The sequence below is a fragment of the Garra rufa genome, chromosome 11, assembly GCF_049309525.1.
Source record: "Garra rufa chromosome 11, GarRuf1.0, whole genome shotgun sequence".
Classification (NCBI taxonomy): Eukaryota; Metazoa; Chordata; class Actinopteri; order Cypriniformes; family Cyprinidae; genus Garra; species Garra rufa.
Window position 1 is genome coordinate 48,918,269 of NC_133371.1, and position 60,948 is coordinate 48,979,216.

The 60,948-nt window shown below is 35.7% G+C and overlaps 2 protein-coding genes across 2 annotated transcripts; one reads left to right on the forward strand and one right to left on the reverse strand.

The window, feature by feature from the left end:
- Positions 1–9,436: 9,436 nt before the first annotated feature.
- On the reverse strand, positions 9,437–20,355 carry LOC141345806 (la-related protein 6-like). The gene is made up of 3 exons (XM_073850727.1): positions 19,623–20,355; positions 16,379–16,577; positions 9,437–11,069 (listed from the first exon to the last, which is right to left on the reverse strand). The coding sequence occupies exons 1-3, from the start codon at positions 20,219–20,221 to the stop codon at positions 9,981–9,983; spliced, it is 1,887 nt and encodes a 628-aa protein (XP_073706828.1). The 5' UTR covers positions 20,222–20,355; the 3' UTR covers positions 9,437–9,980.
- Positions 20,356–32,502: 12,147 nt separating this feature from the next.
- On the forward strand, positions 32,503–59,569 carry LOC141345413 (leucine-rich repeat-containing protein 49-like). Its single transcript, XM_073850263.1, has 15 exons — positions 32,503–32,605; positions 34,696–34,798; positions 35,649–35,852; positions 37,979–38,045; positions 39,065–39,208; positions 41,260–41,321; positions 43,056–43,206; positions 46,267–46,350; positions 51,887–52,062; positions 52,174–52,260; positions 54,911–55,145; positions 57,016–57,201; positions 57,278–57,387; positions 58,665–58,812; positions 58,913–59,569. The coding sequence occupies exons 1-15, from the start codon at positions 32,503–32,505 to the stop codon at positions 59,132–59,134; spliced, it is 2,082 nt and encodes a 693-aa protein (XP_073706364.1). The 3' UTR covers positions 59,135–59,569.
- The last annotated feature ends 1,379 nt before the right edge of the window (positions 59,570–60,948 follow it).

Sequence of the window (60,948 nt, forward strand, 5' to 3'; positions counted from 1 at the left end):
ATACAAGGTGCTTAAAGTACTTGAATTTGACTTTGAAATTTAAGGCCTGGAAAGCCCTTAAAAATATCAGTATTCCTGAAGAGGTGCTTGAAAAGTGCTTGAATTGTTGAAAGATAATGTATCTGTGAATTCAAAAAACATCATACCTTTTTTGCTTATTTCAGTCGATGTCAGAAAATTATCGAGCTAAGCCCCTAGAGCTAGTAGTACTAACAGTGTTGTGTAAACATGGCTGAAGATGTAAAAAGAGGAACAGATTGACTGAATCAATTGAGTAAATCATTTAAGCTGGAACCGCTTCGCTTGATTTAAATTTGTGACTTTGATCATTCATTTCAAGCGATTCACTAGCAAAAAACAGATCAAATTAAAAGAGCCATTCATTTTTGAATTTCAACATCACTTGTAATGATTTTAAAAAGCACCTAGCTTTTCGAAACTCTGAATCAGTTAAACCACTGTGTCGCAAAATGATTCACTATTTCGAATGAATCATTTGTGAGTGAATCATTCGTTTCAGATCAGGACTTTGGATCGTTTGTTATGAATCATTTGATTCAAATCAGGATTTAGGAGTATTAGTCATGAATCATTTGATTTAGATTGGAACTTCACATATTGTGAATAATTTGATTGAAATTAGTACTTCTGAGTGTGTATCGCGATTCATTTGATTTTGATTGGAATGGGTTCATGAATCATTTTGCGAATCAAATAATTCAGATCAAATGATTCACAATGCGCAAAGTGGATCGCGAATCATCTGATTTAGATTCAGACTTCAAATAGCGTAGGCCTATCGTTAATCATTATATTTAGATCAGAAGTTGGTTTGCAGATATTTTGCGTTAGATTGGAACTTTAGAGCGTGGATCGTGAATCATTTGATTCAAATTGGGACTTCACATTGTGTATTGTGAATCAGAATCATTTAAATCAGAAATTTGTGTATCGCAAAGCATTTTATTCAAATCGGGACTTCGTAGCGTTTGTCGTGAATCATTTGATTTAGATTGGAATGTTGCGTATCATGAATCATTTGATTCAGGTCAGTGCTTTGGAGCGTGTGTTGTGAATCATTTGATTTCGATTGGAACAGGTTCATTAATAATTTTGGGAATCTAATAATTCAAATCAAATGATTCACAATACGCAAAGTGGATTGCGAATCATTTGATTTAGATTGGGACTTTCAAATAGCATAGGCCTATCACCAATCATTACATTTAGATTGGAAATTCAAAGTTCGAGGTTCGCAAATCTTTTGCTGTAGATTGGAACTTCAGAGCATGGATCGTGAATCATTGGATTCAGATTGGGACTTCAAATCACATATCGTGAATCATTTGATTTAGTGGATTGCAAATTATTTGATTTAAACTAGAACTTTGGAACAGGTTCACAAATCTTTTGTGTTAGATCAGAACATTAGAGCATGGATCGTGAATCATTTGACTCAGATTGGGACTTCAGTGCATGTGCTTCAGTTTATTTTTGTTATTTTTATTAGTATATTTTTATTTAGCTATTTCTCTTTTTTTGAGAAGTCCTTAAATCCTGTTAGTTCATTTTGCAGTATCTGTATGAACCCTTGGAAGTCCACACTGAATGCATGGTTTCTGTCTGTATAAAAATGGATGAATCACTATATTTGATAAAATGTGCAATGTGCATGCCGTATCCCACAATGCAAAGCACTCAACTTCGAAATCACTCGACCTTCCATTTACAGTGTGATGCATGAAGCAGAAGTGCTTCATCATTTGAACAGGCTGCCAAATGTTACATTTGTACACAAGTTTAGTTAAAACATGCAATAACTCAATTCTGAAACAACTGGGTGTCACTCGCTGAAATAAATGTAGCATGAGGTCATGCCACAGCAATATATCATTTAACCGTCTGACATTTAACTCTAATTAAAACAGAAGTGAGTATGCAGTATATACAGCAGCAGGAATAAATACAGTTTTGCCAAACATGACTCAGTCTGTTTTACAAACAGTGCTGGATAGTAATTTCTGGATTGCATAATCCGATTACATAAATTAAAGGAGAAGTTCACTTCCAGAACAAAAATTTAGGTAATTTACTCACCCCCTTGATATCCAAGATGTTAATGTTTTTTTTTCTCAGTTTTCTCTGTTTTTTAAAACTTATTCACGAAGCTGCCGAAACAAACTTTTACTAAGGAATAGAGAAAAGTCTTAAACTAAGAGTAAGGGCGGCTTTGACCTCATTGCTATGGATGATCTCAGCATGATCACTAACTCTAGGAGAGGGGTCTCTGTCAAATATTTATTCATAGAAATATTGTAGAGTAAAGGTATTCAAATAAAGGTATTCAAACAGTTAGCAGATATGCATATAAACAGCCGTTTAATTACAGAGTAGAATAATTATGGTTAATAGACATGCAAACGTAACAGAAAACCAAACTGGACACAATAACAGCTTCTTGCCCATCTTATGTAATGAAAACAAGGACATAATTAAAGGAAAATTTGAAGTTGGGATAACCTCTAAAACCAAAAAAGAGGAAAACATATGTGTGCAAATAAATGCAGTGCATTTCTAAAATGCTTACATTCGGAGGCAGATTGCTGGAAAGTCATTTTAGCCCTGCTGAAAAAAACAACAATAGAAACCATCACAGAATTTGTAACGTTTTCACTGGTTTTAATGTTAACCGTAATGCTCCCTGTTGATCTCTGCTGGTAATTGGTCACCTTTTATTGGTTGCTTGTTAAAACCACTAAATACTAATGGAACATGTCCCAAAACACATTACAAAAAAACATTGTGTGGAAGTGGAAAACATTAGAAATTCTGTGATGGTTTGTATTGTTTGTGATTTGGTCTTAGTGACTTAGGAGTCCTCTTCACTACTTCAGATTTTCTTCTAAATTTGCAAGTTGTAAGATACTTTTATCCTTAAGATGTTTTGTGAATACGGGCCCAGTTTGTAGAAATGTGTCATTCCGTCACTGTCTCACCAGTGGATCCTTTGGAGTGAATGGGTGCCGTCAGAATGAGAGTCCAAACAGCTGATAAAAACATCACAATAATCCACACCACTCCAGTCCATCTTGAGAAGACAAAAGCTGAAACAAATCCATCAAGACGTTTTGAACTAAAATACAAGTCTGAATCCCTAATGAAAAAGTGGTCTGGTCTGAATCAGGAGAGAAATCTGCACAGATCAAGCACTGTTTGCAAGCCAAAACAGCTATAAAAAAAATATGTGGCTGGATTTTGATGTGAGAGACAACAGGATATGGACGTTTATTATGGATTATGGACTATTTTAGTTAAAAACATCTGAATGATGGATTTGTTTCAGCTTTTGTCTTCTCAAGATGTTAACTGATGGACTGGAGTGATGTGGATTATTGTGATGTTTTTATCAGCTGTTTAGACTCTAATTCTGATGGCACCCATTCACTGCAGAGTATCCATTGTCCAGAACTATATTTGGCTGAAATACAAAAAGTGCAAAAAAATGAAATATTGAGAAAATCATCTTTTAAGTTGTCCAAATTAAAAAATTAAGTTCTGATATATTTACAGTAGGATATTTACAAAACATGGTACTTTCTTCATGGAACATGATCTTTACTTAATATTATAATGAATTTTGGCATGTGAGTTTGTTTGTTATCAGATTTGTAGAGATTAGTCATTCCATCACTGTCTCACCAACGGTTCCTCTGGAGTGAATGGGTGCCGTCAGAATGAGAGTCCAAACAGCTGATAAAAACATCACAATAATCCACACCACTCCAGTCCATCAGTTAACATCTTGAGAAGATGAAACAAAGAAGCTGAAGCTGAAAAGAAGCTGAAACAAATCCATCAAGAAATTTTGAACTAAAATGTTTGAGTCTATAATCTACAATGAAAAAGTGGTCTGGTCTGAATCAGGAGAGAAGTCTGAACAGATCAAGCACTGTTTTCAAGCCAAAACAGCTCTAAACAAATATGTGGCTGGATTTTGTTGTGAGAGACAACAGGAGATGGATTTTTTCACTGGAGGAAGCGTTATTATGGATTATGGACACGTATTTTAAGTTTGAAGTTAAAAATGTCTTAATGATGGATTTGTTTCAGCTTTTGTCTTCTCAAGATGTTAACTGATGGACTGGAGTGGTGTGGATTATTGTGATGTTTTTATCAGCTGTTTGGACTCTCATTCTGACGGCACCCATTCACTCCAGAGGATTCATTGGCGAGACAGTGATGGAATGACACATTTTTTACAAATCTGGACCCATATTCACAAACCATCTTAAGGCTAAATATAGCTCATAACTTGCCAATTTAGGAGAAAGTCTTAAAAATAATGGGCGTGTCAATCCTAAATTATTTCACAAAGCGATTTAGCGCTAAAACTAGCTCCTAAATCTGTGAAATGTTAGGAGTAGTGAAGAGGACTCCTACACTCCTAAGAAAAATAAAGGTGATTCATGATGCCATAGAACAGGGGTTTTCAAACCTGTCCTGGAGCCTCCCCTGCCCTGCACATTTTGTATGTCTCCCTTATTAGGCACACCCAATTCAGGTCTTGCAGTCTCTACTAATGAGCTGATGATTTGAATCAGGTGTATTAGATGAGAGAGACAAGCAAAATGTGCAGGGCAGGGGAGGCTCCAGGACAGGTTTGAAAACCCCTGCCATAGAAGAACCTTTTTTTTTTTTTTTTTTTTTAAATGGTTTCATAAAGAATCTTTAACATCTGAAGAACCTTTCAAGGTTCTCTGCAGCAAAAGAAGGTTCTTCAGATTTGAAAAAGGCAGTTCTTTAAAGAACCTTTGTCTGAATGGTTCTTTGTGGAACCAAAAATGGTTCTTCTTTGGCATCGCTGTGAAGAATTTTTATTTTTAAGAGTCTAAGTCACTAAGACCAAATCAACTATCCTGTGGCTTGTAATCTGCCTCAGATCATAAACTTTTTATAAACACGCTGCATTTACTTTTTGCTTTTGGAGATTATCCCAACTCCAAATTGTCCTTTAATTATATTGTTTTCACACTGCAAAAAATGCTTTCTTACTTAGATTTGTTGTCTTGTTTCCAGCCAAAATATCTTAAAAATCTTAAATCTAGATGAGTAAAAATTGTCTTGTTTTCAGAAAAAAACAAGTCAAAATTAAGTGTGTTTGTGCTTGAAACAAGCGAAATAATCTGGCAATGGTGTAAGCAAAATAATCTTGTTTTCTGTTTGTAATAAGATTGTTTAGCTTTTTCTAAGCAAAAACTTGCTTAACTTTGACCTGTTTTTCTAAAAACAAGAAAATAATTTTTACTTGTATAGAAAATCCTTCTTGATTTAAGAATTTTTAGATATATTGGCTGGAAACAAGACAAAAAAATCTAAGTACGAAAAAAAAAAAATTGCAATACATTAACAGCAACAGCTGTGCTTGCATCCAGTTTTGTTTTTGTTTGCATGCCCTACTATTAACCACAATTATTCTATTTTGTAATTAAAAGGCTGTTTATATGCATATCTTCATTGTTTATAAGCAGCACACATGTAAAAGGCTGACAATCAGCTGAACACATACTTGTTTAATTATGCCTGCATTTTAAAATCTTAATTTGAATGTGGCAACATTTTTATTTTCAAACCTTTGAAAATGGCAACAATATCACGCTCTACAATATTTCCCCTCCCCCCTCAGCCAATCACAGTGTGCATAGTTAATAAGCATGCTGACATCATCCATAGAAATGAGGTCAACCCCGCCCTTATTCTTAGTTTAAGACTTCTCTCTATTCCTTAATAAAAGCTTTGTGTTAAGAGAAAAACTTTTACTGCCATTTAGGATCACTCTTAGTGGTAAGATAACATTTTCAGTGAATCTGGGCCCTGGAATTTTGCAATCGTTCTACCAGGGAGGAACAGAGAGTGAAAAAGTCTGGAAAATTACAGTATGCTTAAGCGTCTACTCATAGCAGTGTATATTTTTCCAGTTAAGTTGGTTGTATTAGTCATGAGCCACATAATTCAGAAAATGCTTTGATATTATTACTTTATGAAGTTGGAGATTGAACACACGGCGTGTAATTGGCAAAAGGCAAAATCAAAAGATTTAAACACAGAAGCCATTACTGAGATGAGACACTTTCATTCGGTTCTGTGCTAAATGGACAATCTGGCCAAAAAAAGATGTTGCCAATGTAATTGGAAATGCAGATGCATGTCTCTCTACCAGAAAATGAACTATAATTGTTGTTTGACGAACTGCTCATTGAGCCCAGTGTGATTCAGGTGAGCCTGCAGATGAAAGCACACGCTCATTTACTGATATTAATGCAAATTATAGTAGAATACTGGAGCTACGGGCAAATTAAGCACAGTCAGGATCCAAACTGCATTGTGAATAGAGTCTCCACTCAGGTATAATTTAGCTCAGGCCTGAACTCGACTGACCCACAGAATCTCACTGATCTGGAACGAGCATTCGCTCAGTTGTCTGTGCTTTCCTGTGGAGATCAGATGGTTGCTAAGAAACATGACAACGTCACACTGTGTCAAATAAAATTATCTTTGAGGTAACAGTAGCAAACAATCACCTTTGCTGGAGATTAAAAACACCTCAGCTACAATCCGGTTCCTCAAAGGAAGTAACACTTATTGCTTTGACGGATTTGACGTTATTGAGCATTGTGCGTCCAAGAACAGCCATTTATTTCTGCTTCTGGGATGAAAACAATGCTGAATGCATCTGTGGAGGACAGTGTGAATGCACACGAGGAAAAGCATCTGATAGCGTTTGTTTGAGTCAAACTCTTGGCACTAATTAATCTGTCACTTGACAATATGGCTAATGCGAATACAATATTTAGCCCAGTGTTTGTTCCTGTTGTGTTAGACTGCTAAATCACACTTCTGCTGTTAATGCATTTACATAACCATCACTGCTGGGGTTTTTTCCTTTTAGTTGAAGGGTTAGTTCAACCAAAAATGTAAATTAGCCCATGATTTACTCACCCTACAGGCATCCTAGATGTATATGATTTTCTTTTTTAGACAAATCCAGTTGGAGTTACATTAAACATTATCCTGGCATCTCTACGCTTTAGAATTGCATGGGCACAGTGTTGGGCAAAGTTACTTTTAAAAATAATGCATTACAATATTGAGTTACTCCCTAAAAAAGTAACTAATTACGTTAATTTTGCGTTTCTTTTTAAATCTGGGCAGGGCTTGCTTGTTTGTTTTTAATATAAAAGTTATATTTTTGTCAAATGTAAAAGCTTTTTTACAGCAAAAGCCTCAGGCATAGAGAAAAGTAAATTGATGTCTGTACAGTAGACCACAGAAGAACAAATGTCAACTCTTCAGCAATAAAAAAAAAAGGAAAACAAATAGATTATCTTGAGTAATTTTTGCTTATTAGTATGGATGAATTGGATCATCAAAGGTCGGCAGCAAAGACATCGGTTAATAAAATGGGATTAAATACATAAAGGATATTTGTACTTAACATTTAATTGCAGGTTTGCTTTGAATTTGACTGTTTTTATTCATTTTGAAGAACACTGGATCTGTTTTTTAGTGAGTGAGATGAATTAATGCATGTTCACATTTATTCTAGAACTAAAGGAACATCTTACTCTTGATTTCTCTCAACATGGGGACAGGAGAGCTTTTAATCAATAAATGGGGCAAAGTAACTGGTTTTACTTATTTGAAAAAGTAACTCAGATATTTTCTTGTCAATTAAAAAGTAATGTGTTACTTTACTAGTTACTTGGAAAAATTAATATTACATTACTCATGTTTCTTGTAATGCGTTACCCCCAACACTGCATGGGCGAGTGTTTCTTCATCAGTCCAAAATAAGTCCAATAAAGTGCATCCATCCATAATAAAAAGTGGTTCACACAGCCTCCTGTAGCGAATCCATGCATTTTTCATAATATATCCATATTTAAAACAATAATCATGTTTGTACACAGAAGCCGTTCCGGGCGGATGACATCAGATGATGTAGTTGAGCGTGAAAACCAACGTTTGTTTACAGAAGCAAAGCAAGCAAGTTCTTACTTTAGGAAAGGAAAACCTTTTGGTTTATATAGAAATCCTACGACATTTTCATTTACAAATCATTTTTTTCTTTTGATCTCTCCACAGCGCAACACCCACGTATTACGATCTCCCTCGCTTCTATGTACAACCAGTTGGTGCAAGCTAGATTAAAGCGATTGCATTTTAAATATGGATATTTTTCTCACAAAATTGCATCGATTCACTACAGGAGGCCTTTATTCACCCCCTGGAGCAGTGTGAGGCACTCTTATTATGGATGGATGCACTTTATTGGACTTGTTTTGGATTGATGAAGAGAAACGCCCACCTATTGCCAAATCAAAGCTTGGAAGTGCCAGGATAATTTTTAATATAACTCAGACTGGATTCGTCTGAAAGGAGGAAGTCTCATACATTAAGGATGCCTGGAGTGTGAGTAAACTGGCTAATTTTTATTTTTGGGTGAACTAACCCTTTAATACTAATGCATATTGTTGGCTTGTCCAGTTCATCGCACAGAATCCGAATTTTTCACACGTTAAAAAATACGACCTTACATTGTTTTAATCACGTTTACACACTGCCTTTGAAACTTTTGTCCATCTTTTAAAAAAAAATAAATAAATAAAATCAGGTTTGACGAATATGGAAAAAAAAAAAAAAAAACTGCATACGACTATTTCAGACTCAAGGTCATTGTACACTTGCACAGTCAGAAATTTTCGTATGTTTTTTTCATATTAGTCATGCTCATCTTGTGTCAATTATGTTTACACACTGCCTCCGAAACTCTCACCTATCATAAAAAAAATCTGGTTTGATGAATACGGAAAAAAAAAAAAGTCAAATTTTCGTATGCGTTTTAATTTTTGCATTCGTTATCCTTTCCTATCAAAATGCTTGCTACAGATGCAAAAACAGGAGCCAAGGAAGCATTTTTCTTTAAAAATCCTCATTTCAAACTACTAATTGAACTTTGTTTTCTGCGTTTTCACAGCTGTTGCAAGCCATTTGATAGGAAAGGATGACGAATATGAATTTTTTGAAAATTTCATAGGTGTTTTCATATTCATCATCCTTTCCTATCAAAATGCTTGCAGTGGATGCAAAAACAGAAAAATCAAACCTGATACGATTTTGGTGGACAAAAGTTTCAGAGGCAGTGTGTAAATGTAATTGACACAACATGAGGTTGTATTTATTTTTTAACATGCAAACATTTCGGACTCTGTGTTCAATGACCTTAAAAGTGCATATTTTGAACAATAAACAATCTGAATGCAATGTGAAGCAGCAGAGACTCACCAATTTGCATCAAACCCGAACGGCAAATGCAAAACAAAACGGCCAAAAGCCAAAGAATATTGGATCTGAAGAAATGAGCAATACCCCAGATAACTGCGATTGTAGTGATTTATTTGTACAGTAAGGAAGCAGACTGTGCATTGCCTTAACTCGGATGAAGGCAGATACGAGGCATTTGTGCTCAGGACAGAAACCTCAAACACTTTCAACAGAGAGGAAGCAGAGAGGACTCAACCGAAGAACAGAGAAACAAAAAATCTGATCCCATCTGATGACTGAAAGGAGAAGCATTGTTTGAAGGCATAAAGCAAATAAAACTAAATAGAGATCCAGCGCCGGGGCTCCCGAGATCGGTCGTCGAAGAGGCTGAACCACGACCAGCACGGAATACATTTACAACATTGACACGGGAGACACCGGACACCGGGAGAACGGAAAATACGGCGGCGTTTAAAACCGAAACGCTTTCAGAACAGCTTCCCTCATGATGCCATCATTCAGCGAGAAATTAAGATGTATAAAACGTTAACAAAAATAGCATATAGAAAAAGGTTTTACAAAAAGACAGGCCAGTCCTACAGAGATGCTCACGACTGCATTGAGAGTGCGAGGGTCCGGGCGACAACGGGGGGCGGTCTTTAAAGACAGGTTTGCGTGCCCCGCTCGCCGGAGGGAGCCGAGTGAAAGCCTCTCGTTCCGTCCGGACCTCGTGGGAGCCGGACCACTCCCGGAGGAAGCCCGTCCGCGTTCTGGATCTTTCTCCCGAGCATCGGGCTTCCCACCGGGCTGCTCTCCTGACTAGCCACCTGCTTCCGCCGCTGGACCCACGGGCTGCCCGAAGGGGTCAAGCTGCTGTCCGAGGAATAGTCCGCCCAACGGCGTCCCGCTTCGGGGCTCAAGCGGCCCTCGCTGACCAGGGGAGACTTCCCCGAGTGGTGCGGCTTGCGCTGGGTGCAAGGGCTGGCTCGCGGGCTGCTCCACGGACTGGAGCGTGGCGACACCACCGGACTGAGGTGATTGGGCCCAGCGCTTGTTGGGCTAAGCTTGTTGCAAGAGCGTGACTTGCGGGCCAAACGCGGCGACGTGGGATTGCTCTCGGTTTCCGAAGAACTTGCGGCAGAGTCATCGCCGTGATATTGCAACTCTCTGACGCGGCTGTTGAGCGAACGACTCTTCCGAATGCCGCCTGGTCCCTCGTCCCGCGGCCGGTCCTTTGGTACCTTTTTCTTGGGCGGCTTGGTGCCGATTAGAACCACCTTCAATCCTAGAGACCCTCTGGCACCGCCGTCTCCACCGACCGCCTCGTGGGCTCTCATGGCCGCCTCCACTTCTTCGAACTCCACGATGGCACACTCCTCCGTTCCCAGTTGGGAGTAGCGGCCGCTCAGCTTCTTCAGGTCGGCCGGCAAGTCCTTCCCGGGTTTGAGGACCCGCACCGAGGCGATGGGTCCGTAGTTTCCAAAGGCCTTCAGCAGGAGCTCCATCAGCCGCTCTTGCTGGGTCGGACCCGCTGAGCCGTTACTTCCGTCGGCCCCGAGCGCCACGCCCAGCTCCGGCCAGCGCTTGAGCTCGCTGAGCAGAAGCATGCGACTTGGAAGTGACTCGCTGGCGAAAACTGGTACGGTCGTCCTGCGTCGCACCTTACGGCCCTCATCGTTCAGTTCCAGCAAGTTGGAGTGACGCAAGGCGTACGCTGTGGTTCTCCAATCTCGCGTCAAGTGCTTGACCTGAGGAAAAGACAGACAGGAAGCAATTCATCTTCAGGTATGACCAATAATCAAGTTAAGATTCACATCGACTGTTTTCACATTTCCATGTTTCCCAGAAGTGGTCATAGTTGGGTTAAAGTCTATAATGGTAATCGAAACAACAAATACGCAGTTTTGTTTTTGCCCCCTATTTTTTTATGAGCTGAACTCAAAGGTCCAAGACTTTATTGCAAATGGTGGTCGCATCAGATACTGATTGGTTTTCGGACCCCCCAATACAGTAAAACTCCACATTTTAGAGTGGCCATTTATTGTGGCCAATAAAAAAAAATACTTATTTTACACATTATCTGAAAACTGAATAAATAAGCTTTCCATTGATGTATGTGGTTTGATTGATTTGATATTTGGTCGAGATGCAACTATTTGAAAATCTAGAAAAAAAATGTTTTTCAGAAAATAAGATTTGTCATTTTGCTTCAATTAAATGTATCTCGATTTAAAAGTGTTTACTGTACTGGAAAGTAAGACAAAAGTACAGTTTAGCAAAAGAGAAATCATAGAATTTCTCTTGCTTTCTAAAAGAGGAAAAAATATATTGATATAAAAAAAAGTCAGTCAAAAAAGAAAAATCTGAAACCTGAATAATTGGTGTATGGTTTGTTAGAGTAGGACCATATTTGAAACTATTTGAAAATCTGGAATCTGAGGATGCCAAAAAAACGAATAAGAAAATCGCCTTTAAAGTCCAAATTAAGTTCTTAGCAATGCATATTACTTATCAAAAATTACGTTATATATTTTTATGGTTCCTCATGGAACGTGAATTTTATTTAATTGTCATTTTTGGCATAAAAGAAAAAAATTGACCGATACACTGTATTTTTGGCTATTTCCAGTGCTGCTAAAGACTGGTTTTGTGATCCAGGGTCACATTTTTCTGATCCCATTAGCAGAGTTGTTCCTTTAAGTTAAAATGCAATTTTGATTGATTTATTTTAGAGAACAAGATCTATTTTTGTCATTTTGTTTCAAATAAATGCATCTTGCCTTAAAATCATATAGATATTTGTACTGAAAAAGACAGAAGTGCACTGTAGCAAAAGAAAATCATAGAATTTCTGTGGCTTTCCAAATAAGGGAAAAAAAAAGAGAGATTTATATTAAGATTGATGCCATTGGTCAAAAAATACATATTTGTAGCAATAGCCCAAAACGCATTGTATAGGTCAAAATTATCGATTTTTCTTTTATTCCGAAAATCAGTAGGATATTAGGATCATGTTCCATGAAGATATTTAGTAAATTTCCTACTGTAAATATATTAAAACTTAAATTGATTAGTAATATGCATTGCAAAGAACTTAATTTGAACAACTTTAAAGGTGATTTTCTCAATATTTTGGATTTTTTTTTTGCACCCTCAGATTCCAGATTTTCAAATAGTTGCATCTCAGCCAAATATTGTCCTATCCTAACAAACCAAACATCAATGGCAAGCTTATTTATTCAGCTTTCAGAGATATAAATCTCAATTTATGACTGGTTTTGTGGTCCATGGTCACAAATATCAAATGCTTGAGTGTTGTAAATAATGATTTACGATGTTAATTAGGGTCCATTTATCAACACACAAGCCTTGATTGTCGCTCATTCAGTGTTAATATCTCAAAGAGAAAAGTAATTATATTCCCTTGTCATTGCACATCAAAGTACAGCTTTAATTGAGACTGATGAAGCACAGAAAAGGCAGTGAAAGAGCAACTCGAGCCAGATTTAGCCATCGCTCCAGCAGCGAGATACGATGGCAGAGCCGTAATTTAGAGCGGAGTGCTTCAAATGATTCGACAAATGCGTTTCCCCCTGTGCTTGTGATTTCTTATTGAAAAAAGGAAGTTGAAGTGGAACATTTTGAAATGCCAGTTCCTTTTAAGTCAGTAGCCCATCAAAACCATCATTTACTACCATTCATTATTAGTTAAAAGGCTCTCATTGACTTTCTTCATAGGCATAAAACATCCTTAAATAAAGAGTCGTGAATCAAAGCCAAAGCAACCATTTCAAGGATGATCCACAAACACTGATTTAAAGCAAAAAGGAGAAAATGCATTAACAGGTTTATAAAATAAAAAAAAACCACCTAGGTCTTCTGTGAAGTATTGTGAATGACAATCAGAAACAACACCCACAATATTAAACTGGTTTTTAGTCATTATTTAAGCAGCATGCAAACATTGATCACAGTCCGGTGCGATTACGTCATTCGCAATGCCTCATGGGAGTGGGCGCTCATTGCTTAATTCTCGCCAAGATTCTCATTTCCACGGTAACAGAGGCTTCTCTGATTGGCTGATCTCTCATCAGGATTATGGGTAGTTCAGTTCCTCTGCAGGAATCTGGCTATTAAACAGTTTCACAAAAATGTTGAAGTCATACTAAAAAGTACAAAACTTTTGATCTCATTTAGGATGTTCTCATTTTAGAATGCACATAGCCAGATGTTTTATTTAAATATGTGACCCTGGAGCACAAAACCAGTTGCAAGGGTATATTTGTAGCAATAGACGAAAATACATTGTATGGGACAAAATGATCAATTTAATGCCAAAAATGATTAGGATATTAAGTAAAGATCATGTTACATGCAATATTTTGTACATTTCCTATCGTAAATATATCAAAACTTAATTTTTGATTAGTAATATGCATTGCTAAGAACTTCATTTGGACAACTTTAAAGGTGATTTTCTCAATATTTGGATTTTTTCCACCCTCAGATTCTAGATTTTCCAAATAGTTGCATCTCAGCCAAATGTTGTCCCATCTTAAACCTACATCAATGTAAAGCTTATTTATTGTACAATCTGTATAAATCTCAATTTAAAAAAAGGACTCGGATGACATTTTTCTTTTTTGACTGACACAAATCTTTTTTTTGTTATACATCAATATTTTTTCCTCTTTTGGAAAGCCAGAGAAATTGATTTTTCTTTTGCTAAACTGTACTTTTGTCCTATTTTTCATTACAATTGTCTAAAAGCTTTTAAATCAAGATACATTTACTTAAAGCAAAATTACATAAGTCTTGTTTTCTAAAAAAATAGATTTGTCTGAAAAAGTCAATACATCAATGAACATCAATGGAAAGCTTATTTATTCAGTTTTCAGATGAAGTGTAAATCTCAGTTTCAAAAAATGGACCCTTATTACACATATTCTTATAATAATAATAATAAAAATAAGTTATTTAATTTTAAATATAATGCAATATAATTACTTTATAATTAATAATAGTATACACTGCCTCTCAAAAAATTGTAATTAGTTAGATTTTTTATGTTTTTCAAAGAATTCTCATATGCTCGTCAAGGCTGCATTTATAGTATTAAAAAAATACTGAAAAAAGTATTTATTGTGAAATATTACAGTTTAAAATAATGCTGTCCTATATTAATACATTTTAAAATATAATTTCTTCCTGTGATGCAAAGGTAAATTTTTTATCAGCCATATTTCAGTGTCACGTTTTTTCAAAAATCATTCTAATATACTGATTTATTACTTTTATTATCAATGTTAGAAACAGTTGTGCTGCTTACTACTTTTTTTTATCATCTTTGGACCTTTGATTTTTTTTTTTTTTTTTAGCATTCTTGATGAATAAAAGGTTAAAAAGAAGATCATTTATTCAAATTAGAAATCGATAACTTTATCGATTTAACACATCCTCGGTAAATAAAAGTATTATTTCTGTAAAAATGATTAAAACACCCCCCCAAAAAAGAAATAAATAAAATAATAAATGAAGAAAAATAAAATAATCACAGGTTCCAACGAAATATTAAGCATAAGAAAATGAAAATCTAAAACAATAAAAAATATATTAGATAAAAACTAGATTTAAATAAATATAAAATACAAAAATTAAAAAAAAAATGGGGGCTCGGGGAATATCACTTTTGATCAATTTAACACATCCTTGATAAATAAAAGTATTTAATTTTTTTTTAAAAGAATGAATAAAAATGTACTGACAGAAATAAATTACATTTTAAAATATATTCATATAGAGAACAGTTATTGTACATTGAAATAATTTCACGTCTTTTTAATCAAATAAATGCAGCCTTGATGAGCAGAAAAGTCTCATTTAAAATGCATTAATTTACTGATCCCAAAATTCTGATCAGCAGAATAAATAATTTCTGTATTTTATATGGATATACACTGTTAAAAATAAAGGTGCTTTAAAAGGTGATGCCATTCAGCCAATCTATTTCTTACCTTTTTATAATCTGAATCGCCACAGAAAGGTTCTTCGGATGTTAAAGGTTCTTTGTGGAACCATTTCAACAAAAAAGGTTCTTCTATGGCATCATGAAGCACCTTTATTTTTAAGAGTGTATGTACTCTGTGTGCATCTCTAAATCTGCTAAAAGTTTGTGTCAGATTTGAGTAAAATAATGCACAAAGTAACGGGTTCTGTGTGTTTTAGGACTAGTTTTAAGAGGTAAAGGGATTCATGGAAAAATGTAGAAAAACTGTACAAATTAAAATAAATAGACTGATTAAAATAAGATAATTAATTTGATTCAAATTGGTATAAAATAAATATATTTGGAAGAAAAAAAAATTTAAAAATATTTAAATAACTAAAAATAAACTGGGGCTGCACGGAAGCAGGAAGGGGACCATGGAAAAACTGAGAAAAACCATGTTAAAAAAAAAAAAAAAGTAAATATAAGAAATTAAAATAAATGGATGAAAATATAAAACAAAACCCACATCAAGAATGAATAAAAATGTACTGACACAGGAATAAATTATATTTTAGAATATATTCATATAGAGAACAGTTATTGTAAATTGAAATATTTCACAATATTACAGTTTCTGTATTTTTAATCAAATAAACGCAGCCTTGATGAGCAGAAAAGTCTCATTTAAAAAGCATTAAAAATCTTACAGATCCCAAACTTTTGATCAGCAGTGTATATAATATGTATTTTATATGGATATACACAGTTAAAAATAAAGGTGCTTTAAAAGGCGATGCCATTCAGCCAAAGGTTCTTTAAAGAACCATCTCTTTCTTACCTTTTTATAATCTGAAGAACAGTCTTTCGCCACAGAAAGGTTCTTTAGATGTTAAAGGTTCTTTATAGAACCATTTAAACAAAAAGAGTTCTTCTGTGGCATCGTGAAGCACCTGTATGATTAAGAGTATGTGTGTGCGTCTCTAAAACTGCTAAAACTATGTGACAGCTTTGAGTAAAATAATGCACAAGTAAACAGGTTCTGTGTCATTTAGGTCACAAGGCATTTACCTTCTTGAAGGAGGTGAGCAGCTTGACGCTGACGAAGCCCAGCTTGTTTCGGCGGACGTGTTTGAGCAGGAAGGCGTCGTGCTCCAGGTTTTCGTCGGACAGATAATATTCAATCTGCGCCACCAGTTTCTGGATGAGCTCTGGGTCCGGAGGCTGCCAGCTCTCCTCCTCCAGCTCCCCGCCGCTGGTCCCCGCGCCACTGACGGACAAACACAAGACACAAGAAACTAGTGAGCTGGCGCGAATCCGCAGCAGGGAGCCCGTCTGTTTCCCATCATCCCCCTAAAATCTCAGATTCCCCCACAATCCAACAGCCTGCGCGAAAACACGAGCATCGCGGCTCGCTGCCCACGAACACCAACACACGAGCAGCGCCGAGACCTCTCCATCTGACCAGAGAACACATGCTGAACCGCGCACGCTCTCCGGAGACCAGCAGCGAAACAAATCTAATCTTTTCAAGAGATTCCACAGCTCACCTACAGAAATAACCTTCAGAAATCTAATTAAACGGATGACTCATCGCCTTCCGGCCCACAACCTTTAAAAGCGCGCGTCCGCTCGGGACGGTCGCACAAGGCGGGGAAGCCCTTCAAGCGCAGAAAGCGGCCCGTCACGATCCGCCCACGGCTGCGGAAGCACAATAGCAGCATCAGCCCGACTCATTAGTGCTCCACAACAATGCAAATTGGGCCGTGGGCCACAGACGCACCACTACCCGCATCTACTAAATGCTCGCTCCAAGAAGAAGAGTGGGAAAATGCTCAATAGGTCATGTGGGAGAGATTTAATTGCACATCAACAGCACAGATGAGCCAGCGGCCAGAGTTCAGACGCTTAGAAATGGACACGGGGTCATTGAGGACACTAGTGAACCACACCGGGGTTTACAGGGAAGAGCTAAAGGGATTCGTGGAAATATGGAGAAAAACTGTACAAATTAAAATCAATAGACTGATTGAAATGAGATTAATATAAATTTGATTCAAGTATAATAAGTAAAATACAAAAATAAAATAAAAACAGGGGCCGGGGGAATCAGTGGGAATCAGTGAGAAAATGTTACATTTAAAAAGAAATTAGACCAAAAAAAAAAAAAAAAAAAGGTAAAAATATTAAAAACTAGATTAAAATAAATTAAATGGGGGGGGGGGGCTGCAAGGAAGGGCGAGGGGGGAAAAAAGTAAATAAATTAAAATAAATGGATGAAAATATATATATAAAAAAAAAAAAAATTATATATATATATATACAAATTAAAATAAAAAACTGTTGAAACTAATTATAGTAGTAGTAGTAAAATATACAAAAAATTAAAACTGGGAGCTACAAAGAAGTGCTGGGGGATCAGTAGAAAAATTGAGAAAATGTGTTACATTTAAAAAGAAATTAGACCAAAAAAAGGTAAAAATATTAAATTAAAAACTAGATTAAAATAAATTAAATGGGGGGCTGCATACAAATTATGTACAAGTTAAAATTAAAAACTGGGGGCTACAAAGTAGCAGCAAATGTGTTACATTTAAAAAGAGATTAGACAAAAACTATTAAAAATTAAATAAAAGCTTTATTAAAATAAATAAACTGGGGGCTGCAAGAAAGACGGGAGTCCATGGAAAAACTGAGAAAAACCATGTACAGAAAAAAGTAAAAGTAAAATAAACTATTTCAAAAATACAAATTATGAACAAATTAAATACAAATTAAAATAAGTATAAAATACAAAAATTAAAAACCAGGGGGTTTACAAAGATCAGTGGAAATCGAGAAAATGTGTTACAAGTTTAAAAAAAGAGAATTTTTTTTTTTTAAATATTAAATAAAGTATAATAAATAGATTAACATTTAAAAAAAAAAAAAAAAAAACTACATATTGAAATTGATTGAAATTAATCCAAGTAACCAACAAAATGCATTTAAATGAATAAATTAGTTTTAAACATTTAGTGACTTGGAAAAACTAAAGTGTAACTTACTGTACCAAACAATATCTCTACATTGGTTTACACTCTTAGAAACGGTTCCAAAAGGGTGTTTTTTTTTTGTTTTTTTTGCAGTGATGCCTTACAGAATAGCCAAAGAACCTTAAAGCAGTTCCTTAAAGAACCATTTAGAAAAAATAAAATAAAGAACCTTTCCATGGATGTTCGGAATTCTAATTCTAGATCCATCAATGCCAATATAGAACCTTCATTTTTAAGAGTGTAGTTTGTAAAATGAGTGTACATGACAATATATGGACATCTTTTACATTTCTATTATAGTTCCATCTCATCTAAAAGATCAAAAACCACTGATCTAGACACAAACACAGATGAATGAATGAATGAATGAATGATGCATTTGTATAGCGCTTTCATGTGTATTTCCGTACACCCAAAGCGCTTTACAATCATATGGGGGATCTCTCTTCAACCACCACCAGTGTGCAGCATCCACTTGGATGATGCGTCGGCAGCCACAGTACAACGGCGCCAGTGCGCTCACCACACACCAGCTACAGGTGGAGAGGAGAGAGTGATATAGCCAATCCAATGAAAGGGGATTATTAGGAGGCCATGATTGACTAGGGCCAGTGGAGGGAATTTGGCCAGGACACCGGGGTTACACCCCTACTCTTTACGAGAAGTGTCATGGGATTTTTTGTGACCACAGAGAGTCAGGACCTCGGTTTAACGTCTCATCCGAAGGACGGTGCTTTTTACAGTATAGAGTCCCCATCACTATACTGGGGCATTAGGACCCACATAAACCACAGGGTGAGCACCCCCTGCTGGCCTCACTAACACCTCTTCCAACAGCAACCTAGTTTTCCCAGGAGGTCTCCCATCCAGGTACTGACCAGGCTCAGCCCTGCTTAGCTTCAGTGAGCAACCGATCTTGGGCTGCAGGGTGATATGGCTGTGGGGCAATATAGATATTGAGATGCTGTATAATGTGTCCAGCACTCATGACATGTGGGAGCATTACATCATGATGTTCGTGGACCATTATAGTGGATGTGGATGTATGGAACTAGTAGAGCAACAGGTCTGGTCCCATTCCTACCTGATGAGCTGCGACAGGTGTCTCTCACACACTCAATCACAATTAGAAACGTGCACTTTCATGAGGTCGAGCGTCTATTTATAGCGTTGAGAGCGCGGCTGCTGTTTGTTTGTGCGCGTGTGGATGACGGATGGAGAGATCCATGGAAATCAATGACTTTATTACGCGAGCCCGATTTAGAAGGGGAATGGTGTACCTGGATTTATCGTGTCTTCCGATCTCGTCTTCGCTGCCGCTGCCCGTCTGGAGCTCGATGGTGTTGGAGGAAGGCTCCTCGTCGGGCTCCTCGTCCTCCGCCGCCTGGATGGCCACGGTGATGGTCACCGGAGCGCTGATCTCCCGCGGCTCCGCGTCCGGCTGCAGCGGCTCGGTGCTGGAGCTCATGATCTCCGCCGTGAACGCCTCCTCTTCCACGGCTCCGCTGGCGTCTGCGCTCGAAGGGGAAGCGACGGCGACGCGGCACGGCGAACACAAACTTCCCAGGCGCTTGTGAAGATCAAACGGAGCCGAGAGGACGCGCTCCACGGCGGACCAGAGCGTCCAGAATCTGCGCCACGGAGACGGTGACGGCGCGGGGCTGTCAGAGGAGGAAGAGGGGACGGGTTTGGATTCGTCTTGAGCAGTTACTTCCTCATATGTAAGAGGCTTTGTGCGTTTGAATCGAGCTCTGGGATTGGGCCGTGGCGCCTCCCCAACCCACCAGCAAAACTGAAGCCAAGAGGGCGGCAGCAGGAACGCGACGCAGCGCAGGAACGCGTTCAACACGGCTGACATTTCTTTGCGTCTCTTTCTCATTACTTAAAGAAGCCGCGAGCGCCTCGTCGATACATTTATATCGCTAAACCGTGATTGCTTCACGTGACGGCAATTAGGGAAAAACACGCCAGCGGCGATTAATCAAAGCGCCCGACCCACTTTACGCGTGCAAATTGGATAATAGGCTTTACAGCAGCGGATTTACCGTGCGGAAGGACGATAGAAACGTCCCTTCATCATACTGTCTAGTCATTTATGTCATGATCCCCTAAAAAAAAACAAAAAGTTTCGAAATCCCAAATTATTTTTTTAAAGTGAGTTAATGACGTAAAACTTCAATCATAGGCTATGTGGTGTAAATAATAACAAGAATGATAATTGTTGTTATTATTATATTAAAAATATCAATGTATTTTTATTTATGTAGGCTATAGCAGTCAAAAGTTTCTGGACAGTAAGGTTTTTTTGTCTTTTTAACGTCTCTTCTGCTCACCAAACCTGTATTTATTTGATAAAAATACAGTAAAAGCAGTAATATTGTCTAATAATTTTACTGTTTAGTAAATCTGCTTTTTATTTAAATATATAATAAAATGTAATTTCTTTCTGTGATCAAAGCTGATTTTTTAGCATCATTACTGTAGTCTTCAGTGTCACATGATTCTTCAGAAATTATTCTAATATGCTGATTTGCTGCTCAAGAAACATTCCTTATCAATGTTGAAAACAGTTTTTGCAGGATTCTTTGATGAATACAAAGATCCAAAGATCAGCATTTATCTGAAATTAAAAGCTTTTTATACACTATACTATTCAAACAAGTCAGTTTAATGTTTTTGTTGGGAAGGGAAATAAACTGGGGGGCTGCAGGAAGTGTAAAAAGTGTGGAAATGTGTTAAAAATGGCGTACAAATATACAAAAATAAATTATAAAAAAAAAATATATATATATATAAATAGCTTAAAATTAATTCAAATAGGCCAAACCAAAAACAACCCATTAAAATACAATTAAATTAATAAATAAATTAGATTAAAACATTTCGTGACTAGAAAAACTTACTTAAAAAGTTCAGCTTTGATCACAGAAATACATTACATTTTAAAATATATTCAAATCGAAAGCACATTTTTAAATAGTAAAAATATTTCACATTTTTACAGTATTTTTGATCAAATAAATGCAGTAGATCATCATATTAGAATGATTTCTGAAGGATCATGTGGCACTAAAGAAGAAAAATGATGCTAAAATTCAGCTTTGCATCACAGGAATAAATTACATTTTAAAATATATTCAAAGAGAAAGCAGTTATTTGAAATAGTAAAAATATTTTCAAAATTTTATGTACTTTTAATCAAATAAATGCAGTTAATCAGAATATTAGAATGATTTCTGAAGTATCGTGTGACACTGAAGACTGCAGTAATGATGCTGAAAATTCAGCTTTGATCAAAAGAATAAATTACATTTCAAAATATATTCAAATAGAAAGCAGTTATTTGAAATAGTAAAAATATTTAACATTTTACTGTATTTTTGATCAAATAAAGGCAGCAAATCAGCATATCAGAATGATTTCTGAAAAATCATGTGACACTGAAGACACAAGTAATGATGCTCAAATTCACCTTTGATCAAAAGAATAAATTACATTTCAAAATATATTCAAATAGAAAGCAGTTATTTGAAATAGTAAAAATATTTCAAAATTTTATGTACTTTTAATCAAATAAATGCAGTTAATCAGAATATTAGAATGATTTCTGAAGTATCGTGTGACTCTGAAGACTGCAGTAATGATGCTGAAAATTCAGCTTTGATCAAAAGAATAAATTACATTTCAAAATATATTCAAATAGAAAGCAGTTATTTGAAATAGTAAAAATATTTCACATTTTACTGTATTTTTGATCAAATAAAGGCAGCAAATCAGCATATCAGAATGATTTCTGAAAAGTCATGTGACACTAAAGACACAAGTAATGATGCTCAAATTCAGCTTTGATCGCAGAAATAAATTACATTTTAAAATATATTCAAATGAAAAGCAGATTTGTAAATGGTAAAAATATTTTAAATTATAACAGCATTTTTCTGTATTTTTAATTAAATAAATGCAAATTTGGTAAGCAAAAGAGACTTCTTTAAAAGCATTAAAATCTTTTGACTGGTATACATAAACATGAATACATTGATATATTTTATATAATCATAACAATTATCATTCTTGTCATTGTTAGTATTTTTGAATGTATATTATAACATATGCAGCATGTTGTTTATAGTGCATTCCAGTGCACAGGAGTTGTTTTGAGGTGAGAGCGTGACGTCACGCGTGTGTGAGTCATTCCTGTGTCTGTGATTGATGTGTGTGTGCAGGGCTGAGCTCAGCGGTGAATGAGGTGATGCTGCAGCAGGACGTCACGGCCGTGTCCCGCATACTGATGATGAGCAGCGCGCTCCAGGTTCACTTTAAGATGCGTCTCTTCATGTGAGCTTTTGTTTGAAAGGCAGTGCAGCTGTGCATTATGGAAAACCCAGTAACAAAGCCTGAATGAAGCGGCTCGTCCCTTCGGTGTTTGTCTGTATTGAGCAGCAGTAGTAAAGTAGAGCTGTCTTTCTGTGATTCTGATCCGTCTGACCCATGTTCTCCATCCCTGGGCTATTCAGGGTCAGGTGATTATAGAGTCTGAATGTGTTTTTAGGTAGATGCAGCGTTTCTACTGCAGTATTTATAGCCGCTGAACCCTGAGGACCTTCCTGCTCAGGAATGAATGCATCACTATTGATAAAACACACAATGCAAATATCACTCATGTGTCTGGACCTCTCCACTTAGAGGATGTTTAGAAGCACTATTTCTATTTTTTTTTCATAAAAAGCCAATAATCAATCATACAGTGCATTATAGTTGCTTTGTGAAATGCATGAGAAACCATCATCCATCATGCACTACAAAAAATGCTTTTCTTACTTAGATTTTGTTTTGTTTCCAGCCAAAATATCAAAAAATTCCTAAATCAAGACCAGTAAAAATGATTGTCTTGTTTTCAAGACAACAAGTCAAAATGAAGTGAGTTTTGCTTAGAACAAGCTTAATAATCTCCCAATGGGGTTAGAAATTGAAATCTTATTTCAAACTGAAAACAAGATTTTTCTTACCCCATTGGGAGATTATTTCGCTTGTTCTAAGCAAAAACGCACTTAATTTTGACTCGTTTTTTGAAAGCAAGACAATAATTTTAACTTGTTTCCAGCCGAAATATCTAAAAACTCTTAAATCAAGAAGGATTTTCTAGACGAGTAAAAATTATTGTCTTGTTTTCAGAAAAAAACAAGTCAAAATGAAGTGAGTTTTTGCTTAGAACAAGCTAAATAATCTCCAAATGGGGTAAGCAAAAAAAAAAAAAAATTTCAAACAGAAAACAGGTTATTTTTCTACCCCACTGGCAGATTAGTTAGCTTGTTTCAAGCAAAAAACACTTAATTTTGACCAATTTTTTCTGAAAACAAGAAAATATTTTTTACTCATCTAGAAAATCCTTCTTGATTTAAGAATTTTTTGATATTTTGTCTGAAAACAAAACCGCACTTAATTTTGACTTGTTTTTTGAAAACAAGACAATAAATTTAACTTGTTACCAGCCAAATTATCTAAAAACTCTTAAATCAGGAATTCTAGACAAGTAAAAACTGTATTGTTTTCAGAAAAAACAAGTCAAAATTAAGTGAGTTTTTGCTTTGAACAAACAAAAAAATCTCCCAATGGGCTAAGCAAAAAAAATAAAAAATTCAAACAGAAAACAAGATTATTTTTCTTACCCCATTGGCAGATTATTTAGCTTGTTTCATGCAAAAACCGACTTCATTTTGACTTGTTTTTTCTGAAAACAATACAATAATTTTTACTTGTTTAGAAAGTCCTTCTTTATTTAAGTGTTTTTAGATATTTTGGCTGGAAACAAGACAAAAATCTAAGTAAGAAGAGCATTTTTTTGCAGTGTGATGAGTGTCTTGCCAACAACAGATGCAGAGGAAATCACACAGTAAATGGAGTTTAACACTCGCTCTTATAGACCATACTGCGTCCGGTGGTGAATCTGGCCTACAGAACATTCATTATTAGCTGAAGATGTCTTTATAGCATTTTTAATATTGCTCAGAGAGGTTTTAAACGCAATTAATGAATTGCATTTGACATGAAAAAAATGAAGCGCATTTTAAGGGCATTAAGAGAAGTGATGTTCTAGATGATTCTCATTAGAAACTCATTTTATTCTACTCAAGTTGGTGTAAAATGTAAAATATTGTTTGCAGGGTTTAAAGTAGAGCCAGTATAATGTTTTATGGGGGGAGGAAATAAACTGGGGGGCTGCAGGAAGTTTAAAAATGTGGAAATGTGTAAAAAATAGTGTAAAAATGTACAAAAATAAATTATGTAAAAAAAAAAAAAAAAAAAAAAAATATATATATATATATATATATATATATATATATATATATATATATACATAAATAGTTTAAAATTAATTAAAGTAAGATAATTACTTATAAGATGACCAATAAGATTAAAACATTTAGCGACTAGAAAAAAAAAATATATATTTTTTCTCTTTTTTTGCACATTTTTACACTGTTTTTACACATTTCTACACTTTTTACACTTCCCAGTTTATTTCTATATTTCTCTTTAAGTCTTTTTAAGTAAGTTTTTCTAGTCGCTAAATGTTTTAAAATATATATATATATATAAAAAAAAACATTACAATACAATACATTAATAAATAAATTAGATTTAAACATTTAGTGACTAGAAAAACTTACTTAAAAATATAATATAATATAATATAATATAATATAATATAATATAATATAATATAATATAATATAAAATCAAATTCATTTAAGTAACCAAAAAAAAAAAAAAAAAAAAAACGCATTCAAATACAATAAATTAATAAATGGTTGCTCCAGAAGGAAAAACCATGCATTAAGAGCCGGGGGTGAAAACTTTTGAACAGAATAGAGATGTGTTAATTTTTTTCATTTAGTACTGCCCTTCAGAAGCTACAGAAGATTCTCACATGTTTTCCAGAAGATAAAATAAGTTAAATTTACCCTGATCTTTAAATTTCAAAAGTTTTCACCCCCTTGCTCTTAATGCATGGTTTTTCCTTCTGGAGCATCAGCGAGTGTTTGAACCTTCTGTAATAGTTGCATATGAGTCCCTCAGTTGTCCTCAGTGTGAAAAGATGGCTCTCAAAATCATACAGTCATTGTTGGAAAGGGTTCAAATACACAAAAATGCTGAAAAAACAGAATTTGTGGGATCTGAAGGGTTTTTCTGAAGAACAGCAGACAGTTTAACTGTTCAGGACAAACATGTGACTCAGTCATGAACAACTATCACTAAACAAAAAAAACACAGCTGTGGATCATTCAGAGAACAACAGAGTAGGCTATTAAGAATAAACAGTGTTCTGAAATAGTGGTTTTCTGAGGTATTTTTTCAGATATTTGTGTGTGAGAGCTGTTGAGCTGGTTTGGTGGCAGAAACAGATGCTGTGAAAGTTGATGAGCAGTTGTTTGCGTTTATGAATCACTTTCACAGCATCAGTGCTGTCTGTCTCTGCATGATTTTACGCTGGATTGTTTCATTTATTTACCTGAGATTAACTTTAAATATTTGTGATGCTTTTTAAACAATAACTGCATACTAATACATTAATACTTGAATTGTAGTTATGTTCAATAGCTATAGAACAGTATGAAAACCGATTCGCTTCAGTGTTTTATCTGGATCAGATCCACCTTTTTTTTTTAAACCGTCCATTAGGCTGCTTGATAATGCAAACTGGTATTAGTTATCATATTTTGTTATATATATATATTATCCAAACATAAACACACTGGTTTGTAGCAAATTAGCATTGACCATTTAATTCACTTTGTTATTTTATTTATTTATTTATTTATTTTAGTTTTTGCAAGTCTTCAATAAGAAATACAAACATTAAGAGAACCAAATAAGAACAAGAGTGGGATACAGATTAATAAATAAATAAATAAATAATGTTATTATACACTGCCAGTCAAAAGTTTTTTATAAATTGAATAAAAAAGGATTATTTGATGAATAAAAATAATATTTTTTTGGAACCTGTGATTTTGTTTTATGATTCTTAGATGAATAAAAAGTTTTAAAAAACAGCATTTATTTAAAAAAGAAAGGTTTTCTAACAACATACACTACTGTTCAAAAGTTTGTGGTAAGTACATTTTTATTCTTTCATTTTTTGAAAGAAATTATTGCTTTTATTTAGCAAGGATTTGTTAAATTGATAAAAAAGTGATGGCAAAGATGTTAGAAAATATTTATAGTTTGAATAAATGCTGTTCTTTTTAACTTGTTATTCATCTAAGAATCCTGAAACAAAATCACAGGTTCCAAAAAAATATTTGGCAGCACAACTTTTGCCAACATTGATCATTTTAATAATAAATCAGTATATTAGAATGATTTCTGAAGGATCAAGCGACACTGAAGACTGGAGTAACAGCTGATGAAAATTCAGCTTTACATCACAGGAAAAAAAATAGTTTAATGTATATTAAAATAGAAACCATTATTTTATATTGCAATAACATTTTGCAGTATTATTGTTTTTTTTAATTTTTTTTAAATATTACACAGATGAAAAATCAGAAGATTTAAATCTGCATTAAAAAATATATATATATATGTGTGTGTATGTATATATATTCCAATTTAAAGCATTCCAGTGCATGTTTTACTAGATATATGCTATGCATTATTTTAAAAGAAACATTTTTATTGTTATTATTATAGAATTTGTCCACTGTTTACACCACTTCACATCTCCAAGACCAGAAAAAGTGAGCTGGAGGATAAACAATGTCATATTCATAATGTAGTTATTTGAGACTCTATTTTGTTTAATATTTGTATTACCAATAAAAAATTTTACTCTTGAACTCTACAAAATTCAAATCTTTGACCTGTGATGCACTTCTGAGAAGAATTAAAACTAAAAAAAGTAGCACGAGTATATTTGTAGCAATAGACAAAATACATTGTATGGGTCAAAATTAAACATTTTATGGCAAAAAAAACATTAGGATATTAAGTAAAGATCATGTTCCGTGAAGCTATTTGGTCAATTTCATAACGTAAATATATCAAATCTTAATTTTTGATTAGTAATATGCATTGCTAAGAACTTCATTTAGACAACTTTAAAGGGGATTTACTCAATATTTAGATTTTTTGCACCCTCAGATTAGATTTTCCAAATAGTTGTATCTCAACCAAATATTGTCCTATCCTAACAAACCATATTATATCAATGGAAAGCTTATTTATAAATATAAATATGACATTTATGACTGGTTTTGTTGTCAAGGGTCACATATGTTAATAAAATATTATTTTTTAGGAGCTGCCTACTACTATAATATATTTTCAAACCAGTAATAAAAAAATGGATTTATTTTTGTAAAATCTTTGTTATTCAAAATAGTACATCGTTAGTGATATGCCATAAGAGCACGGTGTTTTATTCATATTTTTATTTCACAATTGCACTTTAACAAATAAATAGTTAGGAGAGGAGCTCTAAATACGGTCTTTATTTTAAAAAAAAATATATAATGATGCTAAAATGTGAAACTGAAAGTTTTGCGGAAGTCTCGTACAATCACAAAAAGAACAGCAGCGAGCTTCCGCGCTTGCCACCGGAAGTCCCCGTAACTGTTTACTAAAAGTTCGTTGCTAAGGACGCGCAGTGACGCGCTTTCCATGAGTCTTCTTGTGAAACGCTGGACATGCGATATATTTTCCCTCTCAAGGCTTATTATCGTAAACTTGCAGTGACTTGCGGATGTTCGTGAACTTTGTGACAGGAAAGGTCATGCGCTCGTATAAGCAGCAGCAGCAGCAGGAGGAGGAGGGGCGTCATCGTCAAGCGGCATCTGGGCGATTCCTGCCGCCTGCGGTAAGAGTTTGCCTGATGATCAAGAGCTGAATTACCAGCAGATCTGCCAAAATCACCAGCTGCTGCTTCAGAAACACATGCAGATAGACACAAAACTGCAGATATTCTCAGCACTGAGAATCCGAATGTACTTTACATCAAAACTACCATGTACCATGGTAATACCATGTTTAAAGTACCTTGGAGTATCATAGTACCATTGTAGATCAGTGTGACAAGCATTTAAAGTCATTCCATGCAGAGTGACATAACATTACTATGGTGTCTCCTCTCATGTGTGGATGATTTGACTGTATTTCCGAGTATTTGAGTGTATTTTAATGTGCATTTTGTGTGTGTGTGTGTGTGTGTGTGTGTGTGTGTGTGTGTGTGTGTGTGTGTGTGTACTTGGTATTCATCACATTGTGGGGACCAAATGTCCCCACAAGGATAGGAATACCAGTAGATTTTGACCTTGTGGGGACATTTCTCAGGTCCCCATGAGGAAACAGGCTTATAAATCATGCACAATTAGTTTTTTTGATGAAGTAAAAGTGTGCACAATCTCCTGTGAGGGCTAGGTTTAGGTGTAGGGTAGGTGTAGGGCCATAGAAAGTACGGTTTGTACAGTATAAAAACCATTACGCCTATGGAATGTCCCCATAAAACATGTAAACCCAACTTGTGTGTGTGTGTGTGTGTGTGTGTGTGTGTGTGTGTGTGTGTGTGTGTGTGTTCAGGTTCACAGCTATAAACAGCATCTGGCAGCGGTGCGCTCATTACTACCTGAAAGACTGACCCAGAGACCGGTGAGTGATGCATGGGATAAAACAATTATAATTCATTGTTTTTTTCTGAGTTTATAGAGACTTTTTTTCACAGAATGCAAGATATAATGTCAGAATTGTGAGTTTATACGTTTTTATTTCCCTATCGCATAATTCTAAGAATTGCAATTGCAAGATGTGCATTTAGAATTCTCAGAAAAATTATCAAAATTGCGCGATTTTAACTTTTAATTGTAAGAACATTTATAGCTCACAATTCAGACTTTTTTTACAGAATGCAAAATATGAAAAAAAGAATTGTGAGTATTTTTTTTCTGTCAGAAACCAAAGAATTGCAATTGCAAGATGTGCATTTAGAATTCAGAGAAAAATATCAAAATTGCAAGATTTTAACTTTAAATTGCAAACATTTATAGCTCAAAGTTCAGACTTTTTTTCACAGAATGCAAGATATAGAGTCAGAATTATGAGTTTATAACTTTGTTTTTCATGTCGAAGAAATCTAAGAATTGCAATTGCAAGATGTACATTTAGAATTTGGAGAAAAAATATCAAAATTGTGAGATTTTAACTTTTAATTGCAAGAACATTTATAACTCACAATTCAGATTTTTTTTTTTTTTTTTTTACAGAATGCAAGATATAAAGTCAAAATTGTGAGTTTATGTTTCTTTTACTGTCGCAGAAACCAAAGAATTGCAGTTGCAAGATGTACATTTAGAATTCAGAGAAAAAATATAAACATTGTGAGATGTGAACTTGTAATTGCAAGAACAAAATATAGCTCACAATTCATACGTTTGTTTTTCACAGAATGCAAAATATAAAGTCAGAATTTTCCGTTTATAAGTACTTTTTTCCTGTCGCAGGAACCAAAGAATTGCAATTGCAAGATGTACATTTAGAATTCTCAGAAAAAAATATAAACTGTTATTGCAAGAACAACATTTATAGCTCACAATTCAGACTTATTTTTGACAGAATGCAGGAAATAAAGTAAGAATTGTGATTTTATAACTTTTTTTCCTGTCACAAAAAAAAAACAAAGAATTGCACTTGCAAGATGTACATTTAGAATTCAGAGAAAAAAATATAAAAATTGCAAGATGTGTTTTTGTCATTGCAAGAACAACATTTATAGCTCACAATTCAGATTTTTATTTACTGAATGCAAGATATAAAGTCAAAATTGTGGGTTTATAAAAAAATTTTTCCTGTCTCAGAAAACCAATGAATTGCAATTGCAAGATTCTCAGAAAAAATATAACCATTGTGAGTTGTGAACTTGTAATGGCAAGAACAACATTTATAGCTCACAATTCTGACTTTTTTCTCAGAATTGCAGGGGGAAGAGTCCAAGCTGTAAGATGAAAAGTCCCAATTACCTTTTTATGTTTTTATCCAGTGGCAGACATGGGCTTCTATAGTATGACACCCAAATGAAATATAATAAGAGTAATTTCCCATAGTCTCTCTAATCTTATTATATCTGTCTTTCATGTCTGGCTGGACTCTCTTTTTCTCTCTCATTTCTCCCCAGAGTGCATGAATTACAGGTTTTGCTCTGAGGACATTGAATTCAGTTCATGTTCAATGCTTCAGTGATTTCTAAGAAACATTAGGGGTCAACTTATAATGTATACATTATAATTACAGACTTTTTTTCCTCCACAGGCATTTAATTTCTTATGGTTATTCATCAGCTCGTGTTCAGTCAGTCTTCAGTTTCTATGAACAGCATCTTTGTGTCTCATACAGGAAAGTTCGTCTGTTTCTGGATAATAGTGGCACATTATTTCGAACAGCTCTAGAATTAAACAAATGATGGGCTCCAATAAAAAGTAAAATAACATTTTCTGTGAAACAAATAAGTTTTTTCTTGCATTTGCATTATTTAAAATGTAAGTATTTATTTTTTTATGCATTTATTATACTCACTTTATGGTGATTTCAATGAAAAAGTCATTACTGATTTTTTCTCAAATGTTTATATAGATTTCATTTAGTGTAAATAACGATGTTCATGATGTTTCCAGGTTTATTAATTTATTTTGGATGTAATTTAAAAAAATGTGCTTTTGAAATACCATGGTAGTCCACAATATTTTGGTGTTTTCAATATAAATATAAAATATGGTTTGATTTATTCTGCTCACCAAGGCTGCATTTATTTGATAAATACAGTGAAAATTGTGAAATATTATTCTTATTTAAAACACCTGTTTTCTATGTGAATATTTTTTTAAATGTAATTTATTTCTGCGATCAAATTTGAATTTTTAGCATCATTACTCCAGTCTTCAGTGTCACATGATCCTTCAGAAATCATTCTAATATGCGGATTTGCTGCTCCATAAACATTTCTGATTATTATCAATGTTGAAAAAATTTCTAGTTTTGTGGAAACCATTATGCATTATATTTTTCAGGATTCACAGATGAATAGAAAGTTCAAAAGAACAGCATTTATTTCAAATAGAAATCTTTTGTAACGTTATAAATGTCTTTAATGTCACTTTTAAGCAGTTTAATGCATCTTTGATGAATAAAAGTATTAAATTCTTAACTGACCCCACACTTTTGAACAATAACGTATCATATATATATATATTTATGGGTCAAAGACGAAAATGGGACTAAGCATAAAAACAAAGAGTGTAATACTGCTTTAAGTTGTTGTTTTTCCGAAAAATATTAAAAAGTTTTCTGTTTAATTTAATAGCATTTTTGTTTTAGTTTTTCTGAGCAAAAAATAAATATCATAACTTTTTCCCTAATTTACAGAAGACACCCACTAAAATGTCATTTAGTGTGAGAATCTTGTCAGGCATATTTACAACAAAAAACAATTTATGACATATTAAAAGACGAATTACTTTCACCCCAAATTTTCTTAAAATTTGCCCATTTGTCAGTACAAATGTTTTCCTCATTAAAAACACAATAAATAAATAAAAGGCTAAATTAAATTAAATATGCTCCCTTATTCTTTTATATATTTGAACATGTGCGAGTCAGAATAAGCATGTTGTTTACATAAATATTGTGCTACACTGAATGACAATGTAACATTATTTCAACCAATTGTATTCTAAATAGAAACTTTACTTACGTTTAATGTGCTTTCTATGGACATAAAATCACTTTTGTAAATTTCTTTTGACATCTTTGAGCCATATGTACAGTATATGAGCACATGTTTCATCTAAACTGGTAATAACTGGAATATTATCATTCTTTTCTTTCGTCAGCTGGGTCTGAGGTTATCAAATGACCTTCAGAAAGCACTAAATGTGGACCCATCCAAAACAGGTACTTTTTTGCCATTGATGTAAGTGAAGTTGATCTTTATGCATCTTTTGTTGTTTATATGCACATATCAACAGCAGTAATCTTCTTTGGTCTCTGTGTTGGTCAGATGCTCGTTTGCACATGTCTCTCCGACGCCTGCGTGCTCCGGTCCTGTCCCGCGACAGTGAGCTCACGGCTGCGGATCGCTGTGTTTTCTCTCTTCCTGTGTCTCTTCCTGTGGGGATGGTTGGAGATCTGGGGCCGCAGGCGTACCGTGTGAAGAGGGCCGCTCACAGCGCCGGGTCCACATCCTCTCGGAGTAAAGCAGCGCTCGCTCACACGCGTGGTAAGATGCTGGATCACAGGAACATGACATAAAAACATCATGTCAGTGTTGTTTTTCAGCTGCATAGATCATTATTATATATGGGTCAAAGACATTAAGATGTGAGAAAAATTAAAAATAAATGCAAAAATATGTCTGTGGGACCCCCATTTATTATGGGCTCCATCACGGTTAACTTGTTGATTTTTCTTAAGTACATAACGACCGATTTGAAATAATATTTAATGTTTTCAAGTCCATTCATTATTTGTAGCACACAAATCTCAGCCTACAAATTCTGTCATTTTTTGATCAAATACAAACAATAAATGTATTTTTACGCTCTTTAATTTGTAGTGAGATAATTCGCCTCAGATCAAGCGGCATGTGAATCAATGATCTTTTCCTTTTTAATATGTTTAGCATGAAATAAACATGAAAAATATTTGAATGCATGTTAAAAAATTAATAAACACAATGTTTAATGAAATTGATCAATCAGAGTTTAAAAAACATCTATAAAACATCTTGTGAATTAGTATTATTATTATTATTTATTTTGTCATTGTATAAGTATACAACAACAAAAAAATTCTTCCTCCCAGTACAAAGTGAACATGTGCACATGTACAAAACAGTGCAATACATAAGACATGTACGACATATATTGCCATAAATTTGATGAGACATAAAAAATGAGACAATTATAATTAAGTCATAATAATAGTTAGATAACATTTAGCCTACCTCAGAAAAGCCAACAAGCCTATAACTTTGCCAACATTGTTTTATTTTTCTCATAAATCAGCCAGTTAACTGAGTTGAAGCCATTTGCTGTTTTTCATGTTAAATGTGAAGACAAGTTTGATGCCACAGACTTTTTTTGGGGGGGCGGAGTACAGGCAAGATTTTCACATTAACTTTGCACAGCATGATTTTATTACATGAATTATTTAGTTTTAAAGTAGTAATTAAAAGCATTCTATAGATATATTTATCATGTCTGTGAGGCAAGTATTTGCTGAGTTACGGATTTTGGTGAAGTGCTCCTTAAGACAGAGACGGCAGAAAGTGCATGTTTGTTTTCTTTAGCTATTTTACAAAAGCACAACGTTTTGTTGATATTGTGAGTGCAAAAAAGCAGTAAAAGTAGACCTTTTGCATTTCCGAATGATGTATTACTTTTACCCTTATGAGCAAAAATGGCATATTTTAGGTTTCCACTGCTATCTAGGTTAAATCTTTAAATTAATATTGTGAGATGCATCAAGTGTTTTATGTCTATAGATTTTATTTTAGGCAAGTCGTGTTGATTTGAGAAGGCTAAAGTGATCAAACATGCTCAACTCATTGCCGCCGGCTGCTTTGTCGTTACTTTAAAAACAAAAGCTTGAATTTAACCAACATAAAATGTTCCAACCATATTTCTAAATTAACTAAATAAAGAAACAAAACAAAATCTAGTCACTTTGCCATTAAAATCTAAAACTGAACTATTTTAATAGCTGCATCATGGGCACATTAAATGTAAGTAAAGTGTCTACTTTTAATGTTTCACTTAAGTTTTTGGAGAATAAAATGTCAAAATTTGGTTGAAATAATACACTGTCATTCATTGTAACACAATATTTATGTAAAAATTCAAACAACATGCTTATTCTGACCTCTACATATTAAAATAAATAAAAGAATAAAAGAGCATATTAAATGCTATTGTGTTTTAAATGAGTAAAAATTCTTACTGACAAATGGGCAAAACCTAGAATAGTGGCAAATTCTAAAATGTAGAATTACAACTAATTAGTATTTTGGGTGAAAGTAATTCATCTTTTTATATGTCATAAATTGTTTTTTGTTGTAAATATGCCTGACAAGATTGACACTGAATAACATTTTAGTGGTGTCTTCTGAAAATTAGGGAAAAATATATGATATTTATTTTTTGCTCAGAAAAAAACAACAAAAAAATGTAATTAAATTAAACTGAAAACTTTTTATATTTTTTGGGAAAAACAACAACAATTTAAAGCAGTATTACACTTATTGTTTTTATGCTTTTACCCTTTTTCGTCTTTGACCCACATAACACTATTATAACAACTCCTCTTCAGGTGACACAGGAAGTCTGCGTGACAGTTCTGTCCCATGTTTCCTGTCAGCCTTCACCTTCAGAGATGACATCACTTGCTGTCCGGAGAGACTGGATCTGGACCGGTATCCCGTTCATTTACCTTTAGGAAAAAAACAACTAGAAACGGCATAGAAATGTAGTAACAAACATGAGAGCCTATCATTTTTAAAAACTGTTCACCTGCAGTACAAAAATGTACAGATAATGTACTCACCCCCTTGTCATCCAAGATGTTAATGTCTTTCTTTCTTCAGGTATAAAGAAATTATGTTTATTGAGGCATTTCAGGAATGTTCTCCATATAGTGGACTTCTATGGTGCCCTGAGTTTGAACTTCCAAAATGCAGTTTAAATGCAGCTTCAAAAGACTCTAAACGATCCCAGCTGAGGAAGAAGGGTCTTATCTAGCGAAACGATTGGCCATTTTCTAAAATAAAATGTATAATTTATATACTTTTTAATTTCAAATGGTCTCTTTTTTTCTAGTTCTGTGATGAGCATGCATACTCTGTGGACTCCGGTTTAAAAGTATATAAATTAGTATTTTTTAGAAGATAACATAAGACCCTTCTTCCTCAGCTGGGATCGTTTAGAGCCCTTTGAAGCTGCATTTAAACTGCATTTTGGAAGTTCAAACTCAGGGGCACCATAGAAGTCCACTATATGGAGAGAAATCCTAAAATGTTTTTCTCAAAAAAAACATTTCTGAAGAAAGACATTGACATCTTGGATAACAATGGGGTGAGTACATTTTTGTACATTTTAAGCTTGATGGATCAGTATGAATAAACATGTCATGACACAATCACACCAGCAGGTGGCAGGAGAGTCTTTCTCAAGAAAGAGTCATTTAGCAGATCCAGTGCGATTAGGCATCTAAATGGCAGCTAATGAAGATGATTGAGGAGCTGATCTGTGATCTGTGTCCCGCAGGCGCGGTTTGACGAATGTCCCTCATCTGGACGGGGCTGAGAACCTGCGTCTCCTCAACATGCAGCACAACCTCATCTCACACCTGCAGGACCTGCTTCACCTGCAGCGCCTCGAGTTCCTCGATCTCTATGACAACCGTGTGATTGACATGTCTGGCATCTCCTCCCTCACCTCACTGCGTGTGCTGCTGCTCGGGAAAAACAGGTGAGAGAGAGAGAGAGAGAGAGAGAGAGAGAGAGAGAGAGAGAGAGAGAGAGAGAGTGAGTGTGTGTGTGTGTGTGTGTGTGTGTGTGTGTGTGTGCGTGTGTGTATAGTGTGTGTATAGTGTGTGTATAGTGTGTGTGTGGTTGGGTGGGCTGCTAGGTCACACACACACTCTCTCTCATCTAGTTATAGCTGTGTAATCTCACAGGAATGCTCACACCCTGCTTTTAAAACCAACTCAACTCCAATTAAACTGTCAGCATTTGATATCTGAACTAAAGCTGGTGTGTTTTATTGGATAAGTTGCATTCTGATGTTTGGAAACGTCTAGATCATGTTTCTGAAGGATAAATAATAGTCATTTTGAGGAGCTTTAAATCTGTTTTGCAATACTGGCATTAATTTCACAACAGTTATGCAGCAAATTCCAGTAACACTTTACTTGAAGACTAATAATAGGGTTGCAATTAATTTTCTGGAAACTTTCCAAAAATCCCTGGAAGATTCCAAAAAATCCTGGAAAGTTTAAAAAATGTTTCCGAAATTTACTGGAAATTTGTCACTTTTTTGCAACCCTAATGATGCACATAAAGTGTTTCTTAAAGGATTACTTTACTTCCAGAATAAAAAATGTCCTGATAATCCACTCACCCCCACGTCATCCAAGATGTTCATGTCTTTCTTTTTTCAGTCGCAAAGATATGAAGTTTTTTGAGGAAAACATTCCAGGATTTTTCTCCATATAATAGACTTCAATGGTGCTCAGTGGATTAAAGGTTAAAAATGCAGCTTCAAAGGGCTCTAAACGAAAGTAGGAGGACAAAATGAGATGGTTTTTTGACATATGCTAACTGTCTTGTGAATGTGCATTGCAGAACTAGACAAGACAAGCATTTGAGGTTAAAAAGTATATAGATTTTTGGAAAATCTTTGAAAAAATCTGATTATTGTGCTAGATAAGACTCTTATTCCTCGGCTGGGATCGTTTACAGCCCTTTGAAGCTGCACTGAAACTGCATTTTTAATCTTTAATCTGTTGAGCACCATTGAAGCCCACTATATGGAGAAAAATCCAGGAATGTTTTCCTTGAAAAACGCAGTTTCTTCGCGAATGAAAAAAGAAAGACATTAACATCTCGGGTGACATGGGGGTGAGCAAATTATCAGGACATTTTTATTTTGGAAATGGAGCAATCCTTTAAAATGCATTATAGTGCATTATATCTTTTAATGAATAATTATAATTATTATATAATTAATAATTATAACTAAAGTTAAAATGCATTGTGCATGATTCTTTGCTTCTGCAGTCGAATATTTGTCATGTTTTAATGCATTTAATGCATGCATAGTATATAAATTACAATTTATATACTTTTTAACCTCAAATGCTTGTCTTGTCTAGTACTGCGATGCACATGCATAAGACAGTTATGTCAAAAAACTCCCATCTCATGTTGTCCTCCAACTTCAAAATAGTCCCACATCGCTGTGAACTTGTGAAGAAAGTCAAACACTTATATAAAGGTAAAACAGTGATGCAGGGCGTGTTATAAATGTGGTTACAATTATTCATAAGGTCATACAATGCATTATAAGATGCAATAAACGGCACTTTTATAATGCTTCAAGTAACATTTTCAGCATAATTGTTGTGAAAAGAATAACACAGTGCACAAAAGATTTAATGCTCCTCAAATAGGGCTTGATGTTTTTCATTTAGGAATATGACCTGGACATTTCTAAACATCAGAATGCATAAGGCTTCATTTGTGCATTATATCATTTCTCATGTTGTTGTTGTTGAGGTGAAATCTAAACCGTCATGTTCACCTGAAGACGCCTCGTCTCTCTCTCTGAGGAGCTTGCTGAATCTCATACTGAATGCCACAGGATCTCATTACCCTCTGTCAGTATTTCTCTGTGTCCGTGAGGGATTTATCGTAACGGATCTCTCCTCTCACAGCTGCTTCTGTGCTGAGTCTCGAGGGAGTTGCACATGAACCCAATGACTTCAATGAGTTTCTTCTGTTCACACGACTCCATTCAGTCATTCTGAGTCTGTTTTTTTGTTCACACCTCTGTATTTAATGCTTTATTCAGTGATCAATAAATGTTTGTTTTAGAATCCAGAGGATCTGTGATGTGGACGGCCTCACTAAACTTGACGTTCTGGACTTACACAGTAATCAGGTACAGATTCTCAGGCAATATTTCAATATTATTAGACAGTGACAGCTGCGTTGTGTGCACAAATCTTGTTAGATGTGTCTAATTAACTAATCTCTACCATTAAATTATGGTCAGTGTGAAATAACATGCAAATACAATGGAAATAACATTTTGTGATATTTTTGTTTGTGTTGTGATTGTGGAGGCGAATGCTGAGTGGTTGATTGGTGGTTTGATCATGCTGTGCATAAGTAGCCCCGCCTCCTCACTGCTGTGAATAATCCTTCACAAACCCTCATCATGAGAGGGGATGCAGGTTTTTTAAAGGCGGATCAATCATTTCCAGCATCCGCCTGTCATTTATTTCCTGGGTCAGTCTATTTTAATCACGTTAAGTGCTGGTTTGGGTGCTTTCTGTCAGCTTTTGGACATGTATGCGGGGTTCAGCACCTCGTTTTGTGGCTCTAACTTTTTTAAATGGTCTACATTTAATGTGTCAGCTCTCTGCATCTGTTTCTTTTCACTGTAAGCTTTAAACTTCCGTTCAGGCCAGAATCCTTCATTGCATGGTGGTCTGGATGTTGTGATGACAGATGCGCGTGTGTGAGTGTTATGCAAGACAGAATGTGCAAAAAAGAGTCAACAAAAAGTACCATGGTGTTACCCTGTACATTTCCATTCAAAAGTTTGGGTAAGAGTTTTGAAAGAAGTCTCTTCTACTCATCAAGGCTGCATTTATTTGATGAAAAATAAAGCAAAAAAATGGTTAAATAGTATTAGAATTTAAAATACTGATTTCTATGTGATATTTTTATACGAATGTAATTGATTGCTGTGATCAAAGTTGGATTTTCAGCATCATTACTCCAGTCTTCAGTGTCAAATGATCCTTCAGAAATCGTTTTAATAAGCTGATTTGCTGCTCAAGAAACATTTCTGATTATTATCACTGGGGATTTTTCAGGATTCACAGATGAATAGAAAGATCAAAAGAACAGCGTTTATTTGAAATAGAAATCTCTCTTTCTCTTTCTCCTCAGATCTGTCAGATTGAAAACGTGTCTCATTTGTCGAAGCTTCGTTTGTTGAATCTGTCTGGAAACTGCATAGCTCGAGTGGAGAATCTGCGAGGTCTGAACTGTCTGACTGAACTGAACCTCAGACACAACAGCATCACGTGTGTGGTGAGGAGCTGCACATGCATTAGTGTCCATCACATAAATGAAGAACTCAGTCATCCAGTCCGTCTGTCTGTTGGTCCATCTGTCCATCCGTCCGTCTGTCTGTTGGTCCATTTGTCAGTCCGTCCATCTGTCTGTCTGTCTGTCTGTCTGTCTGTCCAACTGTCTTTCATTCTGTCCATCCATCTGTCTGTCAATCTGTCTATCTGTCGGTCTGTCCATTTGTTGGTCTTTCTGTCCATCTGTCTGTTGGTTCATCCATCCATTTGTCTGTCTTTCTTTCATTCTGTCCATCCTTCTGTCAATCCGCTGTCTGTCCATCCGGCTGTCTGTTGGTCCATCTGTCTGTCTGTCGGTCCTTACGTACATCTGTCTGTCCATCCGTCCATCTGTCTGTCTGTTGGTCCATCTGTCTGTCAATCCGTCGGTCTGTCCATACGTCGGTTCGTCCATCCATCTGTCTGTTGGTTAGTCTGTGTGTCTGTTGGTCCATCCGCCTGTCTGTCAGTCCGCTGTCGGTCTGTCCATCCGTCTGTCTGTTGGTCCATCTGTCTGTCAATCCATCTATCTGTCGGTCTGTCCATTTGTCGGTTCGTCCATCCATTTGTCTGTTGGTTAGTCTGTCTGTCTGTTCGTCCATCCGCCTGTCTGTCCATCCATCTGTCTGTCAGTCTGCTGTTGGTCACCTTTATTTATTTATATAGCGCTTTTAACATCCATGTGTTGGTCTGTCCATCTGGCTGTCTGTTGGTCCATCTGTCTGTCCATCTGGCTTTCGGTCCAGCCATCCGTAAATCTGTCAATCCGTTCATCCGCCCGTGCATCTGTCTGTCTGCTGGTCCATCTGTCTATCCATCCATCTGTCTTTCGGTCTATCCATCTGTCTGTCTGTTGGTCTGTCTGTCCATCCGTCTATCCATCTGTCTGTCTGTTGGTCTGTCTGTCCATCTGTCTGTTGGTCTGTCGAACTGTCTGTATGTCTCTCTTTCCTTCTGTCCATCCGCCCATCTGTCTGTCCATCTGTCTCTCCGTCCTTCAGTCCGTCTGTCCATTTGTCCGTCTGTCCATCTGTCTGTCTGTCTGTCTGTCTGTCTGTCTCTCTGTCCGTCTGTCCATCCGCCCGTCTGTCTATCCGTCTGTCTCTTCGTCCGTCAGTCCATCTTTCCATTTGTCTGTCTGTCTGTCCATCTGTCTGTTGGTCTGTTCATCCGCCCGTCTGTCTATCCATCTGTCTCTTTGTCCGTCAGTCCGTCTGTCCATTTGTCTGTCTGTCTGTCTGTCTGTCTGTCTGTCGGTCTCTTCGTCCATCCGTCCATCTGTCTGTCTGTGATTAGTGTTGTTTGCCTGTCTGTCTGTGTGATTGGTGAAGTTGTGCAGCACATCAGCTGGACAGTGACGTCATTTAGTGTCTGGGACATCGTTGCTAAATTTAGCTGCAGTCAGAGAGAGAGAGAGAGGATGATCAATGCAGACATTCAGACTGCAGAAACAACACACGTGTCTTGTTTGTGTCATTCAATCAAGCACTATGTTTTCACTGATTAATGATATAAATATTCCAACAATTTATTCATCTTGGCAACTATCCTGAACACCCTATCAACCAATTAGAACCATCTCTCTAATAACCACAATTTAGCAACTATACTTAAAATCCTAGCAACCACCTAGAAACATTTTAGCAACCATTCCCAACCACTTTGAAACATCTTAGCAACCCTCCTCATCACCTTAGCAACCACAAATTGATTGTGAAAAACCCTCAGCTGAAAACAATGACTGGCTGTTTCTGCTGTCGAACACTTCCTGCATGTGTGTGCTGAATTTGAGCATCTCTCCACACACACACACACACACACACACACACACACACACACTTGCTCTCTCCCCTCCTCCGCAGTCGTCCTGCTCTTCCGCTGCCCCTCCCATCAGCATGAGTGTGTGTGTGTGTGTGTGTGTGTGTGTGTGTGTGAGAGCGGGCGGGCGGATGGATCGGTGTGCCGGTGACTGTGGGATGCAGCATCATCTCTCTGTGTCTCTCTGTTTGCCTGCAGACGGATGTGGAGAATCTTCCTCGTCTGCAGCGTCTGTTTCTCAGCGCTAACATCATCAGCAGGTAACATTTGCATTAATCTGCGTGTCTTTAACCCCGTCCTGTCTGAGGACGCGTCGTGTCCTAATACTGCAGCAGCACGACACACACAAGGGCGGAGGCGTTCAGACAGTCGTCCAGTGTGTCTGATTCTGTAGCCATGGGAACATGTTTCAGTGATGTGTTTTTGCTGTGTTGTCACGGTGGGAGCGCTGCAGTCTGATGGTGTGACGGCCGAGTGTTAGTCCCTCATTACTGCTGTGTCATACTGCTGCATCCACTGCCCTGCCTGTGTGTGTGTGTGTGTGTGTGTGAGAGGGTTTGTGGGCGGGGCTAACTGGGGTCATGGGGTCACGCATTGTGTACGTAAAACTGAGTTAAATTAATTAATTAATTCAGTTTTGGGCGTTCCTTCAGTTTTTACTCATAATTCAAAGTTCATATCTCACAATTCTGAATTTGTTTCTATCTTGCAATTCAGACTTTTTTTTATATATAATCATAAAATGTGTTTGTAATTGAAAAGTTGTTACCTTTCAACTTCATATTTTTTCTTTTATGTCTAAAATCATTAGGATATGAAGTAAAGTGTTCCATTTAAGATATTTATTAAATTTCCTGCTGTAAATACATCAAAACTTAATTTTTGATTAGTAATATGCATTGCTAAGAACTTCATTTGGACAACTGTTAAGGCAGAGACAATATTTAGATATTTTTTTTTCTGTTTCCATGGTGGAAGCAAGCTTCCATGCAGAGGGAAGTAACATGACACTGTTCTTTTTTATAACCGTGAAGCTGCTTTGAAACAACCTGTACTGTAATAATAAGGGTGACCTGGCTTGATGTTAGTGATTAGGTCACTTCCAGAACAGAAGTTTACAGATAATTTACTCACCCCCCTTCTCATCCAAGATGTTCATGTTTTTCTTTCTTCATTCGTAAAGACATTATGTTTTTTGAGGAATTATCTCCATATACTGGACTTATTTGGTGCCCAGAGTTTGAACTTCCAAAATGCAGTTAAAATTCAGCTTCAAAGGACTCTAAACGATCCCAGCCGAGGAAGAAAGGTCTTATCTAGGGAAACCATCAGTTATGTTACAAAAAAAAAACTATTACTACACTTTTTACCACAAATGCTCATCTTGTCTAGCTCTGTGATGCGCATCCGTACTCTGTGTACTCCTGTTCAAGACAGTTAGGGTATGTTGAAAAACTCCCATCTCATTTTCTTTTATAACTTCAAAATTATCTTACATCGCTGTTTTACCTTTTTTGTAAAGGTTGTTTGATTTTTTTTGCATGTTCACTTTGTAAACACTGGGTCGGTACGTCTGCGGCGATGTAGGATGATTTCAAAGTTGGAGGAGAAAATAAGATGGGAATTTTTCGACGTTCCCTAACGGTCTTGAACCGGAGTACACAGAGTACCCATTCAAACATTTGAGGTTAAAAAGTATATAAATTATGCATTTTTTAGAAAATAACCAATGGTTTCACTAGATAAGACCCTTCTTCTTCGGCTGGGATCATTTAATGTCCTTTGAAGCTACAATTAAATTTCATTTTGGAAGTTCAAATTGGTGGGCCCCATAGAAGTCCACTATATGGAGAACATTCTTGGAATGTTTTCCTCAAAAAAACATAACTCCTTTATGACTGAAGAAAGAAAGACCCATCTTGGATGACAAGGGGGTGAGTCAATTATCAGTAAATTTTTGTTCTGGAAGTAAACTTGTCTCGTCCTGATCGTAGGTTTGATGCGCTGGCCTGTCTGTGGCACTGCCGCTCTCTGAGTGAGCTGAGCGTTGATGGGAATCCCGTCGCGCTGGAGTCATGCTACAGACAGACTCTCCTCCGCTGCTGCTCGCCACACCTTCAGCTGCTCGACATGAAGCGCATCACAGTGAGTCAGACTTCGGTGCTGTTTTACAGACTGTGTGGAAGTAATGATGACTTGTTTTGTTCTGACAAAAGTATATATCACAGTTGTGATGTAAACAAACTAATGAAAAACAGAGATGGGCTCTTTGACAGGTTTGGCTAAAATAGAAAATCTATATAATGATTCTAATATTGTACGTGGGTCATTCCTGATATCCTTTTGTGTCCCCAGTAACGATAACAGGGTTGGGGTCAATTCAGGAATGAACTCAACATTTCCAATTCAAAGAAGGAAATGCAATTGGAATTCAACAACAATTACAGGAAACAGAGTTGGAATTGAATTGGAATTACAGGAAGTGGAATTCAATTCAGGGAAATTCCACTGAATTCCGTTTATTGCTGTTTCTGAGCATTTATTTGTGATTGCATTTAGAGACATACATTTGAACTTTATTTATGATGCTTTGCAAACACCAATCAATGCGTGAAATAGAGTTGATCAAATGCAAGTAAATAAAAATGAGAACTGTACATTATGAATTAATAACTGAAAGACAGTGGTGATGAGTTTCTATACATTCAATATATGATTAGCACATAATATATGTCTCAACTCACAAACAAATGAGTCACGTTTATTCATGTCATCATATTCATTTCATTCACTTTTTATTGCATTGAATTATCATCATTTCCTGCAATTTGGCATGTGAAATGATCATGCTTAACATACTAAACATACAGTACTTTGTATGTCTTTTATATGTTTGTTGTTTATGTGATTTACAATATTTAACGTACTATAAACTATTAAGCAAATCAAGTCAAATTATTTTATTTAGAAACTCAAGTGGAATTTAATGGAATTTATTTGATTTCAATTCTGTTTCCTGACATTCCAATTCTATTTCCTGTCAGCTGCATGCAATTCCAATTCCAATTCCATTCCAGGAAGTGAATTGGAATTTACCATCCATTCTCAATTCAGTTCATGAATGGCCCCAACCCTGAAAGATAATGATATTATTGCCTTTAATTTTCAAAATCAGTTTTAAAGTTGTCTTTGACATGAATAACACCTTTTAAACTTTAAGCAAATTTAAGTTTTTTAAAAAACAATTCTAAACATTGTAGAGCATTTTAAACCACCAAATATCATTATTTTTCCATGTCCACCCTGTTAAGGGGAATAGGTCATTCCCAGCAACATTCCCAATAACACTTAAGAAAAGTACACATTTCTTAGAATCTTAGGTATATACATTTAAGGGGTGCATTTACTAAATGTGTCCACCCTGTTAGATTTTCTGACTTATTTTTGCATTTTGACCTAAAAGTCTGAGCAAAAAAAATGCTAACACAGAAGGTCTGTCAAATAAAGAATTATATCTTTTTTTTTAAATGCTAGTTTTACAAATAAGAATTTCTATTTACTTTGTATATATTCCACTTAACAGAGTGGACATGTTGAAGTTGACTGCAGATTAGAACAGATTAGAAAGATAAAATAAGTAAAAACAGACAATTAACAAAACAGAGGCTCTCTCTCTCTCTCACTTTATCCAGTTGTTTTCCCTCTGATGAGAATTGATATGTTGTTATTTCCTTTTTCCAACTTTTATTTAAAGGGCCAGTAGTTGAATATAACAGGGTGGACCATTTTTTTAAATGAAATTGCTCATATTAAGTGTTGTATTCATCAAAATGTCAGGCCTGAGGACATAGGATAAATTATGATATTTGGCAGTTTAAAATGCTGTAGAATTATCAGAATTATATAAAAAAAAATGCTTAAAGGTCAAAAGGTATTATTTATGTCAAAGAGAACTGTAAAAAATTTTAGGCAATAATACCATGATCTTTACTGGGGACACAAAAGGCACCGAATCCCATGTTTCTGTTGTGATACATTGTTTTGTTTTGTTTTTTCAAAATAACTGGGTATTATGACAGCATGAGGTGCAAATTTTGATTAAATTTTATTTTCTAGAATGTGTGATTATTTGTAGCTGTCACAAAGTAACATTAGAGCTGCATAATTAACAAATATTTTTTGCAAACAAAGTGTAACATTTACCAATAACCGTAGTTAATAAATAGATATAATAAATATTTACAAATATTTTTGGGGAATTTATCAGTATAAATATTTTATGAATGTATGTTTTTTTTAAAGTAGCTTTAAAAAATAGGCCTAGCTAAAAAAAAATCTAACTTTTGAGCCTTGTATTGTGTCTCTTGAAAGCAAACAATGATGTTAAATGAGTTTATTACAGCAGCTAATTTCAGTCACTGTTGATTTGAACATATAACAATCAGGAGTATTATAGAAATACACACAGCTCATCTCTAAAGAATGTACAGGTATATTTGCAGCAATAGCCAACAATACAATATATGGATCAAAATAATCGATTTTTCTTTAATGCCAAAAATCATTAGGATTTCATGTAAAGATCATGTTCCATGAAGATATTTTGTAATTTTTATACTGTTAATATATCAAAACTTAATTTTTGATTAGTGATATGCATTGCTAAGAACTTTATTTGGACAACTTTAAAGGCAATTTTTTTGCACCATCAGATTTTTAAATAGTTGTATCTCGGCCAAATATTGTTATATCCTTATTATTCAGCTTTCAGATGATGTATAAATCTCAATTTCAAAAAAATGATTTTTTTTTGTGGTCCAGGGTCACATTTATTAGTAAATCACATTTAAACAGTGAGTGTATAGTCTGATCTCCATCTCTGTCCAAATGATCCCGTACCAAAACCTCCACTGCTGCAGTGCATGATGGGAAACAAACAGCTGGGCGGATGGCAAATCATCTGAAAATAATCCTCTCTGATCCACACACACACACACACACACACACACACACACACACACACACACACACACACACACACAGCAAAACAGCACATAGAGGTATTTGTGAAGTGTGTGTGTGTGTGTGTGTGTGTGTGTGTGTGTGTGTGTCTGTGTGTGTGTGTGTGTGTGTGTGTGTGTGTGTGTGTGTGTGTGTGTGTGTGTGTGTGTGTTTAAACTGGATCCTGATTGTGCTGCTATGCAGGAGGAGGAGAGACGCACGGCGAGTGTTTCAGCACGAAAGGAGGATGAAAAGAAGAAAGAGAATCATAAACAGGCTGCGCACAAGGTACAAACACACACTTCAACACCTCAAGAGAACACATAACACATATCTGACAGTGAGCTCAGAAAAATCAGCTCAATTCAGAGGAGAAACAAAATCCACTGCAGGTTATTTGCTCTGGTTTTGGTCTGTTTTTATTGATATTTTCGTTCAGAGAGGTATTAAATAAAAGACAATATAGTACTTGTTTCAACAGCAGAAAAGTAAATCGAATAAGATTAAACAAAATGCTCTTTTCTCTCTGGATTAATTACAAATAAAATAATAATAATATAATAAATAAACTAAATAATAAAACTAAACAAATAGATCAGAAGAAAAAGATAATAAAGATAGCAAATATTTGCTCCAAAACTCACAAATAATATTTAGAACAATAATATATAATCATAGTACATTTGTACATACAGTATAATACCTATATGGACATTACAGCAAATAAAATTAAGGATAAATAAATAAAAATAAATAAAAGCACCTTTTTGAACAAATATTGTCATTTGCTCTGGTTTTTGATGCAGTTTTTCATCTCAGTCTTTTTGCATCTCAGGTAAAGAATGTTGAGATATTTATTCTAAGAAAAACCCTGAGGAGGAGCACACTGTAAAAAAGGCTTATCTTAGTATTTTTTATTTTGTTTCTAGTCAAAATATCTAAAATTTCTTTAATTAATATACATTTACTAGATAAACACAATGACATAAGATATTCAATCTTGTTTTAAGCAAAATGCATTTAAACAAGAGTATTTTACTTAACCCATTGGCAGATAATTTTATTTATTTTAAGCAAACTGCACTTAATTTAGTATTAGTAGTTAGACTGGAAACCAGATGCAAATGCATCTTAAATTAAGATTGTTTTGCTGTGCATCAGTTTCTTGAGTGGCGTGTGAGTGATTCCTGGCATGCGTGAGTGTTTTTGACTGTGTGCTGAGATCCAGCAGGGATTTGTAATGTAAGCCTGATAATTCCGATTAAGTTCAGTCTCTTACACACACACACACACAGTGGTGCATTCATCACCTGTAAGGCACTGTTTGTGGGTGGCAGTGGCTGCACACGCATGAGATGCTGCCCTGGTGCATGATGGGATATGGAGCTCATCCAGACGTCTGGATGGAACCGTTCAAATGCTTTTGGATAACAGCGATGCTTCAGCTCTGACATCTGTGTGACACATTCAGTCCCAGGATTCAGTCTTTATTCTCTAGGAGCATCTGGAGGTCATGAACATAAAACACAACTGTTTCTCTAAAATATTATTGATCTGAGTCTCATGAGGCACTAATTATGAATAGTTAGTCAAGTTAATATTTAACGTTTGCATGTTTACACTTCTCGCGAAAAGAGGAACAGATAAACTGAATCAATTGAGTGAGTCTTTTACTCTAAAACCGCTCAGATTGATTAAAACAGATCAAGACTTCGGAGCGGGTTCGCAATTCATTTGATTCAGATCGAGATTTCAGTGCAGGTTTGCGAATCATTTGATTCAGATCGAGACTATGGAGCAGGTTTGCAAATCATTTGATTTAGATCGATATTTCAGTGCAGGTTTGCAAATCATTTGATTCATATCAAGACTACGGAACGGGTTTGCGAATCATTTGATTCAGATCGAGATTTCAGTGCAGGTTTGCGAATCATTTGATTCAGATCAAGACTTTGGAGTGGGTTTGCGAATCATTTGATTCAGATCAAGATTTTGAAGTGGGTTTGCGAATCATTTGATTCAGATCGAGACTTCAGTGCAGATTTGCGAATCATTTGATTCAGATCAAGACTTTGGAGTGGGTTTGCAAAGCATTTGATTCAGATCGAGATTTCAGTGCAGGTTTGCAAATCATTTGATTCATATCAAGACTACGGAACGGGTTTGCGAATCATTTGATTCAGATCGAGATTTCAGTGCAGGTTTGCGAATCATTTGATTCAGATCAAGACTACGGAACGGGTTTGCGAATCATTTGATTCAGATCGAGATTTCAGTGCAGGTTTGCGAATCATTTGATTCAGATCAAGACTTTGGAGTGGGTTTGCGAATCATTTGATTCAGATCAAGATTTTGAAGTGGGTTTGCAAAGCATTTGATTCAGATCGAGATTTCAGTGCAGGTTTGTGAATGATTTGATTTAGATCGAGACTTCGGAGCGGGTTTGCGAATCATTTGATTCATATCAAGACTACGGAACGGGTTTGCGAATCATTTGATTCAGATCGAGATTTCAGTGCAGGTTTGCGAATCATTTGATTCAGATCGAGATTTCAGTGCAGGTTTGCGAATCATTTGATTCAGATCGAGACTTTGGAGTGGGTTTGCGAATCATTTGATTCAGATCGAGATTTCAGTGCAGGTTTGCGAATCATTTGATTCAGATCAAGACTTTGGAGTGGGTTTGCGAATCATTTGATTCAGATCGAGATTTCAGTGCAGGTTTGCAAATCATTTGATTCAGATCGAGATTTCAGTGCAGGTTTGCGAATCATTTGATTCAGATCAAGACTTTGGAGTGGGTTTGCGAATCATTTGATTCAGATCGAGATTTCAGTGCAGGTTTGCGAATCATTTGATTCAGATCAAGACTTTGGAGTGGGTTTGCGAATCATTTGATTCAGATCGAGATTTCAGTGCAGGTTTGCAAATCATTTGATTCATATCAAGACTACAGAACGGGTTTGCGAATCATTTGATTCAGATCGAGATTTCAGTGCAGGTTTGCGAATCATTTGATTCAGATCAAGACTTTGGAGTGGGTTTGCGAATCATTTGATTCAGATCAAGATTTTGAAGTGGGTTTGCAAAGCATTTGATTCAGATCGAGATTTCAGTGCAGGTTTGTGAATGATTTGATTTAGATCGAGACTTCGGAGCGGGTTTGCGAATCATTTGATTCAGATCGAGATTTCAGTGCAGGTTTGCAAATCATTTGATTCATATCAAGACTACGGAACGGGTTTGCGAATCATTTGATTCAGATCGAGATTTCAGTGCAGGTTTGCGAATCATTTGATTCAGATCGAGATTTCAGTGCAGGTTTGCGAATCATTTGATTCAGATTGAGACTTTGGAGTGGGTTTGCGAATCATTTGATTCAGATCGAGATTTCAGTGCAGGTTTGCGAATCATTTGATTCAGATCGAAATTTCAGTGCAGGTTTGCGAATCATTTGATTCAGATCGAGATTTCAGTGCAGGTTTGCGAATCATTTGATTCAGATCAAGACTTTGGAGTGGGTTTGCGAATCATTTGATTCAGATCGAGATTTCAGTGCAGGTTTGCAAATCATTTGATTCAGATCGAGATTTCAGTGCAGGTTTGCGAATCATTTGATTCAGATCAAGACTTTGGAGTGGGTTTGCGAATCATTTGATTCAGATCGAGATTTCAGTGCAGGTTTGCGAATCATTTGATTCAGATCAAGACTTTGGAGTGGGTTTGCGAATCATTTGATTCAGATCGAGATTTCAGTGCAGGTTTGCAAATCATTTGATTCATATCAAGACTACAGAACGGGTTTGCGAATCATTTGATTCAGATCGAGATTTCAGTGCAGGTTTGCGAATCATTTGATTCAGATCAAGACTTTGGAGTGGGTTTGCGAATCATTTGATTCAGATCAAGATTTTGAAGTGGGTTTGCAAAGCATTTGATTCAGATCGAGATTTCAGTGCAGGTTTGTGAATGATTTGATTTAGATCGAGACTTCGGAGCGGGTTTGCGAATCATTTGATTCAGATCGAGATTTCAGTGCAGGTTTGCAAATCATTTGATTCATATCAAGACTACGGAACGGGTTTGCGAATCATTTGATTCAGATCGAGATTTCAGTGCAGGTTTGCGAATCATTTGATTCAGATCGAGATTTCAGTGCAGGTTTGCGAATCATTTGATTCAGATTGAGACTTTGGAGTGGGTTTGCGAATCATTTGATTCAGATCGAGATTTCAGTGCAGGTTTGCGAATCATTTGATTCAGATCGAGATTTCAGTGCAGGTTTGCGAATCATTTGATTCAGATCGAGATTTCAGTGCAGGTTTGCGAATCATTTGATTCAGATCAAGACTTTGGAGTGGGTTTGCGAATCATTTGATTCAGATCGAGATTTCAGTGCAGGTTTGCAAATCATTTGATTCAGATCGAGATTTCAGTGCAGGTTTGCGAATCATTTGATTCAGATCAAGACTTTGGAGTGGGTTTGCGAATCATTTGATTCAGATCGAGATTTCAGTGCAGGTTTGCGAATCATTTGATTCAGATCAAGACTTTGGAGTGGGTTTGCGAATCATTTGATTCAGATCGAGATTTCAGTGCAGGTTTGCAAATCATTTGATTCATATCAAGACTACAGAACGGGTTTGCGAATCATTTGATTCAGATCGAGATTTCAGTGCAGGTTTGCGAATCATTTGATTCAGATCAAGACTTTGGAGTGGGTTTGCGAATCATTTGATTCAGATCAAGATTTTGAAGTGGGTTTGCAAAGCATTTGATTCAGATCGAGATTTCAGTGCAGGTTTGTGAATGATTTGATTTAGATCGAGACTTCGGAGCGGGTTTGCGAATCATTTGATTCAGATCGAGATTTCAGTGCAGGTTTGCAAATCATTTGATTCATATCAAGACTACGGAACGGGTTTGCGAATCATTTGATTCAGATCGAGATTTCAGTGCAGGTTTGCGAATCATTTGATTCAGATCAAGACTTTGGAGTGGGTTTGCGAATCATTTGATTCAGATCAAGATTTTGAAGTGGGTTTGCAAAGCATTTGATTCAGATCGAGATTTCAGTGCAGGTTTGTGAATGATTTGATTTAGATCGAGACTTCGGAGCGGGTTTGCGAATCATTTGATTCAGATCAAGATTTTGAAGTGGGTTTGCGAATCATTTGATTCAGATCGAGACTTCGGAGCGGATTCGCAAATCAGTTGATTCAGACAGAGACTTCGGAGCGGATTCGCAAATCATTTGATTCAGATCGAGATTTCAGTGCAGGTTTGCGAATGATTTGATTCAGATCGAGATTTCAGTGCAGGTTTGCGAATCATTTGATTCAGATCAAGACTACGGAGCAGATTCACAAATCATTTGATTCAGATCGAGATTTCAGTGCAGATTTGCGAATCATTTGATTCAGATTGAGACTTCGGAGCGGATTCGCAAATCATTTGATTCAGATCGAGACTTCGGAGCGGATTCGCAAATCATTTGATTCGAGTGATTTTACGAATCTTTATCTTAATCTTTAGAAAACATGAAAATATTAAGGCAGTATTTTTAATTCTTATTTGTTTTAATTGTGAATGATTCAATTAATATTTAGTATTTAGTGAGTGATTGACATTATACTGATTATTGACATTGTCAATTACCTCAATTCACCTCAATATTGATATATTAAATATATTAGTAGTAAACTATATAAAAATTATTCTACAACCTTGTGACATGTTCTCTAAATTCACCCAAATGCTAATTCCTTAAAGCAGCTGTAGTTTCACACAATTCTAAAGCACCTGGTCATTCTTTTTATTGCAGGAAAGACGTCGACTCGCGATCCAGAATGCAGCACAGCAGTGGGAGGGGCTAAAAGCATGCCTCGAGCTTCCTGCCCAGAACGGCACAAAGGAAGATGTCAGTCCAGAAAACAGCCCCGCCCACAGCCCCGCCCAGACCAATGGGAACACGCAAGAGACGTCGCCGGACGAGCCCAAGTGAGGGTCACTCATAAGTTCATATATATATATATGTGTGTGTGTGTGTGTGTGTGTGTGTGTGTGTGTGTGTGTGTGTGAGTATTTGACTGATGTGATTCTCTGTCACAGACGCTTAAGTCCGCTCACAGTCTCAGCCGGAGGGAATGAGAGCAGGTTACGATCGACCAGTCGACCAAACAGCCCCAGAGACCCCAGGTACATCCAATTGTTGGGCTCCTTTTAAAGCTGAAATACTTTCTTAAAGCCCCCCTGAAATTTTTAAGGGCCAAGCATTGAAAGTGCGTAGGCACCTATTGAAATTGCTGGCGCTCCTATTATTATTATCATTGTTTTTCAGTTTCTTCCGCTCGAGTCTAAAATTGTAAGGTTTTTCTATTTTTAATAAATTGTAAAAACTGCTTTTTCGAACTCATCCTAGACGGTTTGTCTGATTTTCACCAAAATTGGCTTAGATCATCTTCAGACCATGCAGGCACAAAGTTATGGAATTCGGGTTGATTAATCAAACCGTTCTCGAATAACGTGCAAACGAATTCTACGAAAAGCGCGCAAAAAAGGATGTGAGGCTATATCTCCGCAATGGTTTGGCATATTGAGACCACATTTGGTGTGTGTTATAACAAGCATGACCTGAGGCTACCTGCACAGTTTCAGTGCAGTGCCACCTAGTGGTCAGGAGATACGAAAAATGGCTATTGCCGAGTCCAGCGATACCAAACATTCCCGGTTTTGCCTTTTGGTTTGTGCAACTTTGCATTTTAGTGCTTAAAAAACATTTGCCAATATCTTAGAAACTGTTACTCCTATTGACATGAAACCACCGTAAGAAATTCGAAAACATAGCGTGTCAGCTGTACGGTAATGCCCAATTGCCAAAATTTTGATTGGCCATTTTTTCTCTTCTTATATAAAAAAAATGTCTATAACTCCAAAACAAAATGAGATATTTTCACCAGATATGACACACATATGTATGGGCACCCTCTAAGGACACCAATTCATCTTTGGTAGAATTTTGCCTCTTGGTGGCGCTATCATTAAACAAAACATGAAATCGCCATTGACTACAGTAGAGTATAATGATAGAAAATGCTACATTTTACGAATGCATTGGTGTACCATTACAAAACTTTGTATGTACCATCGAGACCATGACTTGAAAGTACTCAAAAGGTTTTGAGACAGTGCCACCTTGTGGTCAAAAGTTATAATGAAATTTCAAATAAATGCTAATAGCTTTTAGTTCTTGGTTAAAGGTCACATGACATCTGACAACAAATAATATATATATTTTTTGTTTGATTTAATTTATTGCTTTTTTATTAATAAGTTTTATTGAGATATTTTACGTTATTCATTTTAAATGTAGTTTTTATTTTTTTCATTTATTTATATATTTATTTTTTTAATTATTACCAAATGTTTTATTTTGATTGATTGTTTTTGAATAATGCATTTATTTTACTTGTATATTTTTATGATTTATTAGTAAAACATCAGACTTATCAAGTTATAAGAAAAGTGGCCTGACTGTTAAGATAATTCTCACTATTGCACTTTCATGTGTTTTAATACTTGCTAAAAGCGTCTGAGTGACACAGCAGACTGATCGGATTCCTGGTGGCTCTCTTTGTAAATTAGTCCAATAAATAAAGAATTTGTGCGTAGGAGCAGAGTGATTAGTGAGTGAGCAGAAGAGCACTACAGATCCATTAAGGAGCGTCTGTGCTGTGAGTGTTTCTGTCTGTATGTGGGCAGAGAATTACAGCGCCAATCACGTGCATCTCATCAAGAGCGTTCATTAAAAACGTATTATTCCCCTCTGAATTAACCCCTCAAAATTAAATCTCTCAAAACCAAATCGCTCCAATTATAATTAACAAAACCGCACTGGAAACGCTGATGACTGACAGCCATTTGTGTTTTTGATGCTGATTCATCTCTCATCAGTCTATACACTGATTTTGTTTATAAAGGTCATTTGCATGAGTCAGCTACTTTGAGTTTTATTTGTGACCTTGGACCACAAAACCAGTCTTAAGTCACTGGGGTATATTTGTAGCAATAGCCAAAAATACATTGCATGGTTCAAAATTTTTGATTTTTCTTTTATGCCAAAAATCATTAGGAAATTAAGTAAAGATCATGTTCCATGAAGATTTTTTGTAAAATTCCTACCATAAATATATCAAAATGTAATTTTTGATTAGTAATATGCATTGTTAAGAACTTAATTTGGACAACTTTAAAGGTGATTTTCTCAGTATTTTGATTTTTCAAATAGACGTATCTCGGCCAAATATTGTCCTATCCTCACAAACCATACATCAAAGAAAGCTTATTTATTGAGCTTTCATATGATGTATACAAATCAGTTTTGTAAAATTTAACCTTATGACTGGTTTTGTGGTCCAGGGTCACATTTGTTTTGTATGTATATTTATCACTGTTGCATTAAAACCAGATTGTAATGTGATAATCAGATGTATACATTCATACACAGCTGTAGAAACTCTACTGTTAAAAAGTTTGGTAAGTAACATTTTTTAAGCTCACTAAGACTGCATTTATATGATCAAACATACAGTTAAAGTTTCTGTTAGGACTAGGTTGTAGTATGTGTAATTAGCTGTATATAAAAACAATAGAAGTGTAAGCCATAGCTAAATCAGATGTGCATGACAGACACTGTGGATCTCTTCGTGCCAAATGTGAATTTAAACAGGCTGGAGTCCAAATATTCCTCTCAGAAGAGTTTCTGTCCAGACATGTTGAAGTCATTCATACTGTGGTGTGTAAAAGGAGGTGTTTTGCTCATGTGATGTGTTATGATTTGTGTTTGCAGACTGCAGGATGCCAGCGGTCCCAGTGTTCAGAGTTTGTCCATGTCTGACAGTCACCTGGCGGAGCTGGACGGCGAGACGCTGCGTTTGTTCGGCCCCGCGGCCCTAGAGACGCTGGAGCGCTGCTGGGGCGTTCAGACGGCCTCGAGTGTCACCACCATCGCCTTCAGATACATGCCCTTTGACTCCATCATTCCCATGTTCCTGCGCATCCGCCTCAAATTCCCCAACCTAACAGTGAGAAGATCACAGTGTTCCACACACAGTCTGCTCAGTTTCACTAAAGAAAATAGTTACAGTCAAAGCCTGAGTCTTTGATCAACACACAGTTGTGATTCATTACTAAATGAATCCATGTGTTTAAATGAATTGAGTGAGTCAGTGATTCAGTGACTCATTCATAAAGACATTCACCTGCTTCATTTCTGACTGATCTAGTTTTGAACAAATTGAGTAAATGATTCAGTGACTCACTCCTAAAGACAGTCACTCGCTTAGTTTGTGAATGAATCAGTCGTTTGAATCAATCAAGTGAGTCAATCATTCAATGACTTACTCATAAAGACAGTCGCACGCTTTGTTTCTGAATGAATCCATGGTTTTGAACAAATCGAGTGATTCAACGATTCAGTGACCCATGCATAAAGACAGTCACTCGCTTAGTTTCTGAACGAATTAGCCGTTTGAATGAATCAAGTGAGTCAGTGATTCAATGAATCACTCATAAAGACAGTCACTCGCTTCATTTCCAAATAAATTAGCTGTGTGAATGAATCAAGTGAGTCAATGATTCAATGACTCACTCATAAAGACAGTCACTCGCTTAGTTTCTGAACGAATTAGCCGTTTGAATGAATCAAGTGAGTCAGTGATTCAATGAATCACTCATAAAGACAGTCACTCGCTTCATTTCCAAATAAATTAGCTGTGTGAATGAATCAAGTGAGTCAATGATTCAATGACTCACTCATAAAGACAGTCGCTTGCTTTGTTTCTGAATGAATCAGCCGTTTGAATTAATCAAGTGAGTCAATGATTCAATGAATCACTCATAAAGACAGTCACTCACTTAGTTTCTGAATGAATCAGCCGTTTGAATGAATCAAGTGAGTCAATGATTCAATGAATCACTCATAAAGACAGTCACTTGCTTAGTTTCTGAATGAATCAGCCGTTTGAATTAATCAAGTGAGTCAATGATTCAATGAATCACTCATAAAGACAGTCACTCGCTTCATTTCTAAATAAATCAGCTGTGTGAATGAATCAAGTGAGTCAATGATTCAATGACTCACTCATAAAGACAGTCGCTTGCTTTTTTCCAAATGAATCGGCCTCTTGAAGAAATCAAGTGAGTCAATGATTCAGTCACTCGCTTCATTTCTGAATGAATCCACAGTTTTGAACAAATCGAGTGAGTCAGTGATTCAGTGACTAATTCATAAAGACATTCACCTGCTTCATTTCCGACTGATCTAGTTTTGAACAAATTGAGTAAATGATTCAATGAGTCACTCATAAAGACAGTCACTCGCTTAGTTTGTGAATGAATCAGTTGTATGAATCAGTCAAGTGAGTCAATCATTCAATGACTCACTCATAAAGACAATTACTCGTTTTGTTTCTGAATGAATCCATGTTTTTTTTCTGAATGAATCAGCCGTTTGAATGAATCAAGTGAGTCAATGATTCAATGAATCACTCATAAAGACAGTCACTCGCTTTATTTACAAATGAATCAGCTGTGTGAATGAATCAAGTGAATCAATGATTCAACGACTCACTCATAAAGACAGTCTTTCACTTAGTTTCTGCATGAATCAGCCATTTGAATGAATTGAGTCAATGATTCAGTGACTCATTCATAAAGACCATCATTTAATTTCTAAATGAATTCACGGTTTTGAACAAATTGAGTGAGTCAACAATTCAATGACTCACGCATAAAGACAGTCACTCGCTTTGTTTCCGGATGATTTAGCCATTTAAATGAATGTAGTGAGTCAATGATTCAATGACTCATTCATAAAGACATTGACCTGCTTCATTTCTGAATGAATCGTGAGCGTTTAAACACACATGTGTCATGCTGTTGTGTCCTGCGCAGCACCTGATGTTCATGGAGACAAACATCACTCATCTCCCTCAGCTGGCGGCTCTGGCTCAGATTCGGCGTCTGGAGCAGATCAGCGTCCATCCGGAGGGGAATCCGGTGGTGAGACTGACCCTCTGGAGATCCTTCCTCATCTACAGACTGCAGCATCTCAACCTGCAGAAGATCAACGGCACTGAGGTGCGAGCAGCATCAGTCTCTACTGTCATTGTGTGTGTGTCAGGAGCGTGTGTGTGATGATGTTTGTGTGTTTCAGGTCACTATGAATGAGGTCATGGCATCGGAGCGGATGTTCGGCGCTCTGGGTCACGTTGCTGCTACAGAAACGCCACGCTGCCGCCTGCTGCTGCTGCTGGAGGAATCCAGGTGTGTGTGTGTGTGTGTGTGTGTGTGTGTGTGTGTGTGTGTGTGTGTGTGTGTGTGTGTGTGTGTGTGTGTGTGTGTGTGTGTGTGTGTGTGTGTGTGTGTGTGTGTGTGTGAGACGACAGGCCAGTGCATGTCCACAGCAGCTGCCATCCTGAGTGTGAGTGTGTGTGTGTGTGTCCAGGATTATTTCATCGCTCCAGGATTTACAGTATTAAACACAGTTTGTTCTTGTGCTGTTCACACAATCTTTTCATTCGTCTCCTGCACTTATGAGCATTTCAGAATCTTTAAAAAGTGTTATTTTTGAACCTGGAAAAGTCATAGCAGTTCATAAAATTAAAAATTAAAACCATGGTAATTGAATTATATTAAATTAAATTGCTTATTTTTGTATTAAATTTAAATTTTAAATTTTAATTTTAATTTCAATTTTTATTTTAATTTCAATTTTAATTTAGGTTGACATGAACTTTAGAGGCTTTACTTTATTTAATTTTAATTAAAATTTTTAATTTAGGTTGGCTTGGACTTACTTTATTAAATTAAAATTTTAATTTTAATTAATTTTAATTTTAGTTGACATGAACTTCAGAGGAAATACTTATCTTAATTTTAATAATTTAGATAGGCATGGACATCAGATGCCTTACTTTATTTGATTTTAATTTAATTAAAATGTTTTATTTTTTGGACTTCAGAGGTCTTCATTTAAATTTAATTTAATTTAGGTAGGCATTGACTTCAGATGCCTTACTTTTTTAAATTTTAATTTGATTAAAATATATAATTTTTTACTTTACTTACTTTACTTTACTTTATTTTAATTTAATTTAATTTAGGTAGGGGTTGACTTCAGATGCCTTACTTTTTTAAATTTTAATTTGATTAAAATATATAATTTTTTACTTTACTTACTTTACTTTACTTTATTTTAATTTAATTTAATTTAGGTAGGGATTGACTTCAGATGCTTTACTTTTTTATTTTATTTTTTTATTTTTATTTAATTTTCATTTTAATTTCGGTTGACACGAACTTCAGAGGCCTTACTTTGTTTGATTGTAATTTTAATTAAAAAATATTAATATTAATTTGTTGTTCACCAGTTAATTAATTTTATTTATTTATTTATTGACTGCAATTCATCTCCACATGGTTTCAGTCCCAAATCAAACGACCCTCAGTAGATCATTTCAGACCACATTCATGAGCATCTTTCCGTCTCAGACGTATTGTTTCTGTGGCGTATATCAGTGGTTCTGTCCGTCCCGTTAAAGGAAGCGTCAGCTGCAGTTCCTGCTGGACGGACGCGGGCGCAGAAGCGGTCAGAGTCCAGAGGAGCTGAAGGAGAACGGCAAACAGCTGGGAGACGGTTTGAGTCGAGCGCTCTTCAACTATCCCAGCAGACTGTCTGACGGCCCTGAGGTGAGAGCGCCAATACTTATGATCACCCTGATCTCAATCCAGCATCACTAACTCTGACTGTGTGTGTGTGTGTGTGTGTGTGTGTGTGTGTGTGTGTCAGGAGGGCGGCGCTGACGTGTCGGAGCGTTCTGCGATGGTGCAGCAGTATCTGCAAGGGCTGATCCACAGAGCGTCGGGTCACTGCGTGAAGGCGGACGCGCTGCAGAAGATCTGGCCGTCGCTCTTCGGTGAGATGGTGAGAGACTGTGTGCTGGAGATGAGAGACAGACAGGCCTTCAGACAGACCAGTCTCCAGCGGCTCCACAGTAAATCCCAGACGTGAACACTGAGTCTGAATGTACTGCAGTCTCTCCTGCTGACTCTAGTTATTCTGAGCGGATCTGCTCAGTCCTGTGGTCCAGTAACTTCTTCTGACGTCTCTAATGGTGCTCCTGATCAAACATCCTCCACACAGGTGCATTACACGCATCTCACATACAGACCTCAGTACAGTCTGTGGAGTTACACTGCAAACATGTCAACACTTCAACTAACAAGATGAGCAAGATGAAGATTCTTTTTAAACTGTTGTTCTGCCATGATGTAGTTATGCTGGAGGAGAAATCGGACTGTACAGTAATATCATTTATTTTATTTTATATTTTTTTAATTATTTATATATTTTTTTTTCATTTCATTTTATTAGAGCCCAAGCTGAGTCAATTTTATTTTAACATTTTATTTTTATCATTCTATTATTTTAGGCTGGTATGGACTTCAGATGCTTACAGTTTTATTTTATTTTATTTTATTTAGTTTTATTTTATTTATTTTTTTATTTGTGTTTATAATTTTTTTAGTTTTATTTGTATTATTTTTTATTTTATTTCATTTTATTAGGGCCCAAGCTGATAGTCTATTTTATAAAAAAAAAAAAAAAAAAAAAGAAAAATTCTATTATTTCAGGCTGGAATGGACTTCAGATCCTTTACTTTTTCAGCTTTTTTATTTTATTTTATTTTATTATTTTATTTTATTTTATTTTATTTTATTTTATTATTATTATTATTTATTTATTTATTTTTTTTTTTATTAGGGCCCAAGCTGATAGTCTATTTTATTTTAACGTTTTATTTGTTAGTATTATATTATTTTAGGCTGTAATGGACTTCAAATGCCTTACTTCTTTCAGCAGTTTTCTTTTATTTATTTAATTAATTAATTTTTTATTTTTTTTTTTATATTAGGGCCCAAGCTGATAGTCTATTTCATTTTAACATTTTATTTGTATTATTCTATTATTGTAGGCTTGAATGGACTTCAGATGCCTTACTTTTTTCTGCAGTTTTATTTGATTTGATTTCATTAACAACTTTAAACATGTCAAGAGTTTAACTTACTAGTGCAAGATTCTCTTCCGACTCTGCTCTGCCATTAACTGGATGTGAAATGAAGACCTAGGTTTATGTTGAGAGTTTAACCTGCACTTGAGCTGCATGATCATCTGAGTTTGAGCTCATGTTTGTGTCGATGAAGCGCTTGCGTTCAGGTGTGAGTGTGTAGAGCGTGTTTCAGATCTTCTGTTCATTCTGTCTATGATGCCTGTCGTTTCCTCATATTGAATGTCAAAATCAAACCACATGATCTTTCACTATTTATGTTTTGTATTTGACTGATTATTAAAAAGATAAAAGTGAAAAAACTTTGACCTGAATTTGCTAACAAAATGTTTGCCTTTTTTTAACAAATGAAATAATTATTGAATTATTTAATTTTTTTTTAAATAATTTATTTTATTTTATTTTATTATGACCCAAACCAATTTTCTGTTTTACTTATTTTATTTTATTTTTTATTATTCTATTATTTTAAGTTGGCACTGGCTTCAGAGGCCTTTATTTGTGCAACATTTTTATTGGAATTAATAAATTATTTTTTATTTATTTGTTTAGGTTGGCATGGGCTTCAAGGGCTTCCATTTTTTGCAGTTAATATTTCTTTCTTTCTTTCTTTCTTTCTTTCTTTCTTTCTTTCTTTCTTTCTTTCTTTCTTTCTTTCTTTCTTTCTTTCTTTCTTTCTTTCTTTCTTTTTATTTGTTTGTTTAATTTTTGGGGGGTGGTTGATTTTTGATGGTTGATTTTATTTTAATATATATCT

Bases quoted from the DNA above. Each gene is read 5' to 3' on its own strand.
- LOC141345806 (XM_073850727.1), bottom strand. From the start codon at position 20,221: ATGAGAAAGAGACGCAAAGAAATGTCAGCCGTGTTGAACGCGTTCCTG. The intron at 16,578-19,622 runs GTACACCATTCC...TTTGTCCGTCAG, and splicing joins GGAAGACACGATAAATCCAG to TGGCGCGGGGACCAGCGGCG. The intron at 11,070-16,378 runs GTAAATGCCTTG...TCTTTTCCTCAG, and splicing joins TGCTCACCTCCTTCAAGAAG to GTCAAGCACTTGACGCGAGA.
- LOC141345413 (XM_073850263.1), top strand. From the start codon at position 32,503: ATGGTTGGAGATCTGGGGCCGCAGGCGTACCGTGTGAAGAGGGCCGCT. The intron at 41,322-43,055 runs GTAACATTTGCA...TCCTGATCGTAG, and splicing joins AGCGCTAACATCATCAGCAG to GTTTGATGCGCTGGCCTGTC. The intron at 57,202-57,277 runs GTGCGAGCAGCA...TGTGTGTTTCAG, and splicing joins AGAAGATCAACGGCACTGAG to GTCACTATGAATGAGGTCAT.